Source organism: Ambystoma mexicanum, chromosome 3p, assembly GCF_040938575.1.
Source record: "Ambystoma mexicanum isolate Mex_15411 chromosome 3p, UKY_AmexF1_1, whole genome shotgun sequence".
NCBI classification, from domain to species: Eukaryota; Metazoa; Chordata; class Amphibia; order Caudata; family Ambystomatidae; genus Ambystoma; species Ambystoma mexicanum.
In genome coordinates, this window is record NC_090925.1 from 39,524,492 (window position 1) to 39,596,580 (window position 72,089).

The following is a 72,089-nucleotide window of genomic DNA, read 5'->3' on the forward strand; positions in this document are numbered from 1 at the left end:
GACAGTCCACTCTCTTCCTCTCATAATGGGCTGACCTGGCCTCCCCCCTACTTCCCTCCTCATCTCAACTCCTCCTGATGGGTGATCTCAACATCCATCTGGACTCTCCTGACTCCTCAGGACCTTTCTGCAACCTATGTGACTCTCTCTCCCTCTCTATCCTACCCTCTGGCCCCACACTCACTGCAGGCTACAATTTGGATGCTCTCATCTCTACTGACATCCCTCTCTCTATCCCTCTCACTACCTCTCTCTCTTGGACTGATCACTCTCTACTCTCATCACACTTGGAGCTCTCCTCTCCTCCTGTATTGACACACCCGGCAATATTGTACCAGGATTCAATTTTTTTCTGTACTGCTCCAATACACTTTAAGAAACCCCACATCATGAGTATTCCTGGTCCACAAATGACCTGGCACCTGCTCTAAATCTTTCTTCCAATGTGATATAGTTGTAACGAAAAATGCAGTCTGTGGTATCACCCTTTGCTCTATCGTTTTCTGGCAAAAAACCCCAATCTCAAAAATCATCTTGCATGTGTCTTCGGCATCGTCAAACAATTGTTCGTCTGACCCCGCTCTTACTGATAGGGTCGGATTGATGCACAAAACTGTGGTTGCGTTAGCTGGGAATGACTATATGGGAACCTACCTACTGGTCCACTTGGGTTAAAGTTCTGTGGCTTACTTCACAATCTCTCTACACATATCCCATCCTGCCGCATGACCAACACTGGACCCCATATAGCACTCCATAATTACCTCCCATTTGCCTGCTGAAATGGGGGCCTCATCGCTTTAAACCCACAAAATGACCAACCTCCTTTCGGAAATCCCCACGTTTGCCGTTGATCAGAAGCATACCTGTCCATCCAACCCTGTGCCATACTTGGGTCAATATGTCCCTGTTGTTCCAATTTACCCTGCTGTCCCTCCATCACGCTAGTAATTACCACTCCATCTAGACTGAGTTTACCTAATTATTTTGAGTTCCTAGTCTGCAGGCTCTCACTCTCTCCCAAATCTTCTCTCCTTATAGCCTCCTTCTGTCGGCCAACTGGTCATTCCACTCTCTTCCTCTCGGAATGGGATGACCTGGCTTCCTCTCTACTTCCCTCCTCATCTCAGCTCCTCCTGTTGGGTGATCTCAACATCCAGTTGGACTCTCCTGACTCCTCAGGACCTTTCTGAAACCCAAGTGACTCTCTCTCCCTCTCTATCCTACCCTCTGGCCCCACACACACTGCAGGCTACAAATTGGATGCTCTCATCTCTACTGACATCCCCCTCTCTATCCCTCTCACTATGCCTCTCTTGGACTGATCATTCTCTACTCCCATCACACTTGGAGCTCTCTTCTCCTCCTGTATTGACACACTTGGCATGGCCAACCCGGCTTCAAATTCACCAGACCCATGAAAAAAGTGACAGCTGCAGCTGACTCCCACCCTGACACAGCCCTCGCTAACTTTAATCTCTCTATCGCCAATGGTCTTGATAATCTTTTCCCTATCATGAGTGTCTGGCTGAAGCCTTCCAAAAAGTGAACTCTTGGTACAACTCTGATCTGGCTGCAAGTGTTGGGCAGCTGAGTGGAAATGCAAATCATCTGGGCGGACCCTCTCACAAATTGGCCTGCTGCCTCCTTCAAAGGCAATATCGACTCTGCATCCACACCAGGAAAAGAGCCTTTATTGAAGCCTGCATCTCCACGGCATCAAGCAACATGGCCTATACTGTAGGAACTGTAAGGAACTGGCCAATCCTGTAGCAGCCTCTTCTTCTGTCACACCCACCCAAGACCTTTGCTCTGCCCTGGCTGCACACTTCATCACAAAAACTCAAGACATCCTTTCCTACCTCTCTTCCACAACACAGCATACATCAACACAGGAGCCTCCCATGGCCTCCCTCTACTTCTCCTCCCTTCTCTCTCACCCACCTCACCCAATGAGGTTGTCAGACAAGTTCGGTCTATGAAGGCTTCATCCAAACAGGTGCCCCTGCCCCTCCAAAACCACTAAGGACAACATTGACTCTCTTGCTCCAGCCTTGGCTGAACTCTGCATGCTCTCTTTTGCCACTAGAGTTTTCACAACTACTCTTAAGCAGTCTCTTGTGCACCATCTGCTCAAGAAACCCTCTGCTGACCACTCCATTCCCGACAAACTACCGCCCTATCTCTATCACCCCTTTCCTGGGCAAACTCCCTTTCTCTCAACTGACCCTTCACACTGAATCTGTTAGTTGTTTCCACGACCATCAGTCTGGCTTTACAGCATCCAGAGGCACATAAACTGCTCTTCTGAATACCTTTGAAGACCTGTTTTCAAATCTTGACACTAACACTCCCCCTGTCATTCTCCTTGACCTCTTCTCTGCTATTGACATGGTTTCCCACAACATCCTGATTGCACGTCTCTGTGAAACGCTGGGAATCACGGGTCAGACTCAGGCGTGGTTAACCTCATTTCTTTCCGACCACCCATCCCAGGTGGAACTCAGAGCCTTTCTCTCTACTATCGCTCTTTCAACCTGTGGCGTTCCCCAGGGATCTTACCTATCCCCCTGGTTCTTCAATGTCTGCATGGCTGCCTTGGCACGTTCAATTGCCACTTTCACAACTAACTTCCTGTGTAATGCGGATGACACACAACTTTCTTTCAGGCTACCCTCACCTGCCTCCTCTTCCTTGCTCATATCTGACTGTCCATAATTCACTCATGGTGTGCTGCAAACAACCCGTGCCTTAATGCCAGCAAGACTGAGATGGCTCAAATTGGGAACCCTGCTCCCACTTGCTCACTTTCACTCTGGCTGGCCTCCCTTGGCCCTGCGTCTGCACCCTCCTGTGAGGCTTAACACCCTGGGGTCATCTTTGTCTTCACTCTCTCCTTCTCCTCTCACATTACAGGCATCTCTAAAAAGTCTAACTCTCAGCTACACCTCATCAGAGGTACTCTACCTTTTCTCACTTTCCCCCAGCGGCTCACTGTCTCCAGAGCCCTGGTTCTTTCTAGGCTGGACTATTGCAACAGCCTATTCCTCAAACTCCCTTCTGCTGCCCTGTGCCCTCCTTAACTCATTGAGAACAGAACCACAAGACTTATCCTTGGCCTCACGCCCAGGGACTACATCTCTCCAGTGCTGGAATCCTTCCACTGGCTCCCCGTGGCTCCAAGGATCAAGTTCAAGACCTTTAATTAACCATGTGCGATCAAAGTTTGAAAATGTGTTTGATAAGAGGATATACCATAAGTGTGCATATATGTTGCATACCATATGAGATTACAAGAGATTGGATATATGCATTATCGTGACAAGTATTTAAGAATTAGGTGAAATGGTTACATACCCATGTAAATTACATCAGCGGGGGTATCCAGAGATGGAAAAACAAAACAAAGATACATTTGCATGAATCTGATTCAGGCTTTTGTGGGTTGGCCTTGGGGAATAGGTGACGCAGCTTGCCTTTTTGCAATATTTCAGAATGGTCATAGCGCCCATTCTAAGGATACAAACCCATACGTATTTATATCAAGTTCAAGACCCTCTGCATTGTCCACAAGGCTTTCTGGGGCCTGTTACCCACCAAGCTGCAACAGTGCCTACCTAAATACTGTCCCTCCCAAGCACTCTGCTCATCTACCTCCAACCTTCTTTGAGTGAGCTGGTTCTCCAAGCAGGGATTTGAAGGGAGATCTTTATTTTCAGCAGGGCCCTCCCTCTGGAATAGCCTCCCTGTCACCTTCTGTCTGGAGCTGATCTCCTTAAGTTCCGGAAACTCCTCAAGACTTTCCTTTTTTCTCTTCTTTCTCTCTCCCTCTACCCTGCTAACCTATCCCTATGCTCTATCCCTCTCTCCTCATTGTTTCCATACAGCTATCTGATTGACCGCCTGATGACCTCAGAGTCTTACAGAACCCTGGCATCCCGTCAGTCTTTCACTCACTTGCCGCATCATCACTGCACTTTGTCAATGACCCAAGAGAGTAGCATCTCCCTTCACTTACCACAGCCTCCACCAACTGGGTGCACTTGGACCCTCCAAGACTTGTCCCTCCTCCAACTCCACCTTCCCTGTAACCATCTGTGTACTTGCTCGATCTGATTGCACAATGCCTGTGGATCGTCTGTCTGTTCCCCCCTGTCTTTACTCCCTGCATGGTGATGCCTTAATGAACTAGGAAAAACTGTAGAATGGTTGTCAGACCTATTTGCTGTTATCTCCACTGTTTATTGTAATATATTCCCTTGTTCTGCCTGTACAGACTAGTATTGTTTCAGAATTTCAAGGGCTCTGAACAACTGTTGTTTTTCCCCTCGTTCTCTTCCTCCTTGAGCGCTTTTAAACACTTGCCTTGTGTATAGGCACTTTACAAATAAACATTACCATTAACATGGGGGAACTGCAAATGAATTGTGTTTGGGGATATTTCATTTTCAGTTTTGAATCACAGGAAATGTCATGTGAAAACACTGTGCATTGCATGTTTTGTTTTTGTATTCTACTACTTCTTATGTTTTCTGATTTCTTGTGTTAGCGTACATACTGATATAAAGCAAGTGATAAACTAATTTTACAGCAGGTGAAATGTCACTTTAATGCATGTGGTAAAATACAAAACCAACCTGGGCACTGTGAATTGGGTCCTACTCAGGGCCTGTTTATATGAATGACAGTATTCAGATGACATGGTTAGGGTGTTTTTGAGATACCGCCAAAAAAGCATAATGTGGTGTTGTAAATAAATATCATATGATGATGATGATGATGAAATTGTGACTTTGGGCACACCAGGTCTGGGTTTGGCTCACCACTCATGTTCACGATATAATATATTATCAGGAAGTCTTATGTATTTTTGCTCAACATTATACCATGAAAAACCCCAAAAGGCTCACCCAAAAATAAAATGAAATACCTGCAACAGATTTATGGTGCGTTGGCTGGGAAAGTGTGTTTATTTCTAGAGTAAAAGAGAAATAGACTGATAAAGTATCAAGTAAAGAACCCATATTTTTCATTGCTGTTGCCTCATTGTGCCACTTCACGACATAACAAAAGATTCTCCATTATACAATATATAAATACATTATTATTCCTATTCTCTTCCTGCGAACAGAAGTCTGTGTTAAACAGCATCCAAACAGCTCTGCCAATCTCTAAAAAATAATGTATGGTTTAAATGTAATGGAAAAATATAAGTTGAATCACAATTCTCATTTTTTCTTTGTATTTGGAAGTTAAAATGTACACGTCTAAAAATATGTTATTACAAGCCTGCATGCTTCTGCTAATGCTCTTTTTTAAATTTATTTTACATATTGTCACTCTTCATATACATACTCCTATGCACACCTACTTACCTGACGTATCTCCCTTTTATCCCCCTTATCTAACAATTTCATTCACACCTACTTTCCTGCTATGGTGTTGTTAGGCAGAAACCTGTGCAGTTCCCTTAGGGAACACTGCAAAAGATTTAAGACTACAGGTGTTGGCAGTAAACCCAATTGGTAGCAGTCTGCACCACCCAGATTTACCTGGTAGCTGTGGCTGAGCAGTCAGACTTCCCTCAAGAAGAGTTAGGCAGTATGCAAAGTATACACAATAGGTACTCAAACACAATAGTACAAGCAAACACTGACCAGAGTTTGGTTTCAAAAGTATATAGTTATTTATTTTAAGAACACATAAGTTGAAAACACTCTAGCAATATATAGTAAAACACTTCAAACACAGTTATATGGAAAGCAGTCCCAACCCTTATTCCTAACTAGACAACTCTTGGTTAACACCACATAATTCAAACAGAGGTGAGTGCTTAACGTTAGATGACACTCTAGTGCAGTGGTCTTCAAAATTTTTTGGCCAGGGCCCCCCTGAGCAAAATTTGGGCAGGTCGGGACCCCCCAGAAATGCCAAATGGACAGTATATATTGCGCGCCGTCACCTGCTCCCATCAAAGTCGCTGGGCTCCCTCATCCCACTCCTACCCAGTCGCTGGTCTCTCCCCACCCCATCACACACCCAGGGCTCTCCCCACTCTGCTCCCATCACTATCCCATGGTTCCCGCCCATTGTGCTCCCACCATAGTCCCTCGGTTCCCCCATCCCGTTCCCAACACAGTCTGAGGGCCAGTGGCGGCTGGTGAATCTTTTTTAAGTGGAGGGGCATTAAGGGGAGGCTCGGGGGGGTTTCCCCCTGTGAATTTTTTTTTAAATAATAGGTTAAAATGTTGCATTGTAGAGCATACTTTTAACAAAAAATGGGTAAATAGCCAAACAGTTTGCAATTGTTGCTGGGAGTCCAGGGGGCAGGCATTGATATTTTATTTCTATCGCGCTCGTACACAAGTGTTTCAGAGCGTGACAAGGCAAGGGAGGGGAACAGAGGAGAATAAAACAGCGATCTTACTAGGCCCAGTGACATTGAGAACGCGCAAGTGTGAGGGGAAAAGTGCATGGAAGGGGGGAGAAGTGGAAAGTGCGAAGCAGAGGAGAAACAGATAAATAACAATAAATAAATAATAAAGGCAACAAACAGTGGTAGTGCAGCCAGCAATTTGCAAGTGCTACGTTTAAGGCAGCAGACAGGGTAGGTCTGATAAGTGCAGGAAGAAAGATGGTTCTCCTCAAGTTTTAGAGTGGCAGGGCGCTGTTCCAGAGGGAGGCCCCAGCCGAAGACGGAGATCTACCCCCAGCTCGTTTCTTTGATAAACGACTGACCCTGAGGGAGTTGGAGGTAGAGGAGTGAAGAGCTCGAGAGGGGAGGTATTTGCGGAGGAATAGCTGAAGGTATTTTGGACCCAGGCCCCAGAAAGCCTTGTGGACAAGGCAGAGGGTTTTGAATGATAGATGTCCGGTAAAAAGATACCATCCCTGTCCCCTGGGCCCCACTGGTCCTGGGTGCTGAAACGGCCTGCTCCAGCTGCTCTGTCCGTATGTGCGAGGAGGCGCAGGAGCTCCCCCTCGGACATACAGACATGCAGTGCCCCAGCCAGCATTTCCAATGAGCTATGCAATGCTGGCGAAGCAAAACGCCCCAGCACTTGCATGGCTCAGTGAGCATGTGCGGCTGGGGAACTAAACTGAACTGTCAAAGGGAAACAGTGTTTCCCTTTGACAGTTCAGCCAGCCCAGGAGCACTCCATTAGCTGGATAAAGCAGCTGAGGGAGTGCTCACTGTTTCACTGGGCTGGCTCCTTAGCTCCTCCATAATGGGTGAGGGGCCACTGGGTGGGCGCCTCTTGCCATTATGGATGAGCCGCCAGGCTCGGACAGGCCTATAGGGCAATGCCTGTACCAAAAATGTAAAATGCTAGTTTGGGCCAATCAAAATGGGCCACCATTTTGGCCAATGTGGACCATTTTGATGAGTTACTTAACTATGCAGTTAGTAATGTTGACCATTGTTGCTGAATATATCACAATTTACTTACATTTTAACACAAAGCACCCCTTTGGGTACTATTGAAACAGTGGGCTTCATAACTACTCTGGCAGTAGCTGTGCCGGTAAAACCGGCACGGCTGCCACTGGAGTTGCATCCGGGTCTGGCACCCGCGAATGGGCAATTACTAGGTCATGCCGAGTTAGGCGGACATGATAATTGCCCTTTCGAAGGTGCCGGTAGATCCCCATTCCCATTTGAGCCCCATATGGCTCAAATGGGAATGGGGAGCTCGGATGCACCGGCACCGTTAATAACGGTGCTGGTGCATCCGACGAGCTGAGGTCAGACCTGGCGGGGGCTGTCAAGCACCCACGAGCACAACTCTTACTATGGCGGCACGGTAGCAACGGTGCCGGTAGCTTACCAGCACCGTTGTTACTGGTCCGCCATAGTAGTAATGAGGCCCAGTCTGTGACTAAAGGAATGAATATCCATTTACAACTGTGGGCCACTTTTTCATTGTTGCCTGAGACAGTTTCATGCTTCAGCCCACCCATGTGGGCCACCCCTGCCCATTTCTTCCAATCTAAAAAAAAAAAAAAAAAAAAAAAAAAAATCTTTTTTCATGCTGAGCTCTCAGGGCCCCCCTGGGATGCACCCGCGGACCCCTAGGGGGTCGCGACCCACAGTTTGAATACCACTGCTCTAGTGGTTCAAAGAAGGGAGGGAAAAAGAGCAGAATTAGGATAAACACACCACTCTAAGGTCAAGAACACTTTCAGTAGGCTCAAAGAAGCACAAAGTCACAGGTGAGCAAAAGTCACTAGGCAGGGCCCACTCTTAGAGCAGACAGAGCGAAAATGTGCCCAAGATCACACAGTTATTAGGGATTTAGAGTTTTGCAAAAGAGTTCAGAAAGAGTTTAGAGAGGCTTAGAAAGTTTAGCCAGGGTGTCCCAGGCACTCCCAGGTTCGAAAGCCGGGGGCTAAAACTACCCCGTACAGTCGCAAGGTAGCAAGGGAAGCCAGGCGGAACACAGTACCTTAAACGGGAAGGATCCTCCAGCGGTGGCAGTTGTTCCAGGCAGTGGCAGCAAGGCTCAACGTCGGTCAGGGAAGAAGAAGTTCTCGCTGAAGAGCAGAAGAAGAAGGTCGTTGCACTGCCCGGGAAGAAACCAGCCGCGGAGTCCTCCGGTTAAAGGGTTGTACCGACTTTCGCGGTTGTGGTAAAAGTGTGGTATTCCGGTTGCCGGGGTGCTTGGCACGGGCAAGGCGGCCACGAGATACCTCGAAGAAGCGGAAAGAAGGTGAAAACTGGTTGTCCCCACCAGTCAAGGGAAGGAGCCACTCTGTTAAGAGTTCTCCTCGGTCGTTGGGAAAAGTGGTGAGACGGTTCAGCAGGGCTCCGCCGGGTGGTGTCGTCGTAGCAGGTCGGCTCAGCTCTTCCCTCGTCGGATTCTTGGTCCTGTGGCGACTTCTGAAGTTCCAGTCCCCAAAGCCCTGCTTTTATGCAGCAAACCCCCATTCACCCAGCCTAGCTGTCACTCAAACATGCTAAGTGGTGAGCCGGCCGGCTCACCACTTGGGCCAATCAGGACGGAGTGCGACTTGAGTTACCAAGGTAACTCAGTCCAGGGTGCCTAAATCCCCCTCCACCCCTCCTAAGTACCCCAGACAGAGTGGCACCACTTTGGAGGGCTTCTGTGGAGAAGCCCGCCAAAAGTGGAACAAAGGGCTCCACTTTGGGTCAGAGTTACAGAGGCGAACGCCAACGCCATTTTAGAATCAAGTTTTGGCAAAAAATCCCAACCGGAGTTATAATAATAAATATATAAACCGGCGGTATGTTTGAGGCTACCGTAAATAAATAATTAAATGTGTTAGCCTAAAACAATGGGAAATCCCATAGGAAAATATTCGCGGTTGAATATAAAAAGTAGTTTCCACTGCCACCAGCCAAAACTCGATCAGGGGGGACGGAGACGTGCCCCTTCGACTAACAGACCCTGGGGCAATCGAATTGCCCCAGCCAGTACGTCCACAATATGATGGATTGTACTGGTTCTGTTCAGGATTTAAGACTAGTAAAGTCTTTGGTGACTTTACATGCCCTGGGAGACAGTAGTCAGTCCCAGGGTATGGAGTCTATGTTGGGGAGTCCCTAGGACACCCCTGGGTTACTGCACAGAGGGTGCTGTGTAACCCACATCACAAACATATATGAGGCCCTATGGAGTAAAAGACCCCATAGCCCATTCAACACAAGGTTTAACCAAGAAAACACACTTCAAACATGCCCAAGAGTGAGGGTAAAAGAGTCTCACTCTTGGCAGGAGAAAAAAGAAACCCCAGAAATCCAGCAAAGCTGCTGGGGGACTCACTAGGTAAGGAAATTCAGCCTAAACAGAGAATTCTCCCTAACACTCGCCCCCCCCCAGACTAAGGGACAGGAGGATTTAATCCACTCCTGGATGAACCTCATACCTCTAGTCGATGATATACATCCTAGAGAGTCCATCAGCATTTTGATGGTGATACCCTGACCTGTGCTCAATGGTGAAATCAAACCCTTGCAGGCAGATTGACCATCTCAATAGTTTTGGATTTTCCCCTTTCATTTGCATTAACCATCTCAAGGGTTGGTGGTCAGTCTGAATAACAAAAGTAGAACCATACAAGTATGGCCTAAACTTCTTCAGGGCCCACACAATAGCAAAGCATTCTCTTTCGATTGTTGCCCACCTTGTCTCAGGATCCTTCAGTTTTCTACTGATGAAGCAAATGGGGTGCTCCCTACCCTTCTCTTCCAGTTGGCTTAGAACTGCACCTATACCTACATTGGAAGCATCAGTTTGTACAATGAAAGTTTGGTGGTAGTCAGGAGCTCTTAATACTGGAGCTTGGCAAAGAGCTCTCTTCAGTTTTTCAAAGGCCTGATTGCACTCCTCATTCCATTTTACCTTTTTTGGGAATTTAGGAGAGGAGATTACATTCAGTGGAGAAGCTATGGTCCCATAGTTCTCAATGAAATTCCTGTAATAGCCAGTGAGGCCTAGGAAGGCTCTCACTTGGGTTTGAGTAGTTGGTGTTGTCCAATTTTGCACAGCTTCAATCTTGCTGAGCAAGGGCCTTATTTCTCCACCTCCTACCTCATGTCCAAGGTAGACCACTTTACTTTGACCAATCTGGCACTTACTGGCTTTGATTGTCAAATGGGCCTGTTCAAGAGCCTGCAACACATGCCCTAGGTGGTTCACATGGTCCTCCCAGGAGTGGCTGAAAACTGCAATGTCATCCAAGTATGCCATGCAGAAATCTTCCATCCCAGCCAGAACTTGGTTCACCATCCTTTGGAATGTGGCAGGTGCATTTTTTAATCCAAAAGGCATGACCTTAAACTGGTACAAGCCAACTGGGGTTGAAAAGGCAGTTTTCACCTTGGCATGGTCTGTCAGGGCTATTTGCCAATAGCCTGACGTAAGGTCAAATGTGCTGAGGTACTTGGCTGCACCAAGTTTATCCACCAACTCATCTGTCCTGGGCAAAGGGTGGGCATCAGTCTTGGTGACTGCATTTAGAGCTCTATAGTCCACACAGAATCTCAAGTCTTTGGATCCTGCCTTTGGTACTAACACAACTGGGCTAGACCATGGACTAGTAGAGGGCTCTATTACCCCGAGATCAAGCATCTTCTTGACCTCTCCTTTGATGTGGGTTCTGATGTGTTCTGACATTCTGTACCCTCTGCTTTTGACTGGTAGACAGTCACCAGTGAGTATATCATGCTGGCCCCAAGGGGTCAAGCCTGGTGACAGTGAGAACAGGGAGGCAAACTGATTTAACATAGATTTGCACTCCTCCTGTTGCTCAGGTGTCAGGTCTGAAGAGAGATTGACTCCTTCAACTTTTTCGTCTAAAGGCACACCTCTGAGGAGATCAGGGAGAGATTCACTCTCTTCTTCCTCTGCAGCTGAAGCTAGAAGCAAGGCTCCTACGTCAGGTCTGGAGATGTATGCTTTTAGTCTGTTGGTGTGGAAGACTCTAGGAGCTTCCCTGGGTCTGCCCAGATCCACCAGATAGTTGACCTCTCCAAGTTTTCCCACAATCTTGAAGGGTCCCATCCATTTGTCTTGCAAGGCCCTCTGCCTTGTTGGGAGCATAACTAGAACTAGCTGGTCTTGAGTAAACTCAACCATGTTAGCCTTCTGGTCATGCCAATGTTTGACCAGAGCTTGACCAGCTTTCAAGTTGTCACTTGCTTCTGCCATCATGTGTGACATTCTCCTCCGGAGACCTATCACATAGTCAGTCACTCTGACTGGCTTGAGGGGAGGAGCACCTTCCAATCCCTCCTTAATCAGGGCCAATGGACCTCTGACCGGATGGCCATAGAGAAGCTCAAAGGGAGAATAACCTACTCCCTCCTGAGGGACTTCTCTATAAGCAAAGAGAAGGCATGGCAGTAGAAGGTCCCACTTCTTTTTAAGGGGTTCCTCTAAAGCACCTATCATGCTCTTCATGGTTCTGTTAAACCTTTCAACCAACCCGTTTGTTTGAGGGTTGTATGCTGTTGAGAACTTGTAAGTAACTCCACAGGTTTTCCACATGGCTTTCATGTAGTGGGACATAAAGTTTGACCCCCTGTCAGAGATTACTTCCTTAGGAAACCCAACCCTGGTAAAAATACCAAGGAGGGCCTTAGCCACAGCCGGAGCCGTAACAGTCCTCATAGGAATTGCCTTAGGGTACCTAGTAGCATGGTCTACTACAACAAGTATAAACCTGTTGCCTGAGGAGGTTGGGGGATCAAGGGGACCAACAATGTCAATCCCTACCCTCTCAAATGGGACTCCCACAACTGGGGGAGGCACTAAAGGTGCCACATTCTTGGAACCAACCTTACCAGAAGTCTGGCAGGTATGGCAGCTCTTACCATATCTATCTACTTCAGCCCCCATTTTTGGCCAATAAAAGTAGAGAGAGAGCCTTTCCTTGGTCTTCTTGAAACTCAAGTGACCAGCCAAAGGTATCTCATGGGCTAGTTGTAAGAACTGTGGTCTGTTCTCTTGGGGGACTACAAGGCGCTTGTAGTCTCCAGGTTCAGACTCAGTTGGTTCACTGTAGAAGAGGCCATCTTCCCAGTGTAACCTATACTTCCCAGGCTCTTGCCCATCAGCCTGAGAAGCTGCCTGGTGGCGGAGACCTTCCAGAGTTGGACATTCTCTTTGCCCCTTACGAAAAGCTGCCCTGCTAGGTCCACCTTCTGCCAGTAAAGACTGCAGCTCAGGATGGTCCTCAGGGTCCAAATCTCCTATAAAGGTTCCTTCCTCAGAGTCTAGCTCAACCACACAGGGTTGTACCTCCCTCTCAGCCTCAGCTGGAGGTGGAGTTACAGGTGTAACTTTGGACAACCTAGGGGAAGTCCTTGTTGGAAGCACTGGAGTGCTTGCTGCTGGCTTTTTCCTAGGAGTCTTGGGTTGCCCCTTTGCTCCTGATCTGGTTGTTACTGTAGTAAGTTGCTCCAGTGGGAGAGGAGTGATTTCTGTCATCATCTCCTGAGATAACCCTCTCAGGGTTTTCTCTCTTGCAGGTTTTGTGAGCTCCTGTAACCTTTTGCTAGGTGGTCTGGGGGTATGGGACACAACTCCTAGAGCTTTGAGGTCATTACCCAACAGAACCCTACCTGGCACTTCACATTGTACACTGACAGGTATTTTCACAGCCATATCATTACATTGGATGAGAACTGGTAACTGGGGACACATCTGCACAGGCCCACCAGCTAACTTGGTGAGGCATTTGGGTGCCTTAGCAACATCCTCTGCCTTGAAAAATGATTCATCCACCACAGTTATGCTGGCTCCAGTGTCCCTAATGGCAGGAGTCTCCTGACCATTCACCTGGACACTGTCCTTATAATACTCTTTAGTATTATCTGGGATAGAGTTATAGACATCTAAGTTCTGTTGTTCCCACAACCCCAGAGAGACTAAAGAAACACTAGCTGAGACTCCAGTGGGTTCATCAGCCAGTAATAGAAAGTTTCCACTTGCCATATGTACTTCCTCTTCTGGAGCGAAGGCTAAGGAGGCAAGCTGGACCCCTGAAGGTTTACCCTTACATCTGGGATCTCCTTTCACATGGTCAGTAGCCTTACAAACAAAGCATGAGCCAAAGGCTCGCTGGAATGGAGGCTTGTTCTGACCTCCTTCTGGTCTGGGACCAGAAGGTACACTAGCCTGATTTGGTTTCCCTTGTGGCTTACCCTTATAGTTTTGTTTGGGGCCCTCTTTGGAATTTGTAGTATTAGAATTCTCTTTGGAGTCCTTTTTAGGCTGTTTCTCCCCATCCTTTTTCTGAGTTACCCCAGAGTCCTTGTGAGTGGCCCGGTTGGCAACCCACAAGTCAGCAGCCTTAGCTAGTTTCCGGGAATCTAATTCCTTGGAATCAGCCAAGTGTTGTCTGAGCTCAGGAGAGCAGGCATCATAAATAGTCTCCAACATAAACAAACTCTTCATACCTTCATAAGTGTTCACCTTGTAACCCTTAATCCATCCCTCTAAGTTTGTCAACCCTTCACTCACCCAGGTAGCCCAAGGGGTACCATCATGCTTTTTGAGGCTCCTAAACCTCTTAAAATACTGGGAAGGGGTCTTCCCAAACCTAGCTATCAAAGCTAGTTTCACACATTCATAGTCCTTCTTATCCTCCTCCCCCATCTCCATTACCACATCAGTTGCAACAGGGGGAAGCCTAGAGAACAACCAGGTGAGTAAGTCATTTCCTGTGATGTTCTGGAGCCCATGATTATATTCAAACAGAGACAACCAATCCAACACATCCAACTTAGGCTCATACATACCAACCAATTCTTTAGGCATCCGGGGTCTTTTAGGACTGGAACTTCTAGAGGAGCCAGAGAGAGAAGCATTCTCAACAGACAATTTCTTCATTTCTAGCTCATGCTTGAGCTCCATTTCCCTTAGCCTTAGTTCCTTTTCAGTTTGAGCATTAAGTTTTTTATACTCCAATTCTAGTTTCATTTTCTATAGTTCATAGTACTGAGGACTAAATGTGGGACCTGGTAAAGGCCCAGTAGGCACAGCAGGTAGAGCAGGCAGAGGCCTAAGGGGGACAGTCACAACAGCCTCACCCTCCTCTTCTGACTCTTCCTCAAAATCATCAACATTTTGTTCTATGTCAATTTCAATACTGTCATCTACATTTGCTGGGGTGGTAGGTTCCTCTGAACCATCACCCAGACTTTGGTTAGCTAACAATCTTTCAATCAGCTCCATTTTCTTGCCCTTAGTCATGAGATCCTTATGTTTACAGAGCACTCTTAAACAATCAGCAGTTTTGGCTGCAAGGGACTCTTGACTATAGCTTTCTATAACTGACATGTTAGAGGATTACTTTTACAGTGCTAAGCTTTGTGGTTAGTTGCACTAAGGTATCTAAAGCACACCAAAATGTATACTCAATACAAATCCCACCGCTGTACACCAGTGTTAGGCAGAAACCTGTGCAGTTCCCTTAGGGAACACTGCAAAAGATTTAAGACTACAGGTATAGCAGTAAACCCACTTGGTAGCAGTCTGCACCACCCAGATTTACCTGGTAGCTGTGGCTGAGCAGTCAGACTTCCCTCAAGAAGAGTTAGGCAGTATGCAAAGTATACACAATAGGTACTCAAACACAATAGTACAAGCAAACACTGACCAGAGTTTGGTTTCAAAAGTATATAGTTATTTATTTTAAGAACACATAAGTTGAAAACACTCTAGCAATATATAGTAAAACACTTCAAACACAGTTATATGGAAAGCAGTCCCAACCCTTATTCCTAACTAGACAACTCTTGGTTAACACCACATAATTCAAACAGAGGTGAGTGCTTAACGTTAGATGACACTCTAGTGGTTCAAAGAAGGGAGGGAAAAAGAGCAGAATTAGGATAAACACACCACTCTAAGGTCAAGAACACTTTCAGTAGGCTCAAAGAAGCACAAAGTCACAGGTGAGCAAAAGGCACTAGGCAGGGCCCACTCTTAGAGCAGACAGAGCGAAAATGTGCCCAAGATCACACAGTTATTAGGGATTCAGAGTCTTGCAAAAGAGTTCAGAAAGAGTTTAGAGAGGCTTAGAAAGTTTAGCCAGGGTGTCCCAGGCACTCCCAGGTTCGAAAGCCGGGGGCTAAAACTACCCCGTACAGTCGGTGGCAAGGGAAGCCAGGCGGAACACGGTACCTTAAACGGGAAGGATCCTCCAGCGGTGGCAGTTGTTCCAGGCAGTGGCAGCAAGGCTCGACGTCGGTCAGGGAAGAAGAAGTTCTCGCTGAAGAGCAGAAGAAGAAGGTCGTTGCACTGCCCGGGAAGAAACCAGCCGCGGAGTCCTCCGGTTAAAGGGTTGTACCGACTTTCGCGGTTGTGGTAAAAGTGTGGTATTCCGGTTGCCGGGGTGCTTGGCACGGGCAAGGCGGCCACGAGATACCTCGAAGAAGCGGAAAGAAGGTGAAAACTGGTTGTCCCCACCAGTCAAGGGAAGGAGCCACTCCGTTAAGAGTTCTCCTCGGTCGTTGGGAAAAGTGGTGAGACGGTTCAGCAGGGCTCCGCCGGGTGGTGTCGTCGTAGCAGGTCGGCTCAGCTCTTCCCTCGTCGGATTCTTGGTCCTGTGGCGACTTCTGAAGTTCCAGTCCCCAAAGCCCTGCTTTTATGCAGCAAACCCCCATTCACCCAGCCTAGCTGTCACTCAAACATGCTAAGTGGTGAGCCGGCCGGCTCACCACTTGGGCCAATCAGGACGGAGTGCGACTTGAGTTACCAAGGTAACTCAGTCCAGGGTGCCTAAATCCCCCTCCACCCCTCCTAAGTACCCCAGACAGAGTGGCACCACTTTGGAGGGCTTCTGTGGAGAAGCCCGCCAAAAGTGGAACAAAGGGCTCCACTTTGGGTCAGAGTTACAGAGGCGAACGCCAACGCCATTTTAGAATCAAGTTTTGGCAAAAAATCCCAACCGGAGTTATAATAATAAATATATAAACCGGCGGTATGTTTGAGGCTACCGTAAATAAATAATTAAATGTGTTAGCCTAAAACAATGGGAAATCCCATAGGAAAATATTCGCGGTTGAATATAAAAAGTAGTTTCCACTGCCACCAGCCAAAACTCGATCAGGGGGGACGGAGACGTGCCCCTTCGACTAACAGACCCTGGGGCAATCGAATTGCCCCAGCAAGTACGTCCACAATATGATGGATTGTACTGGTTCTGTTCAGGATTTAAGACTAGTAAAGTCTTTGGTGACTTTACATGCCCTGGGAGACAGTAGTCAGTCCCAGGGTATGGAGTCTATGTTGGGGAGTCCCTAGGACACCCCTGGGTTACTGCACAGAGGGTTCTGTGTAACCCACATCACAAAAATATATGAGGCCCTATGGAGTAAAAGACCCCATAGCCCATTCAACACAAGGTTTAACCAAGAAAACACACTTCAAACATGCCCAAGAGTGAGGGTAAAAGAGTCTCACTCTTGGCAGGAGAAAAAAGAAACCCCAGAAATCCAGCAAAGCTGCTGGGGGACTCACTAGGTAGGGAAATTCAGCCTAAACAGAGAATTCTCCCTAACACTCGTATCTGCATACCTGTTATGGTAAACCCCTTCAGAGTAAATATGCTTTAATTTCAGCATAAAATTGGTTTCTCCAGCTTGTTCTAGCATTTTTACTTCATGTTTCGGGTGAAACGGTTCAATTTGATTAACATGGACAAACTGTTCCACAGACTACTCTTCCTCCTTCATAGCGATTCTGTAAACCACAGGTGAAACCTTATCAACAATTCTGAATGACCCGTGCCATTACGCAATGAATTTGGAGTTTTTATGTTTACCTTTCCCAAAGTTGAACTTATATACCTGGTCGCCGACCTCATATTCTCTCTCAGATGTTTTCTTGTCATATCATGATTTTGGACGGTCAGCAGCTTTTTCTCTATTTTGCTGTGCAAATGCAAAATCATGTTGCAAATGCTCAGTTCTTCCACATATGTTTGGCTTGTGGCTGCATTTACAAGGACCTGTTCATTGGTTCTATAAAGTAAGTGTTGTGGCAAAACCATTTCCCTACCTGTCAAAATCTCATGTGGGCTGAGATGTTTTGATCCAGGTGGTGTTGACCTAATAGCCATTAGCTCCAGAGGGAGTCGCAAATTGCAACTGGATCATGCCTCAGCTACAAACCTCTTTAACATGTCGATTATTTAACTATTTCACTGTTCCACACAACCAGAAAAGGGTTGATATGAAATGTGCAACTTCCTTTTTACACCTAAGATTTGCAACATCTTTGTCATAACTGCCCTTGTGAAATGACTTCCATGGTCTGATTCTATTCTCTGAGGCAAACCAAATCTTAAAAGAATATGATTGACTAGCAAAGTGGTTACCATCTGCACACCACAATCAGCGAATGGGATGCATTCTATCCACTTGGACATCAAACAAGTGGCCGTCAACAAATACTTATTTCCCCATGGTCACCTTTGCACGGGTCCTATAAAATAAATGTCCGTCTAGTGTGGTTCGTGCAACCATGTTAAGAATACGATTGAATTTGTGTCCAACCAATCAAATCTTGGCAAGACGGGGAATTATTCGCAAAAGTGAAGCCTTTTGTCGGTTTTGTACTAATTTGAATCAAATTGAGACGTTAAGCCACGTAATTGTAGAATGTTTGGCTCTGTCTGGATTGAGAGAACAATATTTCAAAAATGTAATGCAATTTTTTTGCCTACGTTCACATTATGAAATATGGATTGCCTTGATCACGAGCAACAGAACAGTAATACACATTGCTTTAACTCAATTTGTCCAAACAGTGTTGCCATATACTGCTAAGCGTGATATCAATTGATGTTGAAGTGCTTTTATATTGTTTAGTTCCTCTAAAGTTGTGTGTTTTAGAGTCAACTTTTAAAATTTAGTTACGCAACCTCCAGCTTTTTAACCAAAAGGATCTCTTAATTTTAGAAAGAATGTTCAAAAGGATCCCTTGACTTTAGAAAGAATGTTAAGAAATCCTTTTATGAAATTATACCAGAATATAATGAAATCATTATACCTTCTTAGGCTTATGGAAGCAACAAGAATGTTCAAAAGGATCCCTTGACTTTAGAAAGAATGTTAAGAAATCCTTTTATGAAATTATACCAGAATATAATGAAATCATTATACCTTCTTATGCTTATGGAAGCAACATATTTATTTTAAGATAAGCTGATAGACATATAGTTGTAATTTTGTAATTTTGTAATTTATCTCTGTTTTGTATAATTCATTGTTTAAAGTGTGGCAAACTTGTGATACGTTGAATTTGAAAGGTTGAAATTTTTAACCATATCAAATAAAAAAAAAAAAAAATAAATAAATAAATAAATTTGCAAATCTGATATGGGGAGTGTCACACCTCTTTTCATTAACATGCCTTATGAGTTGGAGAAGTAGATTGTAATTGTGCACCCACCAACCATCCTCATGTATAGAGTTCTACATCCTGGGACATGTGTGGCCAATAGGCATTATCTTTTAAAATGTCCAAGGTTTTCTGGGAACATCTGTGGCCTGCAGTTATGGCATCATGGGCATGATGCAACCTTAGGCGGCGAATATGACAACGTTGCTACCTGTTGAACTTGGCCTGACACATATTTCCTAATCATCAATCCATCATGTAAATGAATTATTTTTTTGTATTTTAACAACACCCTCAGTTCCTCTTTTCCCTTGCAGTGTTCCTCTGTCAGAGGATTTTGTTCTGCAACGAACAAGTGGTTGTAAAATGGGCCTAGGACAAGAACTTTCTTCTGTGCCCTAATCAAGTCTAGAGCAGGACTATCAAAGCTCCACTACGCCATAGGTTTTTCAATTGTTTTCTGAGTTTCGGAGTGTGTTATTGCATCCAGCTGAATCTCACCCAGTAGGTGCTCAATAGAAAGCAACTTCCCCATTACAGATCCATTGTTGGCTAATTTCTCTGCCTTGTCATTTCCTTCCTTGTCTTCCCCTGGTATTTTCAAATGACCATTTATTTTCCTCCAATGGTTAATCAGGTCCTTTTCTGAAACAAGTTTGTCTATGGCTTGGATCATTTTGCTATGTTTAAGTGGTTTATATGTAACCATTCCTCTCTATTTCCAGCCAGGCAAATATTCCCCAAACTATTTTGTGCATAATCAGAATGAGTGATGAATGTGTTCTACTGCCTGTAGATGTTTCCTTATCCTGCCACTAATTCTTTTTCAGAATCATCTCCCACTTGGTATGCACATCCATCTACATACACAGTTGAGAGATCCTTACATATTTCACCATTGAAAGCCTAGTGCAGGGATTGTTAAAATACATTTAAATTGGTGTCTAGCTCTGTGTCTTCAGACCTTCCTAGCTTGCAGGTCCCGCTGAAGTACGAGGCTAACAGGGAGGATTTAGTCATGATAATCAGGAAGCTAAAACAATATAGATTGCCTGGTCCTAACAGGCTCTATGCTATGGTCATGAGTGCCAGCCCTGTACTATGGGCAGATATCCTTATGGTGCTGTTTAGCCAGATTGTCAGTACTGGCAGTATTCCCCAGTCCTGGAATCAATCATATATCATCCGTGTGTTTAAGCGTGGTAAAAGAGATGACCAAAGGAACTATATTTTGTCACCATACTGGACTGGCCTAGCAAAATATTTGACACTTGCTTGCTCTGTAGTATTGAGAAATGGATTAGGGAAAGGCACATACTGAGTCAGTTCAAGACAGGTTTCCAGAAGGGTCTATCACATACCTATCTTTATAGTCAACTCTCTGATCTGTCAGACTAATGGTAAATCCTACTTGCCTCTCTACATTCTCTTTGTTGACTGCATCACAGCTTTCAACACTATAGATCGTGCCAAGCTGTGTAGAAAGTTGGAGAGAATGAACATGCTAAAATCTTCATTGTTTAAAATGCATCATTCTAATGCTATCTCAATTATGCTTTCTTTAAAAGCTTGTGGTCAAGCAACACGGTTTTAATCTGGTAGGTATTGCCACCCTATGTTGCCAGAAGCTTGTATCTAGCATTGCCTATGCACTAGACTGCTCTTATATAGACTCTGAGACCTGGGCACATCAGCCTGAGGGTTACATAGGGTTCCATAGGCTGGGCTTATTGGGAGCCACCGCCACTCAGGCGAACTGAATAGAGATGGGTCTGTCTACGTTAAATAAAGTGGTGAAGATTAATAGTGGAAACCATCACATAAAGATCACGGGTGCAGAGGAAAATCAACACCCTTGGAAACAACTGATTGATGGAACCTGTCCAGTTTTGCTGGAATTTAAGTTGTAGGCCTAAGTTTTTTTGATAAAACAGCATGGCCCCAGATTAGGAGCAGAGTTTGGGGGTGCTTTTTGGTACCTTTAAGAAGAGCTCATTCGCCTGGGATTGCTCCCAAAATCATGATCATGTGGGTAAGCTGTCCTCCTTGCACTATTATGTTAAACTATACTTTAAAAGGTCACAGAAATATGTCTCCAAATACATTTCTCAATCCTGTTATGAGACAGACTTGAATGCAGCTGAGACTAAACAAACTACCTGTCTTGGCAATTAAGGGTGCAGCTAAGATTATCAAAGGAATAGGGTAACTGCTGCCGATGCAGAATTCACCCTATCACGTAGACTCTCAGACGCGTTCCCACTGCATGTGGAGGGATGCTATACATTATCGGCATCTAGCAGAAGGATTTCAGGAGATCCAGATTTAATTCTATTGGCTAAATGGTATATGCCTGTTGTGGGCAAACACCCTAGCTAATGTTTGGCAAGCCTTTGAGTATGAAAAAGTGGAAAGGTCAGAGCTAGGTTTGGGTTCATAAGCTGCATGAAATTAGAATAAGGTTGGTTTGGGTAGCATTTTTAAATTTGGGTTCATTGATGAATATTTTATTTTGATACTATTTTCATTAATTGGAAGGACTTGCTATGGTATATTTTTCTGTATTTTACTATTTTAATTATGTTTGTATTATTTGATTCTATTGTATATGTGAATAGTTCTGAGCAACTGAAGCACAATAAAAAATAAAAAATGTTTTTTTAAACTTGCTAATCGCAGCCTTAAGCTCCTGAAAATATCTCACCATTTCTTCTGGATATTAAATCGGACCTTTCACCATCTGTGCTCCCTTAAATCCTTGCAATAAGGGCCTCGTATAACTAGAATAGTCAAAGATTGTTGCTCTGAACTACAGTGACTCTCTCAGGCATTACTTTGCTTCCTGTGGGTGATATTACTTGCACCAAATATACTACCTCTGTCTGGCAGTATTGTAATTATTCTTTGTCGCATTACACCCCTTCTCTGCAAGCAAGGTTTGGAGCATTATTGAATCTCCTTGACACCCTTTGTTCTGTAATACTACAAACTAGTAAATCATCTACGTACTGGAATACTGTACTGGAATGTGAATTCCCCAGATCCATTTGAACCAGCCTGTTGAAGGCACTCAGAGATTCACAGTACCTTGTGTGCTTGAATCACTGACAATGATACGTAAACGCAATAAGGTACTGCAAATCGGGGTGTAAGGGCACTGTGAAAAATGGATTCTTTAAATCATTCACAGTAGAGTGGGTCGACCCAGTCAGGATGTTAAAGAGAATGGTATTAGGATTTGGTACGAGCGGAAACTCTTCCTCAACAATGTTATTCAGAGGGTGCAAATCCTGAACCATCATCCAACTGGACCCCTTCACTTTTTTCACAGGATAGATGGCCGTATTACATGGGGATGCAGGAAAAGTGCAAATACAGTGCTGCCATGGGGGGCACACTTGTCAGTTGCAGGAATGATGGGTGAGGGGAGGGGGCATCCATAGAAGTGAGAACATTATTGATTGCTGCACCATGCAATTTAGGTGCCATGTGAGCAGGTGCATCTTAAGGAGTTTTCTGGATAAAGTAGGGGTAGGGGCACCCAGGGGATGTTAGGGGGATAGAGACCCTGTGACAGGGACAATGGGCAGCAGAGGTAGTACAGTATAATATGACCCATACAACAGCCACTCTAACACAGAGGCCACTGGTAAGTTAGCCACTTGGGCTTTCACACTGACAGACGTCTTATTTTGGGGGAGGCATGAATTTATCGAACACTCAGCCATAGCAGCATGCTAAAGAAATGTTGCAAACTGATTATTCCCAGGAGACTGTAGTCACTGAAAGAGGGGCCCAGCTGATACTTTCAAGGTCAGAGAGCTTGGCTCATGGGCACTCTCTGGGAAAGGAAGGTCTTCAATGACTAAATACTGGTAAATAGAGGGAATTTCACAGTGGGGTAGGCAGTTTCCAATCGCCTCATGGCAAACGCGTCTGGGAAGAGGGCTGTGGGGCAAGAGGTTCAACCGGGAGGGAACCAATGAAGTGGAATGTTTTGGTGTTCCGAGGTTGTAACAGTGTTTTGTGTCCTTGCCAAAGTCATCAGGGCACCTCATTGGTTAGATGACACATGAATGTTTCTCATGAAAACTGTTGACTGGTAGTCGAATAAAGTTCTGGTGGTCAGCATAATTATGTCATGAAATGTTTGTCATTGTGGGGTGGTGTGGGAAGGTTTGTGACGTCACGTGGGAGGTGTTGGGCAGAGGGGGTTCAAGATTGCTTGCACCTATCATTATCATAAACTAGCAACATATAGGAAGCCATAAGGGACCAACATAGTCCCACCATTAAGCTTCAAAGGATGATTTAACAGTGTTGCTACCTTTTGTTTATGCTAATAATGTTTACACCTATAAAAGGTTCCGCCGCAGTAGGCAGCACCGACAGCTCCCTTCTTTCAGTTCGGTTACAATGTGCTGATTAAATTGTGCTCGCCCAGCTGTGCCTGGACCTACAATAAGCAGCAATACATCTTGCTTGGTGTATGCTCCTTTTTGGACTAGTTTGGTATTTCTAACGTTACCTGTCTTGGCAGGGGACAATAATTTTGTATTATGCCGTGCACCCACAACGCCATAATGATTTCCTAAACCTTTTCATCTGCCTCTCTAGACATGGGATACTGTCTCACACATGCCAATATCACACATGCCAATATTGTAACAGGATTCTATGTTTTCTGTACTGCTCCAATACACTTTAAATAACCCCACATCATGAGGATTCCTGGTCCACAAATGATCTGGCACCTGCTCTAAATATTTCTTCCAATGTGATATAGTTGTAACAAAAAACATAGTATGTGGTATCTCCCTTTGCTCTATCGTTTTCTGGCAAGAAACCCCAATCTCAAAAATCATCTCGCCTGTCTCTTTGGCATCCTCAAACAATTGTTCATCTGACACTGCTCTTACTGATAGGGTTGGATTGATGCACAAAACTGTGGTTGCGTTAGCTGGGAAGGACTATATGGGGACCTACCTTCTGGTCCACTTGGGTTAAAGTTCTGTGGCTTACTCCACACTCTCTCTACACATATCCCATGCTCCCGCATGACCAATACTGGACCCGTATAGCCCTCCATAATTACCTCCCATTCACCTGCTGAAATGGGGGCCTCATCGATCTAAACCCACAAAATGACCAACCTCCTTTCGGAAATCCCCACGTTTGCCGTTGATCAAAAGCATACCTGTCCATCCAACCCTGTGCCATACTTGGGTCAATATGACCCTGTTGTTCCAATTTTCCCTGCTGTCCCTCCATCAAGCTAATAATTACCACTCCATCTAGACTGATTTTACCTAATTATTTCTGAAGAAGCTTTGTTTCTGCTTTTTCTGCCTGTTCAGTACTCTTCTTTTCCTTTTCCTGTCTTCATTTTCAAAAATGCACAATGTGCGCCCGCATTTCTGGCCAACTCTTGGCCTCCATTCCCACTAATTTGACCAAATCGCAATGTAGTCCCATTTTTAACATGTATTAGATAACAGCTACATTTTTATGCCATACATCGCCTGTTTCTGCTCTCTGCATTTCCTCAATCAATATGTGAGGCAGGATCATCATCTAGGTTAATCTATTTAGGCAGAATCACATTTATATCACACGTATCAGGATATATAACCCACAGGGCTCCCCATACTTCTGCCCTGTAATTATTAAAGGGTGAACCATCATGGGTATTTGCATCTAACTGGACTCCCGGACACTCTGCTTGCCTCCAAAGTTTGTATGATCGTTCCCCCATTAAAGCCCGAAATTAACTTTTAATGTCCCCTATGGCCAACATAACACTAGCATAACTCCAATGAATAGATCCACTTCCCCACCCCTGCAGTGAGCACTGGGAGTGATTTAATCAAAATAATCCGGTCCATTTGTGACCATGGGGCATAATACACTTTCCCTTGTCCCTTCTGGAGCAAAGGAAATTAAGTCACTCTCATTTTTACTCTGGCTTTCCCCGTCCTTCTCTTACTTCATAATACACCCAAAAAGGCACCATGGTGTGTCCTAAAACCCATAGAAACCCAGGGTGTATTATCTGTAGCAGCCCCTGCTGCTGAAGCCAAAGGTGAGGCTGATGCACCCTGTTTTCCCTGCTTAATATCTGTTTCCCATTCCTACTCTTTGTTCTCTTCCCCTGCGATCCCATCCCTTGGCCTTTCTATAGGCACAGAACGGTGTGTCGGAAGTGGCCTCTATTGTTGTGTGGCTTGGTGCGGCTTGACACAGTACACAGACCCTACATTTGTGGAGGTTCTTGGAGGTTCTTTCCTCTAATTTCTCTGGCTCGTGACCGGGAAAGCAGAAAGCTGAGACCGGAGCTGAGACTGGAGCTGCCGCTGCTGGTGTGACCTGAGCTGGCGTGACCTGCTGCTGGCGTCAGCAACGAGAGAGAGCGCAAGGTAATCATCTTCCTGAATAGCCCTGGATAGAGGCGTCTCTTAATTGAGCCCTCAGTGACCTCGATTGCTGGGCAGCAGTGAGTCTCCCACCTCGTGCAGTCCATCCTGTATTATTGTATAATTGTATTATTGCTGCCACGGTCATTTCAGCTTTGGGTGCCCTTTCCCAATGTTCTGCCCCTCAATGTTCCTCCCTCTACTCCTGCCTCCCCATTCCCTATTTTCTGTAGGGTACAGCACTTCTGAGGCGTGGCAACCTCTTAAGGGTGACTCTCTTGTCCAATCATGAGGGTATGCAGGGAGAGGTGCTATTAGAGAGTCACAGCACGGATTACCTTGAGAACACCTAGAAGCTAATCAGCCCCTATCCAAAATCTTTGACCACAGTGACTGTCGGGTCTGCCCTTTGAGCCGTGGCCATTTGCCTCGAAGTGCTAAGTAGTGTTATCATTGTTTGCAGTGTTGCCAGGGTTGCGGGAGCGGCCCTTAAATTTCAGGCGTGTATGAAAAGACTCCTGGTGACGTACCTTAAGAGGGCCAATGCCCATTCGCTACAACTTAAGAAGTGGGTCCGTGGGCTGGAAAGATTATATAAAGGCGCCAGAACCAGATATCATGTACAACAGAGGTCATCAAGTCCTAATTTTTTGATTATCCATCTGAAGTGGTGAACCAACTGTGCAATGACCAACCATCCCGAACTTCTAGGCTCTGTGCAAAGAACCACCCATTGGATGTCTTAGCAAGACTCAACTTGGACTATATGCTTTATACATCCTCAATGAAACAAATAATAACTAAGGGGATGTTCCACAAAAGGAGATCACTAAGTGATAGTATCCTTATTGAAGGAAGACCCCTGGACAAATTGCAATTGTACCCAGATAAGGACGTTGTTCCGTTTCGCGGAGAGGCACGTAGCCCTAAACATATTGATGGCATATATGAACCCCTGGCTGGTAGGCTCCTACCGTCTACTTCTACGGGGTCCCTTCTTTGAAGGCCCTCCAATGAAAATCGCATTGACGATGCAAATCAGTCCCTACAAGCTTCCACTCATAAAAATTAATTCTCTGATCTAATCCTATCAGCCTTAACTTTTGCACTTAAATCATTGGACAATGTATTTTAATTACTGAGAAATTAAGTTGAAACGCAGTCAAGTACGCTTTGAGAATTAAGCAAGGAGGTGGGGTCTTGCGAGGCCTTACCTGTTTACTAAATTCATCGTTCTGCAAGGACTTGAGCCTCCTTAAGTAAGAATGTAACGCCCAATCTTGATATGTAAAGAGATTAACTCTCACCTGGGATACTGTACCAGGATTAATTCTTGATGAAAATGGAGCCAACAAACTTATGGGGAGAGGCCACAATGAGAGATTCCCCACACATGGCAGGGTCCCTCGAAAACATTCCACTGGACGACACTCCCTTGTCACAATCAACACTCAAAGAGTTTATAATGCTGGCCCATTCGGGGGAGGCCATTGCTGAAATGCAGAAAAAGAGGTTGGATGTTGCGGGGCCGAATTCAGGTAACGACGAGGGACAGGTCCCTATCCCTGTCAGGTTTCACAGAAGTCAGTGAAGGGGATGGTCGGGGGTGTTGGTAAGGGAAGGAATACCAAGGGAAAGAAAAGAAAGGATGTTTATTTTAAAAAAAAGAAGTCTCCTAAGGAAATTCCCTACCAAGAACATTAAATAGTCAAAACAAAAGAAAATGGGGAAAAAGGCAATTCTTCAATGCCCTGAATAAAGTACCAACAGGGATACAACAGATGCTTTAAACCAATCTTTCGCACAGCAAGTTGACATGAACGAAGATCTTGTGGGCCTAGATGCTGATTCAGGTAATGACCCAACCGAAGGGAAAAAGAATCAGATTAGCCACTCAATTACTAAAATCAGTGTGGGTATGCAAACCAACAATCTAAGTGAAGCCAAGAAGGCCCCCTTACAAGTTGGACCAATTTTTCTCGAGGCGACACCCAAGCAGGTCCAAGTCCAGATCAATATGGATCAAATCTGTTCTCCCCCCACTGCAACATCCTCGAAATATAGCACCTCAAATGGGAAAAACGAGGGAGGACCTAGTTCTACTCGGGAAGTAAACTTGCAGTCCCAGGGGCTGTTGGTATTGCCCTCTCAGAAAGAACTCTGGATGGAGGGTGACGACCAATCGGCTGTGAAGGACCCCAGTACCTCTGTGATGCCAAGAATCTGGTTGAAGACAGTTGCTCCATCTCAGGGGCAAGCCAACTTGAACAGGGGAAACATTTTGGCTGTAATTAGGCAAATCCTGGATCTTTATTCACTATCCATTAGATTTCATTATGATCAGATTACCGATGTTGTGGAGGTGGTGATGAAACTCCAATTGGGAGCAAGGGCCATGCTGAACTCTTTAAAGAAAAAGACTTTAAAGAACTAGGGTAGGAAATATCTGCCTGACTGCCTCAAATTGAAGGGAACCATAGATCATGGATCATTAATACTAAAACTAAGGCTAGAGGAGAATCAACTGACAAAGAAGGACAGGAGGGGCGCAGAGAAGCTTCGAATATGGAGGCAGCCAGAACTGTGAGGAGGGAACACATAGGGGACAAAAGTAAAATGTGTACATCGCTACCAGGAATCCTAACTGAGATCTTCCAGAAGTTGAATGGTGTGGATGATTTGCTTTAGCAGAGGGTAACTTAAAATGTGTAAGTTGGAACACGCGGGGTTCCAGGTCCTTTAAAATGGAAAAAATTATAAAATACATCTTTCAAGACCATGATCTGATCTTACTACAGGAGACATGTTTGAGTGAGCCCTTCAAACTGAATGGCTCCAAAACATTAAAACAGTTTGCAACCTATAAGAATGGGGGAAGACCCTCGGAGGGTATAGTGCTTGCAGTTCGTACATCCTGGTTAAGCCTGTGGAACAACTGCCCTCGAAAAGGCTGGGCATTTTGCCAGTCAGGATCTGTTTTAGCGACCAATCCATGGCAGTGATCAATTTATATTGGAGCCCCATGCATTTCGGGATGAAAAGATGTTAGTTGCTGGTGATTTAAACTCCCGTTGTGGTGGGGGAGAATTCAGGCAAGGTCCATGGTGGTACCTCTTGTGTGAATAGAAAAATATGGTGTCATTTTTTCAAGGAGTCGAATCTGTATATTGCCAATGGCTCCATTCCAGGCGATATCCCGCTGGCAAAAACCTGGAAAAGTGGAGCTTTTGCATGCACCTTTGATTATGTAATAATGTCTGAATCCCTCTTTAGTGAGTGCCAGGAGTTCAAGGCTGTTGACATTGGCTCAAGCGATCATATACTGTTAACGACAAATTTCGGTCAATATAGTTCCATGACTCTAAAGTCGAAATACATCCCAATTAGCTTGGTTAATTAGGGTAGGAACGGATTGGTTACATTCAGGTGTAGAGGGGAAAATCGTAACTTTAAACTGAAAGAGCAATTGGGTGGCTCTAGAGTACTAAATTATCTACATGACACCAAACCCTTTATCGACCTCATATGGGGTACTGACAGTCCCATCACTAAACGAGGTCCCACAAGGAATAGCCACCACCATTGTTATGATTCAGATATTATTGAGTGCAAAAAAGCTTTACGCAGGAGAATTCAGAGGCTTGCAAGGCGGGGGGTCTAGAACTTTTCTAATGTGAAAAGAGGTTTTTATGTAATCAAAATAGAAATTGGTTGAGGAACAAAACGTTTGAGAGAAGCCGCTTGGACGGATTGTCTATGTTAAAAGCAGAGGCAGAAGGCAATTTGCATAATTTATGGGGTATTATTGGTCAACACCAACAACAGCAAGTTTCAGTCCAGTCGAACTGTATCATGGAATCGATTTGGACAGAATATTTCACTGGGATCTTTGAGGAAAGTAACCCCTATGGTTGTGGCCTGACCTCCAAAGTGAAGTGGTAACTCAATTTTGAGGAAAACAAGGTTGAAGGCCTAATACTAAGCTTGTCAAGATCGAGGGCTGCTGGGCCAAAAGGCATTGCAAATTATATGTTACGGAATGCAGTAGGCCTTTGGACCTCCATCCTCTTCAATTTGTTTAACAACATCATAAAAACAGGAGAATGCCCAGAGTCATGGAGTTCAGCAATAATAATCCCCATTTTCAAGAAACGTGATGGGGGAAACCCTGCCAATTATCGCCCTATTGCCCTCATGGACATAGAGAGTAAAATCTTTGGAGATTTGGTGAAATGTGCAGATCAGGCTAACATCATGTCAAAGTTCCAGACCGGTTTCCAGAAGGGACTATCTATGACAGTAAACAGCCTGGTACTAAAAATTCTAAATCCAAAACAATGGAAATGACCTACATCTCTATGGGGCATGGATAGATTTCTGAGTGCTTTTGATACCATAAACTGAGGCAAAGTATGGTGCAAATTAAAAGAATGGGGAATCCCCATAGGTCTACTGGCCATTCTAATTCATCTATATAACAAAACAGAGATAAAGGTAAGGTTGGATCTCACAGGTCATCTGTCCTCACCTATTAACACTGCTAAAGGTTTAAGACAGGGATGCATTGTGGCTCCATATCTCTAACCTTTTTTGGCCGATCTTTGGAACAAACTGGTGCCACATCTACTTGCAGCTCCAACAATAGGCAATCTGAATGTTCATTGCATGGCCAATCCAGATGGTATGGTCCTGCTGGATCACACTCCAATAGGCCTCCAACGTATGATTGTGGCCTTTGAAAACTATCCACGTTCGAATTATCTCATTATAAACCCAACTAAAACAGTCTTTATGACTTTTAATCATTCAAAGAAGAAAGGAACAGGCTGTGTCAAATAGAAGATGGCTAACCAGACCCTACCTGTCATAAAGGAATTAAAATATTTGGGATTTATGATCAAATCAACACCCTCCATGATATCGTTGGAGGCTGACTTAGGAAAAAAGGTAACCCAACTTGTTTGTCAGATGAAAAAAATGCTTGCTACATATTGTAGATTCACTCTTCTCCCACTAATTAAGTTCTATAAGGGTTTAGTGGTTCCTATCTTAATGTATGGAATCAAAATTGAGAAATCAGCCCTCAAGATTAACTGGACTAGATTAGAGGGCTTGATTTGGAAACAAGTAGTCAATCTTCTGGGATCTTTTCCTATGGCTAGGCTACATTACGAACTAGGCCTACAATCCCTAAAATCTCACGCAGAATGGAGAAGGATTATGTTATACCGATCAATCATAAGCTACAAAACAAATTCCCTATGTGAAGTCATCGGCGGGTTAATGGTAAAAAACAGCAATGTGTTACTTCGTGAACTGAAACATGATGCAATAGCTATACCAATGCAGTGGCAGTCCACAGAAAAAGAACTGATGGCCAATCAATTGAAGTAAAAAAAAAAATGATGGGTCAAAATGACTGGATTGCAATTGGGGCATCCTTTATAAACATGATATGCTTTGTGAATTTCCCAGTGAATGATAATTTCCCAGTGAATGATAATCCTCGAGGTTTCGTGTTACCATACCTAAAAAGATTCCCAAACCCAAGATGGAGGGTGAACGTCCTAACATTTTGCCTGAATCTATATATCACAAGACATCTACAGAAAATAAGAAATAAGGGTACACCGACGGATAGCATCTGTAATTTATGTGAAGCGGGTGTGCAACAAAATGTGAAACATCTATTAGCATCATGTTTAGGGCTAAACCAGCAAAGGATTGATCACTTCTCCCGTTTTGTACACAGCGTTGACTGGTTGCACATAAATTCATTTTGGAATCGAATATCAGCAGGGAAAGATAATTTACTATCTTTGGAAGTTCTTATATTCTTGGAGAAAATTGAGCCAGCAATCAAGATCTGAGGGCCATTTTAAATCGTGGATTGACTTGGGATATTCCGTTTTAGCCAATCGGCTGGTTCCAGTCTATATTTCCCTGTCTGTCTTTTTTCTTTTACTTTTTTCTTGTTCCTTATACTTCTTTTTTCTTTAAAATTGATTAACTGACTGTAAATGTATATTTTAATTATTTGAAGATGGAATTGACTAAGTGATTGCACTAATGATGTCTTTTCCTTTTTTAATGTTGCCTCTTTTATTAATGTTTTTGTCTATGTATTGTGGTGAAACCACAAATAAAAAAAAAATATGCACAGAATCGGAAGCAATGCAACTATGATTTACCGATTCCCGTTCCCACTGTTCATGTCCTGTACCTAAAGCAACATTATCCTCTTCATGTTCCACTTGGACAGCTTTGATAACTGACTTTTCAAACCTAAAGTGCACCTGTGTCTACTTCCACCTCTTTCCGCTTATATCTTCTACCTACCAATTGCCTTCTTCTTCTTTTTTTAATACTTTATTGTGCATATTAGCCAAAACATTTTTTACTTTTTACACAGAGTACAAAATCATTAAGAACCTAAATTACATCATATAAAACAAATAAAATAACTTCTTAAGACTTTACAGGCAAGATCAAACATATAATTTTGATTATAACCCTAAATACATATAAACAGGAGAAAAAAAAGGAATTTAGAAAACACCACATATACCAGTATACCATTCTCCTTTGCCCAAGCGATAGCTCACTACACCGATTTATACCAGGACATGGTCAACTAATTTTAGATCTTTAAAAAATGTGACCACTTCCATTGTCAAAAAGACTTCATTGCCTGAGATAATTCTCTCCCACATATCATCCGGGTCTAGACATCTCTCCCTAACAAAAAACCTCTGCAGTCTCCTCCTTCTAAGTTTCCTTATCCCCAAGCAAGAGAGCACAAGATGTTTAATTGTGTGTTTGGAGTTCATTTTGCAGTCCTGACATATGTCGGACGGAAAGCCAGTCTTATCCCTAATATGAAGGATATCAAGGGTTGGCAAAATGTTTAGTTTAAATTACAGGATATTCAACCGTGTTTTAGGATCCGGAAATGTATGTAGGTAGGTCGGTAGAAGAGCTGTGGGTTTATCATAGGCTGAAAAGTTTGTAGAGAGCTTTGCTGAACGTAGCCTATCTATTGTCCTGATCCAATCTCTTCTATTAATAAATTCCTTAGATCTCAAGGGATTGAAAATCAAGGTGTCGATATCTGAATCTACTGAAGCAAGGATATCGGAGCATTTGGATTTAAGTTTGTTCAAAAAGATGTTGTCCTCATTTAGCATTTGAATACGAACATCCTCATAAAGAGAGTCCGCTTGAGGGACATTAATAAGTATATATAGCGAGATCCATTTTCATTCCATTGATAGTGGAAGAGATAACAGGCCCACCTCATAACGAATAATGGCCATAGGAATAGAGTTGGACAGATTCAAGACTCTTTTCCGTATCCTTGCTTCAACACGTATCCAGTCAATTTCAAAACCCTGTATATTGCACTCATTCATATGAGATCCCAACTTTGTTGCTTCCAAATACAAGGCGTTATTCAAGTCCAATTTGCTCGGACTAGGAGTGATCTAAGAGCCAAGATATACAAGTTCCCCTGCCAAGCGAATGGCAGCGCCATCAATTTCCCAAGAAAATGCCTTTGTTTTAGTCTGAGGATGCTTAAAAATCATGACGCTGGATTTATCTGGGTTGATTTTTAAACCATTAGCTGAAGCATAGTTTACCAGTGCTGTCATTAGCCGTTGTAGGCTACTTTGCGTATAGTCCAGAGCAATGATATCGTCTGCATAGACTAGCAAAGACAGCCTGGTCTCTGCGATCTTGGTGCTGGCCAACTGGAGGGACAAAAAACAGTGGAGTATATCTGATATATAGAGATTAAAAAGGAAGGGGGCCACTAAACAGCCCTGACGGACTCCTCTCTGAATATGAATCACCTGCGATAAGTTGCCAACAGTGGATAGCCTTACCCTTAGTGTGGAGTTATGGTGTCATTCTATAAGGATAGCCAATAAAGGCTCGGAAATCCCCCAGGCCATCAGTTTCCCCCACAGACGCTATCTATTTACAGTGCCGAAGGCCAGGGATAGATCCGCCTAAGCCCCATAGAGAGGTCTCCCCCCCTTAACTGTGCTTCCTATACTCAGGGCAAGTAAGGATGAGGTTGTTAAGTGTGGTAGATAGACCTCTACGGAAACCCATCTGAAATTTGGCCTTGGCCCAATCTTCAATATCTCTTAGGACCAGGGCAGCAAATATTTTGCTGTCTGCGTCCAAAAGGGATAATGGATGATAATCGGATGCCGTTAGGCGATCCCCACGTTTAAAAATAGGGATAACAATGGAGCTTCTCCAGGAATCAGGAATAGTAGCTGTTCTAATGATGTTATCAAATAATGCCTTTAGGGCCCTAGACAAAAGGATTGGATTTTAAGATTGCATTAGAGAGTGTCCTGACCCTTGCCCCTGGCCCTCACTGGTAAGTCAGTCTTCCAGTTAGGGCCAGGTCAAAGGCCTTAAAACCTCATCCAAGACTCTCTTGGAGTCAATCCTGGTGCCTTTGGCGCCAGGTTCATAACCATCATGATGAACAACATTAGAATGGGACTATTTACTTGGGATTATTTATTTTGGAGGGGTTCAGCCAACATGGAGGCACACACATAGCTCAGTTACAAGGAACTGAGCTATGCAGTCTAGTCTTTTGGGTGTGGTAGGCCTGGGACTACTTCACCTGGACTACTTTACCTGAGACTATTTAAACCACACCCAAACAGCAGAACATGCTTTGCGTTATTCTGCTGTGGGCAGCGTAACGCTCACTGTGTCTAGTTCTTTGATGCCAGCGTACCTGAAACCAAGGACCTGCAGAGAGACAAAGAACACTACGAAACTTACCTGGAACAGTATCCTGTCTTCAATCCATCGCCGACTTCAGTTCCAATCACCTAAAGGTACGAACTCCATCATCCGGCACCGCATGCATCCTGGAATACCATAACCTGGAAAGAGGAGAAAGAAAGACAGCATTAGTAAGCGTTTACTCACGTTTCCTCCCGAATGAAGAAAGCCACACAGTTCTTACCTGGTTAGTCGTCTCCTGGTCAGTATCATTGCTGGAACATTACGGCGCTCGGCGAGGAACATCGCAACCTGCAAGGAGAGAAAAGACACAGGTTAGCAATATAAAAGGCAAAAAAGCACCGGGCATGGCGCATTACTCACCGGACAGCATCGCGAACACCGCGCTTTCACCTACTGGCCCATGCTCATCTTCAAACTGCATGACAACACCAAAATACCTTTCCATACCTAAAAGGAAAGAAGCAAGACATTATTATTCGAACTAAGAGGAACATAAGAACTGCATATAAAGACTGTAAAGCAGCAAACCTACGGAGTTGCAGCAAACCTGGATTCCCACAAGGGGGCGTGCACCAGTGAAGTAACTTGGTCACTGCTCGCCCCCCCACATCTACGCGCACCTGCCACGAGGAGCAGGACGGAGAATCCACCTTTTACAATATTAAGGTGAGGAGAGGGCCCAAGGGGGAGGAAGGAATTGAGGCCAAGGGAGGTGGGAAAATATAAAGACAATCTGGTATTGAATCCAGCTCCCCTATATTGCAGACCCATCTTTAACCAGAGGCCTTACCAAGGGACCGGGAGAGGGTTCGAGAGTGCAAATCATCCAACCAGCGCTGGGTGGCGTCCCCGTGGATACCAGGTGAGCGTAACAATTTACCTGTTCTGCAGATAAGAATGAGACATGTGAAAAAGGGTCTGTAAGGCCTGGCAGTAAGGCAGCCATTCCTGAAGCCACTCTTCTAAGGGTGTGACAGAGGATGTGTCATCAAATGCTGGCTGGCAGGGGGCAAGGAAATATGCACTTATTATATAAGGACAGGAATACAGGGGCCAGTGGCTCATCACAAGAGATGAGCTTGAGCCAACAACTTGGACCAAGCTGGCATGAGCCTCTCCGGGCTTGCCCATCTTTAGATCCGGACCTTAATTGGATCACTGTCAGACCCTGATACCCTTACTAAGACAGTAGCTCCTGCCATCAAATGAGAAAGTGGTAAGGATGCAGAGAGAACACTATTAATAAATACAGATGAAGAAGGAATGCTTTACTCTTCTTTATAATCTAGAAAGAAAATATGAGATGGACATGGTTGTCTTTTAAGAACCCCTGTGAGCTGCACCAGCATGGAATATGAATCTGCGTGAGTGTAATGTACAAAGTATGTAATAATCTTAAGTTTTATTAATTAAAACTAAAGAAATAGGAGTCCTCACTTTGGGGGAATCACATGATTTGCAGCCTTCCCTGTGATATTGTTGCTAAATGGACACTGGCCCCGCCCACATGACCGAGGGAATAAATAGACTCTCTGAGTGAGTGTCTGTGCAAAGTGGATGTGTAACTGAGCAGACCACTCACTTACATCCTCCCTTTTACTATACCCAAGAACATGGTCTCAGTCATGTGACCTTCACAGCTACTCCACTTCAGGGCCTTGTATGAAGGCCATATATTTTCCCCTACAGTCACAAAATCTTTTCAACCTTTCCCTCCTCAGGAACTCTGAGAATATCCAAACCATCAGAGCAGCCAACATCTCCGGGAGCTGGAGCAGACCCACACCAGGCCTTGAAGCCTTTTCCCTTCAAACGGATCACTGGCTTTCAGCTCGAAAGATGATGGGTTCTTCTGGGGCAACCAAACCCTCAGCGGCGGCTGCTGCCCAGGAACGCACACGTCCGGAAAACTGCAGGCACGGTAAGAAGTCAGCAAGCAATCAAGAGAAATAGTGAGGGTCACAGGCACCAGAGCTTCCTTCCCTGCTATTGGTCTGAATGTAACCTGATTCCCCAGTGCCCACACTGTGCCCAACACACCCTGCTCACAAAGACCCACGGTTGGAGCACAGGCTACCCTACAGTGGTGCCAGAGCAATTCTAGAACAGGTTCTGTAATCTGGCCAACCTGTGCAAACTGTGGGCACGCTTTGTCTTTGGCCTGGGCTGGGTCTGCCTGTTTGCTGATGGGCAGGTTAATGCATTGCTTCCACCAATCATCCATTGTATTCCCCTCACCCGCTTGCAATCCAGTTGCCTGCCATCCAGATTAAAAGTGGTCCTATATATTTCTGTGCGTTTCTGAATATCTGTTATTTCACAGTTGCCTTATAAAGTACGCTTGTTGCTCACTAATAGGGATTTAAACCTTTTATCATTATTGCATATGTTTGCATATATTAAAGTGATACTGGAATGTGCCTATTCACTCCAGGTGGAGACACTATCACCATTTGAAAAAAAGTTCACGCCCTAAAACAATTACCCCTCACGGGGTACAACACATCTCTGACCTGTGCAGGTGAGCTCAATAAAACTGTTTTCTTCGCATTTACCATCAACAGGGAAAAATGGGGGAACAGGATTCACACTTAAAAAAACAACTTTGACACTCATCCACTTTTAAAACTTTTGGTCTAGAAGGACTTGCAGGCCTTTAGTCAACATGAAGTTTTTAATGATCAAACGTTTCATTAATGACTGGTGAAATTTTAATGGCTTCACTTCTGCAGCTGTGAAATTACATCAGCCATGTGCAGCTTTTGGGACCAAGCCTCGAGGGGAGGCAAGGTGAAGAAAAACAAAACTAATATTGTGCAGCTGCAGAAGAGAGGACTTATAAAGAGTGCAGGGAGAGAGCAGTCTTATAATGAGTGCATTTCTAGTTCACTCCTGAGGCTGTCCCTTACTTCAAGTGCATGCCCCCTGCCTCAGCATTAAAGGGTCGGCACCTCTTGATATGATATGATATGCTATGAAATGGCATTTATAACACGCCCGTACACAAGTGTTTCTAGGAGCGTTTCCATCTGGAGCTCCAGAGCATCTCCTTCACCTGCAGCACCCAAATATAATGACAGACAAACTCCTTCCTGAGCTCGCCAACATGTGATGACTCTGACTGCGAGGAGCAGGGCCTGACCTTGTGTGTGACATTTGTTTGTTTGTATTTCGTTGTTGCTTTGTATCATCACTTATTGCAAACCAAGTTGCTTCAAGGCGCCTGATACTGTTTGGCTCACAGGTAAGTGGTCCTCTATCAGAATGCATAGAATGCCGGGTGTGGGAGATTTCATGTGTTTTTCCTGACATGTTAAGATCAGAGCTCAGTGCTATTAGCATGTGGTCGGGGCATGTCCTGCATCCTGTTCTGCAGGTTCTCATCGCTAAATCACAGACAGAGCTGAGTGCAATGTTACCATTTACAAGAGAGTACTCAGCCGCCCAACTAATGACTGCTCAAGCAACCGCTATCATCTGCATAGTGCATGGATTAGGCAGGGGCTAGTCCTACATGTAATGGCAGAAAGTGAAGACCAGACTCAACATTTCTATAACGTCTGCCCATGTCCAGCCTTTGATAAAATAATGATGAACTCTGTGATGTTTGTGGAGAAGTCACAACATAAAAAAGGCAGTGAGGAGTGGGCTCAAGTTTCAAAAGAGACTGTAAGGAATTGGCTCAAGGTTGCAAAGAGACAGTGAGAGGGTTCAGGCTCACAAAAAACAGGAGGGACACGGGAGCGATTTCAAAAGAGACAGTGAGAAGTGGGCTCAGATTTCACAAGAGACAGTGAGGTATTGGCTCAAGGCTGCAAAGAGACAGTGAGGAAAGGGTTCAGGTTTCAGAAGAGACAGTGGGCCTCATTACGACCCAGGCGGTAAGTTACCGCCTGGGCCGTCACTTTACCACCATGGCGTAAACTACGTTTACGCCATTGTGGTTGGCGGACTTACCGCCCCATTCCGACCTTGGCGGGGCGGTAAGACCCCAATCCCCATTTACCCTTCCCCATTCCCATTTTTGCCCCATAGGGCATAATGGGAGTGGGGAAGGCGTTAATTACGCCACCGTAAATTACGGTGGCGTAATTAACTCCATGGTCCCTTAGCGCCATGGATTTTAACACCCGCTAAAAGCGGGTGTTAAAAGCTCCATGGCGCTAAGGGACCTTGTAATTCGCGGTAAGGGGTCGGCGCAGCTAACGCTGGCGTAAACCCCTTACCGCCAGGGTCGTAATGAGGCCCAGTGAGGAGTGGGCCCAGATTTCAAAAGAGACAGTAAGGAATTGGCTCAAGTTTGCAAAGAAACAGTGAGGAGAGGGCTCAGGCTCACAAGAAACAGGGAGGACATGGATAAGGTTTCACAATGGACAGTGAGAAGTGGACTCAGGTTTCATAAGAGACAGTGAGGAGTGGACCCAGATTTCACAAGAGACAGTAAGTTATTGGCTCAAGGTTGAAATGACACAGTGAGGAGAGGATTGAGGCTAACAAATAAGAGGAGGGACATGGAAGCGATTTCAAAAGAGACGGTGAGAAGTGGGCTCATGTGCCAGAAGAGACAGTGAGGAGTGGGCTCATGTTTCACAAGAGGTAGTGAGGAGCAGGCTCACGTTTCACAAGGACAGTGAGGAGCAGGCTCATGTGTCAGAAGAGACAGTGAGGAGTGGGCTCATGTTTCACAAGAGACAATGAGCAGTGGGCTCAGGTTTCAAAAGAGACAGTAAATTATTGGATCAATGTTGAAATGAGAAAGTGAGAAGAGGGCACAGGCTCTCAAAGAACAGGGGGGACATGGATGAGATTTCACAAGAGACAGTGAGGAGTGGGCTCTGGTTTCACAAGAGACACTGAGGAGTGGGCTCAGGTTTCACAAGAGACAGTGATGAGTGGGCTGAGGTTTCACAAGAGACAGAGAGGAACGGGCTCAGTTTCACAAGAGACAGTGAGGAGTGGGCTCAGGTTTCACAAGAGACAGTGATGAGTGGGCTCATGTTTCACAAGAGACAGTGAGGAGTGGGCTCAGGTTTCACAAGAGACAGTGAGGAGTGGGCTCAGGTTTCACAAGAGACAGTGAGGAGTGGGCTCAGGTTTCACAATAGACAGAGAGGAACGGGCTCGGGTTTCACAATGGACAGTGAGGAGTAGGCTCAGGTTTCACAAGAGACAGTGAGGAGTGGGCTTGGGATTCACAATGGACAGTGAGGAGTAGGCTCAGGTTTCACAAGAGACAGTGAAGAGTGGGCTTGGGATTCACAATGGACAGTGAGGAGGAGGCTCAGGTTTCACAAGAGACAGTGAGGAGTGGGCTCAGGTTTCACAAGAGACAGTGAGGAGTAGGCTCAGGTTTCACAAGAGACAGTGAGGAGTGGGCTCAGGTTTCACAAGAGACAGAGATGAGCGGGTTCAGGTTTCACAAGAGACAGAGAGGAGCGGGCTCAGGTTTCACAAGAGACAGAGAGGAGTGGGCTTGGGATTCACAAGACACAGGCAGGAGACAGCAAGAATATTGTATACTAGGTGAAGGACTGAGGAGGGGTCCATTGCATGATTATAATGTACGTCTGATATTTGTCTGCGGGACACTTTTTTAAAATACATACCATATGCTTTTTATATTCTATATAAAGTAACTAGGAACCCTCTTAACAATAGGGAACTCATCATCTATAAAGCTGGAGGATTAACATGGCTCAAAAATGCATTCCTTTCCCAAAGTAACACTAGAGGCAAATGACAAGAATACAGTGTTTAATGACACTCAGAGCTGGAAATGCAAGTTAGTGGCTCTGTAGCTCACCATTCTGGGGAAGGGCATTAAGTTCCCCCGGAATGAGGCAATGGACCCTCTGCCCGGAGGAAATGCCATTTAGAACCCCATCATGTCACCACCACACTAACAGTGGCACTTACAATCTGGTTTAATGTGGTTTATATGTGGCAGTTCCAGCAGCTCTGAGCAGGGCTGCTGACAGCGATAGTGAATGGGGCAATACAAGCAGACCCGCTTGAAGGGACGGTGGCATCACTTCATCCCTTTTAGAAGGGACCATACAAGCACAAGCACTTGCCAGACCTGTCATGTGCGGCACATCTAGTATACACTGTTTTACCTTTCATGTGGCAAACAGTGGCAATTGTCAACAGCCCTTCTGTACTTCTAACGTGACTGTATCAGTACTTTGAATATGACAGTATCTGCAATTCTCAGTAACTCTGCTATACTTTTACTGTCACAGTATCAGCGCTTCTCAGTAGGGCAGCTATATGTTTCATGCGACAGGAGAAGCACTCCTCGATATGAAAGAAGAGGGATATAAAAATAATGCCCTTGTTATGAGTTGATCAGTCCGGGAATAAAGTGTATAACAACGTATACCATCACCTTTCCAGACCGGCCAACTCCAAGTTTGCCGGTTGGGGGATTGGATCTACAGGCAGATCTGACCTGCTAGTAGATCAGGCTCCTACCACAGATACATGCCTGAATTACCAGTACTAATGGAGCCAGTGATTTGGGCATCCCACGGACACCTATGGGACTCTATGGAATGGAGAGTTACCAGCCTCCCTGCCACTGGAAATATCCCGGTAATAATGGGATATTGAGTGGCTGAGATGGTACAGTAGTTTCCCGGTATCCAGCCAGAATTACCAGCGGGATACCGTGGAACTCATGTTGTATGTGTTACTGAGCAGTAACAAAATCATAATATTTAAGTATGCGTTGACAGTTTTCTTCTTGTTTTCTTTTACTTTTAGGATATAAGATATGTTTTATATTGAAGAATCTCTGAAAACTCTTGAACACACTATTCTTACTTATTGCTTGTGTATTACATTTCAGATTGTCCTCAAATCATTGCAACGCTGCATCTCTCCACTCATGGAAGGCATAAATCAGACCATAATGGAAACGTTCCTGATTGTGGGATTTTCGGATTTTCCACATTTGCAAGTTCCTCTTTTTGTCACTTTTCTACTGGTTTACCTGATTACCTTAGTTGCAAACATTCTGATTATGACCTTAATTTACACCAGCCCTCGCCTGCATACCCCCATGTACTTCTTCCTCACAAATCTGTCCTTTATCGACATCAGCTACATCTCACTCATCTTCCCTCAGATGCTGGCCCACTTCTTCCTGAATGGTGCACACATTGCTCGTAATGAATGCCTTCTGCAGGTGTACTTTTTTATTCTTATGGTGTGCACAGAATTCTTCCTGCACACAGCCATGGCTTATGATCGCTATGTGGCCATCTGCAATCCCTTACGTTACTTGACCATCATGAATAAGGCAGTGTGTGTTGGGCTGGCTACTGGAAGCTGGGTGATTGGTCTCTTGATCCCAATAACCCACACTCTTCTCATCTCTTGGTTCTCCTATTGTGAGTCCCACACAATCAACCACTTCTTCTGTGATTTCCGAGTTCTGATGATGCTCTCTTGTAGAAGCACTTACACTATTGACATAGTTGGTTACATCTTTGGATCTGCTTTTGGGTTGGTGCCGTTTACGTTAATCATAGCATCTTATGTGAAGATCCTCTCTACGATCCTGAGAATCCAGTGTACACAGGGGAGGCAGAAGGCTTTCTCCACCTGCGCCTCCCACCTCACTGTGGTTATTTTATTCTACATTTCATTATATTCTACATATATGCAACCAACAACAACACATGCAGCGAAAGACAGCAAGATATTGGCCTTGTTGTACACAGCACTTACGCCACTTTTCAACCCCATTATATACAGTCTGAAAAATACAGAGATTAAAAATGCTCTGAAGAAGAAAATGAACACAAGAGAAAATGCATGGACATAAAAAAACAATTTTTTCAGTAAATAATCAAACTTCAGCAGCCAATTTTAAGGCTGAAATTCTGCATAGAAAAGTATCATTTTTATTATAGAATAAAGTTGTACTATCATGTTTTCCTATATAATAGTAGATGATGATGGCTGTGAACTCAAATGTAATTGTATGGATATGCATATACAATAATGCACCCTTCAAAACTACAATACTGCACCCTTCAACCTGTAGCAATTAAAAGGCTAATTTTGAAGAAGCCTAGACATCCTGAAAATTAGACTGCCTCCATGATTGTGTTTAAGTCCACACTCTGATCTAGCGGATTTTCATTACTTCTGGGGTGGGGCAGTAAACATCACAAGAATCAGGGCATTTCCTTCTTTTTTATGCATGCTATGCACATGGCCAAGATATGATCAATAACGGCATCTGCTCTATATAGAAATGGCGTCCATCAACACATTGAATCCCTGGGGGGCTTCCACCTGCCCTGTGCAGGTGTAAACAGCAGGAGAACATTCATAGAACTTCAAGGTTCCACCACACCTCCATCCATCTAAATCTAATGTGAGCTGAGACGCTGTTATTTACCCCTCAGGGAACGGGGAGACATATTTTGCATATGTCTAGCTCTGTGTCCCGCTCTATCAGGGAAAACCTGACCAAAATGGCATGGATCAGAAATATGTGGAGAGCTTGTCATCAAGCCTTTTTGGGACTCCTTTTTGCCGTCAAAATGTGGCTCTTAAAAAGTTAAGAAAAAAACTCCTGGGGCACCAGTGAACACGTGAGTCATAATTGGGGAACTCGGATAGGTGGTGTGGTGTGCTCCCCCTTTAAAATGTAAGGTGTCCCTCTGATGGCTTGTGCAGTGTCACGCGTCTATGCACCATATGATCAATGCAATAAAAGGGACGAGCGGTTTCCCGCTCGTCAGTCAACTCCAACAGACTCCTGCCTGCTGTGTCTTGGGTTCTGCGTTGTGAGAGCGTGGCCTCTCAGGTAGAGGGCCGACCCACGCGGGGCCCTTCTGAAATGGCAAAGCCCCTGTGTGCTGTTAGGGAGAATTCTCAAAATGTGCTAATTTCCCTTACCTTTTGAGACACACAGCAACTTTGCTGGATTTCTAGGATTGGATTTTATTACTGGGAAGAGTGTGAGCCTTTTTTCCCACTCTTCCATGTATTTTGTGTGTGCTTTACTTTTGTGTTCTTTGGTTGTGGAGTTTTAAAACAACTCCATAGGCATCATCTTTTTCTGTGTGTCACACGGCACCTTCAGTGCAGTGGCACAGGGGTGTCCTTCAGCCTCCCCAAGCTTTAAATACCTTCTCTGGCTCTGACTACCATCTCCAAGAGCATGTAAAGTTAAATTGGCTTTACTAGTCTTTTTAAATGTACTGACCCAGCACACAATATCTCCCTATAGAGTGCTGGGGGGGGGGGGGTGTTTAGCTTCCCCTGAGTCAAAACAGTCATGTAGCAGTAAAATGTTACCTTTACCTACTTTAAATGGCTGGTGGCAGTGATTTAGATCAAATACCGTGATTTTTCACGACCGCTAAAATCGGTAGCTACAAATTGGGTCAGCCATGTTTTTCAATATGGCGCCCAAGACCTATCTATAAAAACAGACCCTGGTCATCTTTTTTCGCCATTTCTTTTAGGAAAAGTCCTTCTTTTGTTTGTCTCTGCGCCCCAAACAATGTTTGGTCCCGTTGTTTGTTGGCCTTTGGCGGGCTTCAATGCTGAAGCCCTCCTCTGGCGCCTGAGTGTCGGGGGTGGACAAGATGTGAGGGAGATGCCCAAAACTCCCTGTGCGTAGTCTCCTAGGAGACCAGAATGCACTCTGGTGTGATTGGCCGGCTGACTGTCCAGCAAGGACAGCCAACCTGCTGTATGAGTGACAGCCAGGCTGGAATTAATGGGAGAAAACTGTTTAAAAGCAGGTCTCTGGGACTTGGAAAGCAGAGTCGACCACTAGAACAAAAGAACCGAAGACGAGCTGAAGGAAGAGGACTACTGCAACTCCTGGATGACCGCTGCTCCAGGTCCGAATTGCCTGAAACTCCAATCGACAGAGAAGCCCTTCAAGGTTAACTTCTTCCCTTTAGTTTGGTGGGAACAACCAACTCTTAAGGCACCTGGACACCGTCCCCATCTGGTCGAATTTTCATCAGAGTGCTGTTGAAAATCGGATAGCCAGAGGGAAGGAAACCAGCTTGTGGACTTTAAGGCACTCACACCTTAAACCGACTTCTAGCTACATCTTTTGGCCTCATCCCTGGGCAGTGCAGGAACCTCCCGACGTCCTCCTTCTTGTCCCCGCGACTGAAGCACAGGAACAGCGATATCTGCTCGAACTGCCAGGAACAACTGCCTCAGCTACAGCTTTCTTCATTTAAAAGGTACTGTGCAAACACGGTCCGGAGCTATTTCCGGCCATCTATAAAGTGTGTGAAACTTTCCACAACTTCTAAGGCTTATCCTTCCCTAAACATTTGTCAAACTTTTCACCTAGCAAATTCTTCTAAACTCTATGGCAAAGACTTAACCGTTATCTACCAGAACTGTGCTATCCTATACAAAGACTCTGAAACATTGACTTTGGCCCAGGCCTATGAGAAGAATTGCTGGTTGTATTTAACTGAAACCCTTTGCCCTGCCTATGAATGTATTTGGGCTGTCTTTTCGTATTACCTTGTCTTTTTATCCCTTTAATAAGTATCTGAAGTGCCATTTTGCTCCCACTTTACAGGAGCTAAATGTGTTCATTTAGTTACCGGTTGGATTTTTGTGGTGTATTAGTGTGTGATATTGAGCTGCTTATGCTAGTGTAATGTTTTCTAACTGACTGAGTAAATAAATGTATATTCTTTTACCAAGAAACCTTGAGTAAGTGTATACTGGAGATTCGGACCTGCAGCAGGGCTTCACCGAGTGGGTTAGTCGTTGTAGGGGTCCTCTTCTTCCAGTTCCTCCTTGGTTCTTTCGTTCCAGTGGCGATTCTGCCTTTCCAGTCCGAGAGACCTGCATTTTATGCAGTTTCCCCCCATTCATACAGCCTGGCTGACAATCACACAGCACAGTGGCTGGCCTGGCAAGGACATTCCCCTTAGCCAATCAGACAAGAGTGCGACTTGGGTTACCAAGGGAACCCATGGCAAGGGTCCGAAGATCCATCCCTCACATCCTGCCTACCGAGACTTTCAGGTGCCTTAAGGAGGGCTTCTGTGCAGAAGCCCACGAAAAGACGGCAAACAAAGGAATCATCCCTGGGTTGGCACGCAGAGAAAAACGCGAGAAATACTTTAACAGAAAGAAATGGCGAATAAACCCAGTCAGAGTCAAAGTAAAATGTATTTGGTCAAGCGGGTTTATGTTCGAGTCTAATATAATATCCTAGCACAATACCACATTTATATAAGATAATCGTGGTAGAAAGGTTAGGGTAGATTTCACTGTCAACAGCCAAGTCTTAATGTAAAGGTTAGCGAAACAATGCTCCAAGAGATACAGGCAAAAAGGGATAAGAGTTAACCATTTCCAATACTCCATGTAAGATGGGGTGCACTGGACCTGTGGTTTAAAGTGACTAAAGTAAAGTTAATGGCAACTTTAACATTTTCTGGGGGACAGTAGTCAGCCTCAGAAAAATTGAGTCAGGGGGAAATCTAAAATACAACCCTGTGCCACTGCACTGAAGGTGCTGTGCAACACACAGAAAAGTCGTGCTCATGGAGTAGGTGAGGCTCCAGAGCCCAAAAAGACACAAAAAGTGAAAATACACACAGCAAAACACATGTAAGAGTGGGAATAAAGGCTCAATCTCTTACCAGGTGAAAACAAATGTATCCTAGAAATCCAGCAAAGCTACAGAGGGACTCAGTAGGTAAGGGAAATTAGCCATTTAGAGAATTCTCCCTAACACCCCTTTGCCTCATTCTTTCTAGAAATAGCAGTGAGCAACTACTGTGGAGTGGGAGTGATAGTTTCCTCTATCAACTCCTCTTGAGAGCCTCTCAAGGTCCTCTCCCTTGCAGTCCTAGTGAGCTCCTGTCTCCTCTTACTGGGAGGCCTGGGGGTACTGGACACAGCTCCAAGAGTTTTCAGTTCATTACCCAACAGGACTCTCCCAGGCACTTCACTAGCACACTAACAGGTATTTTGACAGTCATATCATTACACTGGATGAGAGCTGGTAACTGGGGAAGCATTTGCACAGGGCCTCCAGTCTCTTCAGAGGCGTGGTTTCATATCCCAACTCTGCCACCAGTGTTAGGCAGAATTATATGCAGTACCCTTTGGGAATAACACACACAATGAAGACTGCAAGTAACAGTACAAATTCACCTTTGATACAAGCCTGTACTACATAGTAAAAGTGGAAGCGATGGATGAGCAGCCAGACTTATCTCAAGAGCAAATGACCAGTTTCAATAGTTACACAAAGAACAGCAATTACTATGATTCAAACACTGACTCATGGTTTCTGAATAAAAGAATATACATTTATTTACACCTCAGTTGTATAACATTTCACTAAAGCAAAGCAGTTCAAAAATCACACTCTTAATATACCACACCACTCCCAATAGTTTCCAGACAAGCTAAGCTCACAAAATGAAGTGGGAGCAAATGGCACTCAAGTAATTTAAAAAGGGAGGAAAAGCCAAAGTTAGGCAGAAATTCAGCAGCACCAACAGGTAAGTTAATGTTAATGTTAAAGGACATTTGTACCGCACACTATCATCACCAGAGTGGTCCCCTGGCGCTCTGGCGGCTCTGAAAGAGGGAGGGAGAGGTGGGTTAGTGGGTGGAGGCTGGAAAAGTGCAAGATTGCAGTGATGTGCTGCTGGCAGCCTCAGCCCGGTGGTTCTGTCGGCTGGGCCTGGTGTGTATGCCGCCGGTAGTTGTCGTGTGCTGATGTGCGAGTCTATGTGTGTTTTTTGTTTTGTTGTTGCAGTGTAGTGAAGTTTGTGTGGTTTGTTGTGCTGGAGGTTTGTGGTTGTGTTTAGTTTGGAGTTTGAGAGGTGTATGCAGAGAAGGAAATTGTTAGTGGTATTGGTTAGTTGGTATCTCTATCCTGGATTGATCGGTTGGGCTCGTGTAATCTTACACGACGGGGTGCTTGCACATCCTGTGCCTCAGGAGGTACGTGCCCGTTTTTGCATTCGAGGCCGTTTGAGCATTTAGCTGTCCCCTCCGTCCGCTCCCTTAATAACTTTGCATGCTCCTCACCCCCCACCCACATGACTAGCGCACCTGCTAGTGTCCATATTTCCGATTGTGTGGTGATTGATGGTATCTCGTCCGTTCCACAACCCCGTGGTACCTAGTTGTGGCTGTACGGGCGGTGGGGGGTGGTAAGGGTTGGCTGGAGTTGTTGCCTCCGTCTCCCTGGGTCTCTCAGGTGGACCCCTGTGTCCAGCGTCAGCCCTACTGGTGCTCAGAGTACTTCTGTCGGTTCTAGGGCTTGTCAATGTCCTTTCCTGTTGAGTCATTTGTCTTATTGTTGTTTCGGATTTAGTCTCTGGTGTTGAAGAGCCAGGTTTTTAGTAATTTTCTGAATTTAAGGTGATCTTTGGTGTTCCTTATTACTTTTGGGATGTTGTTCCAGGTTTTCGCGGCTAAGTGGTAGAAAGCGGTGCCTCCGAGTTTCTTCTTGATGTAAGGTTTTTGTTCCAGTCGGATTTCGTTGGTTGACCTGAGCGGTCTCGTTGGATTGTAGATTGTTATTTTCTTGTGTAGGAATTCTGCTCCTTGTCCGCAGATTGCCCTGTGCATTATGCACATTGTTTTGAAGATGATACAGTGTTTTACTGGGAGCCAGTGTAGTGTTTTTAGGGCTGGGGTGATGTGGTCTCTTCTGGATAGTTTGAGGAGTTGTGTTTTGGATCCGCTGTAGCTTCTTCAGTAGGTATTCCGGTATACCGAGGTAGAGGCTGTTTGCATAGTCAATACTTGACATGATGAGGCCGACGATAGTGAGTGTTTTGTGTGTGAAGGAGCGGAAAGGTAGTATTTTTCTTGCTGTGTGGAGGAGGAAGAAGCATTTCTTGACTGTTGTGTTTATTTGCGGTTCTAAGGTTAGGGTGTTGTCCATCAGGACTCCCAGATTTTTTACTACTTTAGATGGTGATGGTGCAGATCCCATTTCCGTTGGCCACAGGATGGCAGTTTCCTTCTCTTGGTCTTTGAATATGATCATGATTTCTGTTTTTCCTTGGTTGATTTTCAGGTTGTTGGCATTCATCCAGTTGAAGACTTCTTTTAGACAGTCGGTTAAGTTTGAATGATCGGCTTGGGTGTCTTCGATCTTGTAGATGATTTGAGTGTCCTCTGCGTAGTTGTAGCATTTGATGTTGTGTTTCTTGAAGATTCTGATTACTGGGGTTTGGTAGATGTTGAAGTACAGTGGTGATAGTGAGGATCCTTGTGGTACTCCACAGTCGTTGACTCGTGGGGTGGATTTGAAGGGTTTGATCCAAACGGTTTCAGTTCTGTCTGCTAGGAATGATTTAGTCCAGCGTAGCGCTGAGTTTGTTATGCCTATGTCTTCTAGTCTTTTGGTTAGGGTGTCATGGCTAACTGTGTCGAAGGCTGCGGAGAGGTCTAGCGGAATAAGGGCAGATGTTGTGTTGGAGTCTGCATTTGTTTTTAGGTCATCCCAGATGGATAGTAGTGCTGTTTCTGTACCTCTTGTGGGTCTGAAGCCGACTTGAACTTTGTCTAGCAGGTGGTGTTGTTCAACGTATTCTTGGATTAGTTTGTATACGTAGATTTCGAGGAGTTTGGCCGGGTAGGGGATGTTGGAGATTGGTCTGTAGTTGGAGAGATTATCTACGTCCCCGCTTGTGTTTTTCAGAAGTGGTTTGATGTAAGCCGATTTGAAGATCCTTGGTACGGTTCCTGTTGCCAGTGATAGATTTAGAAGGTTTCTGAAGTATTCTGCTGGTGTTCCTTGTGTGAGGATTGATTTGTAGATGTCCGGGGGACAGGGATCCATCGGTGAGCCCGCTTTCTTGCTGTGTTTTACCAGCATTGCGAATGCCTCTGCTGATATTTCAGGGAAGTTATTGAGTTTGTGCTGCGGTTCCGATTTAGGTTCGTTTGGTTGTATGTTGCTGCTGGTTGGCCTCTGTTGGATGGTTTGTCGGATGTCATTGATTTTCTTTTTGAAGTGGTCTGCAAGGTTGTTGCATAGTTTCTCCGGGGGGGTTGGGGTGTTGTCACACCCTGGTGGGTTTCTCATTTCTTTAATGATACGGAACATTTCTTTTTGTGTGTTGGTGGCATTTGTGATTCTGTCATCATAATGCCTTCTCTTTGCCTTTTGAATTTCTTTCTTGTATGCGCAAATTTGCTTCTGGAACATTGTTTTTTTGTCTGGGTTGTAATCTTTCCTCCATTCCATTTCCATCTTTTTGTTTTCTTTTTTCATGGTGCTTAGTAGTGGGGTAAACCATGTTGCCATTGCTCTCTTTTTTGATGGTGTGAATGGTTTTTCTGGGGCCATCTTGTCAATTGTATCTGCAATCCATGTGTGTAGCATCTCAGCTTTCCCGTCTAGGTCAGCTAGGTCTAGTTCTGTTGTTGAGGGCTTGGTTAACTCCAGTTGTTCGAATAGGTTGCCTTTTTCGACGTCTTTCCAGTTTCTTTTTGTGGTGGCTGTGAGTTCAGGAGGTTGGATGTAGACTTGAGTAGGCAGAGTGATTACGAATGGGATGATGAGATGGTCGCTCCACAGTATTTGTATTGGCGGTGCCGTGGTGATGAGTTTTTCCTCTGCGAATATTGCGTCCAGGGTGTGTCCTGCCGAGTGAGTTGCCCCTTTTACTAGTTGTCGTAGTTTCATGGTGGCGAGTTGTTCAATCAGTGAGTTTTGGGAGTTGGCATGACTGTCTTCGAACCAGATGTTGAAGTCCCACAGTATGATTAGGTGTTCGTGGTTGATGGCTATGTTGGTTATGGCTTCTATGAAGTTGTCGACGAAGGATGCATCATAGGTTGGGGGTCTGTGCACCAGGATGAATGTGACGTTGGTTTTTGGGCTAGCTGTTAGGTGTATGACCATGGACTCGCAGTTGGGGATGTTGAGAGGTTTGTCTGTTCTTATTTTCAGCTGCTCTTTAAATGCTATTGCGATGCCTCCTCCTTTTTTGTTTTTCCTGTTTATTTGAAGGCATTTAAAGTTTGCTGGAAGGCAGCTTTGGAGTGTGATTTTGTAGTCGTCCAGCCAAGTTTCTGTGATGAAGAGGATGTCAATGACGTTGTCGTCGAGTAGGTTGAAGATCTTTGTAGAGTGTTTTGACATGGATCTTGCATTTATTAGATTGCAGTGGAGTTTTGAGGTGTAGTTTGGTTTGGCTTTTTTTGTTGGGGTCGTTTTCTGATCTTGTTCAGGAGCAGGTTTCAGGTTGTCGGCGTCCTTGTGTAGTTCTTCTAGGTTTAGTCTAGGACTTTTGTTTTCATCTGGTTCGTCTTCCAGGGGATGTGGTTGTGGGTTGGGGGTTCTTCTTGCTTTGGTGATGAATGGTGTTATTGCTTCAGTTGTGTGCTTGTTGTGTCTGGTGGGGTTCATCCTTCTTCGTGATTTTGGTAGGTTGTTCAATGTGGTTGGTTTTGGCATTGCGTTGGTTCGATCTGGTGAGCAGGTCTCAGCGAGGTATGGAGTTAGATAAAGGGATTTGTCTCTTCTTTCAGTGGTGGTCCAATTTTTGAACCTGTCTCTCAGGTTTGATACTAAATATATCCTCAACCTCCAAGTCTCCCACCTCCTCCGCCTCCTCACCTGTGGATTCTTCGTCTGAGGAACTTCCGGAGGAAATCTGTCGTCTTTCTCGCCAGGAGTTGTTAGGCTTTTCTTTGCAGATTTTAGGGTATGCTCCTCTGGAAGCCACATTGCCTATTAGCGATAAGCCGGCAGTAGGGGCTCCCAGGGAGTCCACCCCACTTCAGGGAAAAGCCTTGCAGAAAAACCCTGATGTCGATCCTCTGATGGTTGATAATGGAATAACCAGGTAAATACTCTTCTTATCCTGTTGGTAGATCTTGAGAGCGTAGACCTTGAGAGCGTAGATCTTGAGAGCGTAGAAACTACGATTCCCAGAATGCACCGCACCCGGGAGAAAGGTTGACCAATTGCCGGTGAAGCTTCAGGTAGGAACAAGAGTAGCCATGGATAAGGTAGGAAATACTCAGAGGTAAATGGGCGGAAGAGGAGAGGAGGGAAGAAAAAAGGAAACAAGGAGACCGGCACCGAACCACCGACGAGACGGCAGCAGAAATGCCAGAGGAGCGTTAAGAGTAACGCGGGAGGAGAAAAACGAAGGCGAAAAGCCTAGAGGGGAAAAGTACAACTGAAGGCAGAAAGCGGAACACTCGAGCAGTGTGTAAACCCAACAGTGAAAGCAGGGTTGCAACGCGCCGAGTGCTATCTTCGACGTATCTTTAAACACGTCATAGCGGAGTCAGGGTGAAACACTAGAACGTTACACTGACTTCGCCAGAAGCGTACTCGACTCATTTCCTCCTCCATCGTTCCCACAGCTTCCAGGGGGCTCGAATCATGACACTGTATGTGGGGGTGTGTTCTGTTGTTGAGGTTCTTAGTTGCAGTTTCGGAGTGTTTGTTCTTTCTTCTCTTCTTTCCTTCTGGGTGGGTCGTTTGCGCGGCATTGTACGATTCTGTGTTGTTTTAGTCTTGTTGTTATCTCAGTCGGGGTATAAGGGTGGAGTTAAGGGTTGTATAGTTATATAGTTGGGTTTTAACAGTGGCTCTCTTTAGTCTCCGTCTCCCTGAGCGTGGTTCACTGTGGTGAGCTAACCATGTATGTTTAGGGGCTGGGCACGTGCTGGCCCTGGACTGACTTTGAGGGGCGTAGCTAGGGCTTACTTCCTTGATGTAGTTAGGGCATCGAAGCCCTGCTAGGTTTGAGAGACAGGTCTATTAATGCAGTCTGAATATGATGCAATATAATATGGAGACGGAACCCCACTACACGAGAGACCTGTATAGTGGGAGAGAGGCCTATCAATGCAATCTAAATATCGTACTATGCAGTCTAAGATCACAGGGGCAATTGGGGACAGAACCCCAGCTGGATTTGAGAGACCTGTAGAGTGGGAGAGAAGCCTATCAGTGCAGTTTGGAGAACAGACAATGCAATTTGGGCACGGCGGCCCTGCTAGGTTTGAGACACCTGTATAGTGGGAGAGAGGCCTATCAATGCAGTTTGGAGAACAGACAATGCAGTTTGGGTGTGACGGCCCTGCTATAAATGCAGTTTGGAGAACAGACAATACAATTTGGGCACGGCGGCCCTGCTAGGTTTGAGACACCTGTATAGTGGGAGAGAGGCCTATCAATGCAGTTTGGGTATGGCGGCCCTGCTATCAATGCAGTTTTGGAGAACAGACAATGCAATTTGGGCACGGCGGCCCTGCTAAGTTTGAGACACCTGTATAGTGGGAGAGAAGCCTATCAGTGCAGTTTGGAGAACAGACAATGCAATTTGGGCACGGCGGCCCTGCTAAGTTTGAGACACCTGTATAGTGGGAGAGAAGCCTATCAGTGCAGTTTGGAGAACAGACAATGCAATTTGGGCGCGGCGGCCCTGCTATCAATGCAGTTTGTAGAACAGACAATGCAATTTGGGCACGGCATCCCTGCTAAGTTTGAGACACCTGTATAGTGGGAGAGGAGCCTATCAGTGCAGTTTGGAGAACAGACAATGCAATTTTGGCACGGTGGCCCTGCTATCAATGCAGTTTGGAGAACAGACAATGCAATTTGGGCACAGTGGCCCTGCTATCAATGCGGTTTGGAGAACAGACAATGCAATTTGGGCACGGTGGCCCTGCTATCAATGCAGTTTGGAGAACAGACAATGCAATTTGGGCACTGCGGCCTTGCTAAATTTGAGACACCTGTACAGTGGGAGGGAAGCCTATCAATGCAGTTTGGAGGACAAACAATGCAATTTGGGCACAGCGGCCCTGCTAAGTTTGAGACACCTGTACAGTGGGAGGGAAGCCTATCAATGCAGTTTGGAGAACAGACAGTGCAGTTTGGGCACGGCGGCCCTGCTATCAATGCAGTTTGGAGGACAGACAGTGCAATTTGGGCAAAGCGGCCCTGCTAAGTTTGAGACACCTGTACATTGGGAGGGAAGGATATCAATGCATTTTGGAGAACAGACAGTGCAGTTTGGGCACGGCGGCCCTGCTATCAATGCAGTTTGGAGGACAGACAATGCAATTTGGGCACGGCGGCCCTGCTAAGTTTGAGACACCTGTACAGTGGGAGGGAAGGATATCAATGCATTTTGGAGAACAGACAATGCAATTTGGGCACGGCGGCCCTGCTAAGTTTGAGACACCTGTATAGTGGGAGAGAAGCCTATCAGTGCAGTTTGGAGAACAGACAATGCAATTTGGGCGCGGCGGCCCTGCTATCAATGCAGTTTGTAGAACAGACAATGCAATTTGGGCACGGCATCCCTGCTAAGTTTGAGACACCTGTATAGTGGGAGAGGAGCCTATCAGTGCAGTTTGGAGAACAGACAATGCAATTTGGGCACGGCGGCCCTGCTATCAATGCAATTTGGAGAACAGACAATGCAATTTTGGCACGGTGGCCCTGCTATCAATGCAGTTTGGAGAACAGACAATGCAATTTGGGCAAAGTGACCCTGCTATCAATGCGGTTTGGAGAACAGACAATGCAATTTGGGCACGGTGGCCCTGCTATCAATGCAGTTTGGAGAACAGACAATGCAATTTGGGCACTGCGGCCTTGCTAAATTTGAGACACCTGTACAGTGGGAGGGAAGCCTATCAATGCAGTTTGGAGGACAAACAATGCAATTTGGGCACAGCGGCCCTGCTAAGTTTGAGACACCTGTACAGTGGGAGGGAAGCCTATCAATGCAGTTTGGAGAACAGACAGTGCAGTTTTGGCACGGCGGCCCTGCTATCAATTCAGTTTGGAGGACAGACAGTGCAATTTGGGCAAAGCGGCCCTGCTAAGTTTGAGACACTTGTACATTGGGAGGGAAGGATATCAATGCATTTTGGAGAACAGACAGTGCAGTTTGGGCACGGCGGCCCTGCTATCAATGCAGTTTGGAGGACAGACAATGCAATTTGGGCACGGCGGCCCTGCTAAGTTTGAGACACCTGTACATTGGGAGGGAAGGATATCAATGCATTTTGGAGAACAGACAATGCAATTTGGGCATGGCGGCCCTGCTATCAATGCAGTTTGGGGCAACGAGGTTAGGTATCTAGTGTAAAGCTGTAACTCTCAAAACCCCGGCCCCTCTACCTTACTGGTCCTTGTAGTTGCTGGTTGACGGCTGGCCACTGGGTTGGCTTCCCCTGCGGATACCTGCTGACACTTCCTGGAGTCGCCTCTGTTGGAGTCGCCCTTGGCCTCGGGGCCCTTAGCCGCTGGGGGCTGCCGGGCACAGGGCTGCCCTGGGAGGAACGGTGATGAAGTGTGGATGCACCAATGGGAGGGAGGGAGGGAGAGAGGGCGGGTCAGAAGGCGGGCAGGCGGGCGGTCGGACTGGGGAACCAGGCAGGGGTGTGGGGAGGGAGGGATGCAAGGGCCTGCTTCTGGGCATGGGCCCACCATTCACAGGGTTGAGAAAAAACACCAGGTGGGTGTTGTTGCTGGGCACACACTCACCGCGCTCCGAGGGTCTTGGAAAGGAGCCGGTGGGGGCCTCGCGAGTCGGTAGACTCGATGCAAAGTTGGATGCACCAATGGGAGGGAGGGAGGGCGGTTCGGGAAGCGGGTGGGCGGGCGGACTGGGGAACCAGGAAGGAGTGCGGGGAGGGAGGGATGCAAAGGCCTGCTTCTGGGCACGGGCCCACCAGTCACAGGGCTGAGAAAAAACACCAGGTGGGTGTTGCTGCTGGGCACACACTCACCGCGCTCCGAGGGTCTTGGAAAGGAGCCGGTGGGGGCCTTGCGAGTCGGTAGACTCGATGCAAAGTTGGATGCACCAATGGGAATGAGGGCGGGTCGGGAGGCGGGCAGGCGGGCGGGCGGACTGGGGAGTAAGTGGAGTAAGGTCAACACATTGGAGGCTTTGTAATATATAGGAAAACTGAGACAGACCTATAAGAACTGGTCAAAACAGTACACATTCCAAATCCAACAAGAGGCAGAGTTCATGCTAACAACCATGGCATCTAAAAACACCTCACAAATGTGGAAGGTGCTGAATGACACGACGGCCCCTCAGAACGCCCAGATGGTTAATCCAGTCTCAGGAGTAGTGTAGGGGGAGTGTCATGGTCGAACATTTGCAGCCTTGCCAGAAAATAGCGAACACCAAGTTGAACCCCATTTGGGACCTTGGCAGTTGAAGACGGAAAGAGCATGTTCATGCCTTAATTCGATCTTTTAAACAACTCTAGGGCACCTGGCCCAGACGGGCTCACAAATTGAAATCTGAAGGCAATCTAGAAAGAGGAACTACAGTGATGCAATCAAATCAAAAAGGCTTTGGCCAAAGTCAGTAGGACAAAAGTCTTTTGCTCAAGATCACACAGTTCAGGATAGTTTGCGGTTAAGTCTTTGCCAAGAGTTCCGGACAAAATTGGTCGGCAGAAAAGTTAGTTTAAAGGGTAGAGAAGGACAAGCCCTCGGATTGGAGAAAGAGTTCACAAACTTTTCACGCGGCTGAACGAAACGAACAACCGGATTTGCACAGTACCTTTAAATGGAGAAGAAGCTGTAGCTGAGGCGAACGTTCCTGGCAGTTCCTGCAGGCTCACGGTTCCTGAAGCGACTGTCGGACTAACATGAAGTAGGAAGACTAGAGGGTCCTGCACTGCCCAGGGAAGGAACTAGCAGCAGAGCAAAGCAACAAATAAAAGGTGCACTCCTTAAAACCCAAGCACGGTCCGACCTTCCTGGCTATCCGGCCCACTGTAGCTCTGTACAGTGAATTCGACCAGAGGAGGGAGTCCTGGCTTGCAGTTTGGGCGACCTGGTTGGTGCCACCAGCTCATGGGAAGAAGATTCCTGGAGGAGCTTCTCTGTTGTTGGAGTTTGAAGATTCTGACCTGCAGCAGGGCTTCACCGGGCAGTTCAGTCGTGGTAGGGGTCCTCTTCCGTCAGCTCCATGTCAGTTCTTTCGTTCCAGTGGCGACTCTGCCTTTCCAATCCCAGAGACCTGCTTTTTATGCAATTTTCCCCCATTCACGCAGCCTGGCTGTCAATCACACAGCAGGGTGGCTGTCTCCCTGGGACAGTCAACTAGCCAATCAAACAGGAGTGCAACTTGGGTTACCAAGGGAACCCATGGCAGGGGTCCTAAAACCCCTCCATCACATCCTGCCTACCCAGACTTTCAGGTGCCTAAGGAGGGCTTCTGTGTAGAAGCCTGAGTAGAGAAAGTGAAAAAAAGAAACCAAACCTGGTTTGGCGCACAAATACAAACAGGAGAAAGAAATTTTCAAAAAGAAATGGTGAATAAACCCAGCCGGAACCATATACAAACTTATATGGTCTAGCGGGTTTAAGTTCAAGGCTACCAAGATAGCCTAAAACAATTCCAAGGTTTTTTAAGATATCCGCGGTAGGTAAAATAGGGTAGTTACCACTCCCACCAGCCAAGTCCTGATGAAAAGGGAGCGGAACAATGCTCCAAGAGAAACAGACAAAAAGGGATAAGTATTAACTCTTTCAAGTATTCTATGTAAGATAGGGTGTACTGGGTCTGTTGCTTTTAAAAGACTAATAAAGTTAATGGCAACTTTACATGTTCTTGGAGACAGTAGTCATTCCCAGAAAATGGAGTCTGAGTTGGGAAGTCTAAAAGACAACCCTGTGTCACTGCACTGAAGGTGCTGTGTAACACACAATAAAACATGATGCCTATGGAGTAGGTGAGGCTCCACAGTCTATGAACACAATAAAATGTTAAACACACACAACAAAACACATGTAAAAGTGGGAAAAAAGACTCACACTCTTACCAGGTGAAAAGAAAAATCATAGAAATCCAGCAAAGGTAATTTAGCCATTCTTGAGAATTCTCCCTACCAGGTGCCCACAGCAACTGGGTATCTGCTGTTGGGTGTTCTGACCCACGTTTGGACTATTATGCTACAGCATTTGGTGCTGGGGGCTTAGGAAATCCAAGATGTCCGAAAAAGCCCACATGTGCGCCAGAATCTATGAAAACCGCGCAGTTTGTGCGCACACCAAAATGGTCGCCTGACTTGCCACCCCCCGGTGCGGGTGTGCTGGGTCAGAAGAGCCATGAGTGAAATGGGGTGCCAAAGAGAAAAACAGCAGTGCCTGTTCGCTAGAAAGCACTTTAAAAATCGCCCGTTGTTTCTCTGAAGGCAAGCTCAGAATGCCCATTTCAAACATTGCAGAACATCCAACAATCTCACTGAACACCAGCAGACATTTGACAGAATAAAGTCTTGTGGGCATACAAAATCTGGAAAGAGGATGAGCCTAAAATAATGTTCATAGCAAAACTGGCTGAGCTGTGGATTTCAGCAGTTTAAGTAAATTTGGACTGAAAGACACTAAAAATGTAAATGTTTAAAAGAAATGAGTGACCTACTTTTGAGTGTCACATAGGTTTTTTCAATTGTTTAAATGTCATAGTTTTAAACTTAGAATCAGCATTCTAGCTGTATGTGTAAAAATGGTTAGTTTATTTGAATGCAGAAAACTGGGTAACTAGAAGTGACATTAGCTGGGGCCTGGCTTAAGGAACTGAATTCTGCCTGACATCTACCCCCACAGGAGTTAAAACCTGCTCAGCCACTCTTCCCCTTGCCAAAAGTAGTTGTCACCTCTCTGATTAGATTAGGGGTGGAGCAGCTACAGGGAGTTGAAAAAAAGGCCTGCCCTGGGCCCCGGCAGATGGTTTATTAGGGTAGTCGTAAATGGCTTCCTTTTGAACAATGGGCCTTCCAGGGCCCAGGCAGATGGTTTATTAGGGGGACCGTAAAATAGCGTCCTCTTGGCCGAAGCTGGGAGGGGCAGGGTCTCTGAGCTTGGCAGAAACTGGATAAACTGGTTTCTACACCATGTGACCTGGGAAACCACACCCCTTTGGGGCCAGAACATAAATCTAAAAAGATGGATCATTCATAGAGCGGACTTGTGAAAATTTTATAAGTGATATCATTATTCTTGTGATTTTTCTGTGCACATTTGAAGACGTGTTAGGACCCGGTGGTATGTTCAGGGGGGTTTTTAGTGGAAAAGAGGATATTACTCTAAATGTATGTATGTTAAAAATCTGACACTCCACCACCTAATGCCCACATGCTTTGCGAACATTTGTGTAAATGCGGGGACAAATCCAATATTGGTAACCCGACCAAAAAGTGAAATATGTTGCCATTTTTGAACCCAAGCCCCCAGGAAGAGCAGAGTTTGAACAGGGTATACCTCATGTGATATGTGATGGGTGCATGTAATTTCAAACCATTGTGTATCTATGAAATATGTCTTTAGGTCAAATATAGATTGTGTGTAATCTGACAGGGGAGTGTCCTTTCTGCAAGCCATTAAATGACATCGCTCTGACACTCCACTTCTTTTCCCCAATCAAGAGAGAAAGGAAAGCTTGACCAATGGGCAGTTGAGAGAGGGGCTGGCTAGTGATGCTGCACACACACCCACTTTCAAAAGACATAAAAAGAGCCACTGGAAGCTAAAGAGGGGATTCTATTCCACCTGCTGCGGGATGCTCTGCCGGGAAAATCCATACTTTACCTCCATCAACCTCCAGAGAGCCAACATAGAGACTTCAATCTATCCACCTTCAGAGACCAAGACTTTACTTCAGAATTTGTAGCAGAGAGGTCAACTACAAGCTAAATCCCTCTTTAGCAGGCCTCAAATCATTGCCACTATTCACAGCCAGGCGAGCTGTTTGAATTCTTTGCAAGAACTCTTGCCATTTGCCAGAGAGCAGTGTTGTATCCAGAGAGAGACCAGCTGAACCGGAGACCGCTGTATCCGGACCCACAGACCTGATCAGAACCAGAGACCCAGACCAGACCAGCAGAGTAAAGCTGACCCAGACGTTGTGCGCAGAAACCGTCCGTGGCGAGTGAAGAAAACCTATTGACCAGATCCGTGGCGAGGCCCATTCCTTTTAAAATTATATTGTGAGTACCTAGCAGAACTGTGCAGAACCAATCTCTTAGTTAAAATAATATAATTCAATCTATCTTAATCTAACCAGAACTGCCTCCTAACTGTCACCTGTCATTTGCAAAGCTGTCACTTGTCATTTTCTAGCTGCAAGCTGTAACCTGTCGCTTTGAACTTTTAAAATTTCAAATCCGAAAAACTACCTTTATTTAATCGTCCGTATCTCTGGAACCGTTTGGGCTAGGAACTTGGTTTAACTTTCCTCTGAAAGCTTAGAATCTCAGCCTTTCAACAAGCCTAGAACCGACTTCCTACTCCTCATACATTTGCCGTAATCACGATTCTCGCACTCGCGAATTTTACCACGATTTGCAATTTGGTTAAAAATCCAGCCACGTGTGAAAACAGCAGCTTCATTGCTTTCCTTTGCCAAAAATTCGTTTAACCTGCTAGTTACTCCTAGATCCTTGCTAAAGTGAGCCTGAACTCATCCCAAGTATATCTCACTCACCCTGAACCTCCTAAAGGGAATTAAAACCATTTTCAGCATATTTCTCACTGCATTGCCACCATATTCAAAGCATTTTGCCTGTGTTTCAAAACTCCTATCTGTTGTATAAGCTGCTGGGGGGGGGGGGGATTGAACTGAATTCTATTTGATTGCATTCCTAAGAACTGTGTCATCTTCATCTCCTTACAGTGCATAAAAGGGGGGGGGGTGAATTGTCCAAGAAAGTGATTACATTGTCTTTTGCTGAAATCCTATCAAGTTATTTTCTGTACTGCATTTCATTCCACATTGCATCCATTTGAAACCATAAAAGTATTGTTGCTATCGTATCCATCCTATAACCACTCATCATTGATTATAAAGAAGTGTGCTAGTGCCGGACTATCCATTATTGATTACTGCTCAGATTAACTGTGATATTCAATTATTAATTTATTATAAAGTGTGATATATATATATATATTGTTTACATTATCAAATAAACCGTTTAAACTTGCAAAACAGAACTACTTTGTGGCTCAGTGGGGTCAGGGGGATTCCAAGAGAGGGGTGTTATATAGGGGTAGTCATCCAGAACGCATGAACTGGACGTAAAGATATATCAATAAGGGTTTCCATTCAGTATCCCAGACTAGGCATTGACTTAGCTGTAGTGTTGAATTGAATCCTCTTACAAATTGGGGGCTCGTCCGGGACGTTTGGGTTAGATCAATCACTTGTGCAGATTAATACAGCGTGCCAGCTGACCACATACACATATCCGGTCGGATCACCACGCTGTGTTACGCTGTAAAGCACTCCTCAAAGGAACGCTCTAAGGAAAAGGTCTGTTTTGCAAAAATAAAATACAAACTTCTGTAAGTCAGGACAGAGACCAATCTCTAGAATGACGACCTTGGTAGATATGAAAATAGCCAGAGAACACTTTTTACATAAGCTATTTGTGAGAGGTGAGTGGACTCACCAGGACCAAACGGTCTGGTTGCAGGCAATCGCGCAACAGGTCACTGAAACAGGGTCAGATAAATAGGGAGATCAGGGTCCCCTACATGTGGCCCTGAGTGAACTATACATGGCCCCAAAGGCCAAGGATGAGCACCACAAGATTGCCAGGGTAGCGGCATATTTATATTTACATATGGGAGCCATGCAGGACAAATGTGCTGAAGGCAAAGATCTGGCGAGTAGGCAACTGCTGGCATTACAGAAGGCCCAATCTGATCTGGACTCTTCTGAGCAGAGGCTGCTCAGGAGCCAGGAGTCAGAAAGTGACAGCAGACGGTACATCACTAAAATAAAGGAGGATATGGATGCGCTGCAACAGGAAAAGGCAGACCAGGATACCAGATTTCTGGCCTTGCAGAAGGAGTACCAAGAAGGTTTGGACTCCCTACTGCAGAGCCAGAAAAAGCTGGAGCAACAGTTAGACTTCAATAGGGCATGTTGCTGAGCAGGTAGTCACCCTGCAAAGCCACCTAGATAGGGAGAAGGCAGAGAGCAATAAACTGATTTTGAAAGACCTGGATACCCAGGCAGAGTTTGACCAGGAGCGCCAGAAAACTGGTGCATTCCAAAGGCAAAGGGACGACCTGGCGGCACAGATGCAGGCTCTTAGTCAGGAAAGGGATACCTTAGGCCAGGAAGTCTGCCACTTAAAAAGGAAAATGGAAGAAAATCACCTGGCCCTCCAGAGACTGGGTGACCTACAAAAAGAACACCAGAACTTGCTAGAGCACACCAGGAAGGTGGAGGATGCTCTGGCAAGAAAGGAGCAGGCCAATAGGGACACAGCTCAGGAGGTAACCCTCCTGCAGCAAAGACTGGCCCAGTGCTCCAGGACCAATCAGGAAACGCAGAGAGAGAATGAGGCTCTCTGCCAGCACAATGATAGGCTCCAACAACAGGTAGCGATGCAGGAGAGACTGATAGAGTCTAGTAAGGCCTTAACTGAGGAACTGAAGGCGCAGGCTCTTGCATTGCAACAGGGAGCAGGGGGGGATAGAGACCAGGTTCTCTGGGAAAGGGAAACTCCTGAGCATAACCTCAGGAGCCCTAGTACCAGAGGCATTTATCTCTCTCAGTCCCTGGACTCTGCCACCCCCCTGTCCCCTGGCGCACATGAGCACCGGGCCACAGGGATGGCAGATTACTATCCAGCCAGAAGCATGGGGCTCATAGGCCAGTACCTCCCAGGAATGGATGGGCGGGCATCCGGGTATGGGTACCCAAGCACAGTGCAATTTAGTGGGGAACCCCAGGAGAATAGGCCCATTAAGGGCATCCTGAAAACTTCTGCCCAGTTAGGTCAGTGGGGGGGTACCCATCAAATCCTGGCAGCAAGGAGGAATCTGAAGACGCCTCTGAACGGCGCAGGACACAGGAGACCAGGTCCCCACATTCTGCCAGCCATTCCCAGGCTCGCAGAATCCGGGAAAACCTGGAAGATCAGACAGGAACCTCCGGGAGCAGTGCCTCTGAGTCAGAGGATGAATGGACAAGGGTTACCCGAACCAAAAAGGCCAATAAGGCAAAAAGGGCCTTGCTTAAGGACCCATTGAAACAAGGCAATCAGGAGTGTCATCACGCCTTATCATAAGAACGCCAATTACTCTGTTTGGGAACACTTGGAGCTCTATGAGCAAATGATGAAGACTTTCCATTTGAAGGACAGCAGTAGCTGCATCCAGTACGTCAAATGGACATTCTCCCCAGAATACTCCAGTTTCTTTGCGGGGCTGGAGGACCAAAATCATTTAAGATGGTCCACCTATAAGGCGGCCATCTTGAAACATTTTTCTGTTCACAGAAATCCTCAAGAGGCTCGCAAGGCAGCCTACAATTTGCAATGTGGGGAGGATCAGGCCCCACAAGAATTCGTGCAAGAACTGAAACGTGCCTTTGCGCAGACCACCAGAAGGGTGCGCACAGACAGCAGAGAATTTGTCAATACATTTTTCCATGCCTTGCCCAAATATATAATGACCCAGCTCGTGAGAGATTTTCATGAGAAAAGATCTTTAGACTGGGTCATTGAACAGGCTACCTGGATCTATGAGGTGCAGAAGCCCATAGAAAATAAAAGCAATACCCAGAAAAATCCCAAAACCAACAGCACCCCTGCTGCTGCCAAGGTGGCAGAGGTAAAGGTCACCCCCGTTTTGGATTTGGAGATGGGGGGGCCTAAAAACCTACCTGCACCTAATAATGCTAGGCCCAGAAGGTCCTCGGGCCAGTCACAGACAGGGAGTGAAAGAGGTAGTCCCACAAATGAAGTCCCTCGCTCTCCTGACTATGTAAGTCCCCGTTACAAGGGAAACAGACCAATCCTGGGTTATGTGTGGACTCCTCCAGCCCAAGGGGGGGGATCCAGCCAAGCACCTGACCCGGGGAACTTCCCTCCTAACTTCCCCAAGGAGGGCAGAAATGCTCCAAATCCTGGGCAGAACTTTTTCCCCAGGTATCCACCCAATGTCCAGCCCCAAAATCATCCATCCTTCTTTCCCCAATTCCCTGAGCCCAGACAACCTAATCCGGGAGAGGGGAGGCCAAGGGTGGAGGGGTACCAAAATCTTCCCAACCAGGGGTACTACCAGAGAAGGGATAGCTACCCTTCCCGGGATCAGCCCAGGGGAGAAAATAGAGCCCCGTATCAGCCTGAGCGGATTTCCCAGTTAGAGCGCCAGGTCCAACATATGGCACGGGATCTGGGTCACATACTGAGGGCTCAACAGAACCCTCAGATGAGCATGCCACCACAGAATGCCCCAAACTCTGGACCTGGTGCTCCAGAACAATGACGGGGGCAGCACCCCGATAACACACCGGTTCCCAGGGAGGAGGCACAAGGGGAAGGGGGTGTAAAGCCTTGGAGGAAGCTTCCTTCCCAACTTGTAAACAGCCCCTGGAAAACCAGGAACCGGAAACAAAATCTCCTGCCCCTGAAAGCCCGCCTCCCAAGGAGCAGAGGGGGGGTAGGAGAAACAAAGGACCCAAACAGACCCACTTTGTGGAGGAGGTACAGGTCTTCCAATTTGAGGGGGAGGGATCCTCAGAGGATCCTGGGGAAAGGACCTTCTCCTTCAGAGATGGGGGAACTCCTCCCAAGGAAAAATAGGTCCCAAGGGATGCCAATTCAGACTGGGGAGATATGGAGACTGAGCTACCGCCGCCCATCATCTCATCCCAGAACCCAAAATACAAAAATCCCCTGGTTCAAACCCATCCTGATGACTGCCTCCAAAAAGGGGGGGGGGCGGCTCAGAACCGGAACCAGGGGAACCCACAATGGCTCTGATCTCCAGTTGCCAACTTTTTCTTTCAGATTCCCAAGGCTCTCCACAGAATTCTGCCCAAATTTCTTCTCTTGCAATGTCCAAAACCAGAAAGTTAGCCCACCAGTTGTCCAAAAATGTGCATTATCTGTGCCCCCTTGAGGAGAAGGAGGGAAGATATTATGCCCCGGTACAAGTACAGGGGCAGGGTACGATTTCAGCGCTGGTGGACACGGGATCTCAAGCTACCCTTCTGTCCAGAAGGGCCTTTGATGAACTGAATGCAGGAAGGGAAGGGAATTACCAAATTCCTCTCACCTCACTTCCTGGACAACTCCAGAACTTTGACGGGAAGGAAATTCCCGTCGAGGGGACGGCAGATTTGGACATTAAAATTGGGCGACACAAGTTGAAACACATGGTCATAGTTGTGACTCCAGAGGGCACCCCTTGTTTACTAGGGAATGACCTCCTGAGAAGGTTGTCACCCCTAATAGATTGCGTAAACAAGGTCCTCTGGACCCAGACTAGCCGACCCATAAAATTAAAACAGCGTGTCAACCATGTTAGTTTAAACGGCACATGCCACATGGTTGAACAAAAATCTGACCAAGTAGAATTCCACTTCCAGAATAACCAAATTCCAGACGTGAAAGTAATAGCAGTAGGACAACAGACTGGTGATGGGGGGTCCTCTCTATTTCTGAAAATCAACCTCCCTTCCAGTTTAAGGTGGTATTCCACACTGGAAGGAAACACCCTGAAATTGTTTTCTAATCCACAATCAGAAACTCCCACTCCTATAGTCCAGAAAGATGTGAAATCAGCTCAGGGCCTGGCTGATATTCAGCAAATTGGAGAGCAGTTGTTCATCCCTGTTCAGTTAAATGATGGGAAGGACTCTGTTCTCGCTCGAGTGTGTGTGAACAACGGTAAGAGCTTCATCAGCGAAGCCATGTTCCGCCAACTCCCAAAAGATCCAGCCATTCCCACATTCAAACTGATAGACAAATGGGAAATGGACCTGGAAGCACCCAATTCCAAACATCTCCTGCCAAGCAGGTGTATGCTCAAAATCTCCATTGCCAACAAGAGCATAGTCCACATTTGTTGGGTCGTGCGAGACGTCACTGCCGCTTTTTACTTAGGCAGTGACATTCTCAATCGCTTTGCCATTAGTTTGGACCTAATAAACTTCAAAGCTTGGTCCCGATTAGCGGATAATCCCATGGGCTTTGATGATCCAGAAAAAGCATTTAGGTCAGCTCAATTGCTACCTTATGCAATTGAGATTCAGATCAAAGAGGAAGTCACCATCCCAGAAAGGACCCGACAATTCTACCTGGAAGTGAAAGTTAAAAGAGGACAACATTTGAAAAACTCTGATGCTTACATACATCTAAACGCTTCTCTCCAACAGCAAGGGTTGGGGGTAAACCCAACTCCATTAGTCAACGTAGAACATGACACCATTCTAATAGAGGTGGATAACAGCGACTTAAAGAGTATTACTCTAGCCGCAGGCACCATTATTGGAATGGCGGTTGATGACCGACATTTTTCCATCGATTTAGGAAATGAACTGTTAGGACCAATCCCCAAGGACTGTTTTGACAGTGACAGTGAGGACAATACAACACCAGACAGGATTTTTACCCGCCATGGGGGGAACTTCCTGGTGTACACTTCTTGCCCTTATGGTAAGGAAGATGTGACTTGTGACTTCAGGAGGGATGAGGTGATTTTCCAGGTCCATGAGGGCTGCCTTTCCCACCTGAAGCCTCCAGTCCAAATCAGCACTCTGACCGAGGACTTCTCCACCCAGCTGGAGGAGGCCGCTGAGATAGCCAAACCAGAAGCCTTTCCAGGCTTCAGGCAGATGGTGGAAGAGAGAGGCAACCTAGCTGATGCCTGTGTGACTCTGGAACAGAAGCAAAAGTTGAAACAAGTCTTCTTGGATTTCCAAGATCTCTTTGCGGTAGACTCATATGACTGTGGTCGCACCGACATCCACACAACAACAATCCCCACGGGACCTGGCATGACTCCAGTGTTTGTGAAGCAATATCGCTTGACTCTCGCATCAATGGAGTCCCTTACTGAAATAATTAAGAACCTTGAGTCCAGGGGAATAATCTGTCCCGTCCACAGCACCTTCAATAATCCGGTGCTGGGAATATTAAAGCCAAACGGCCAGTGGAGACTCTGCGCTGACCTTAGGGAGCTAAACAAACGGGTCCATACTTCCCGATGGCCTCTGCCCTACATTGACCAAGGGCTGGCCCAGATCCAGGGGTCACAGGTATTCACTGCAATAGACCTGACCAATGGATACTGGACCGTGCCGGTCAGTAGGGAGGACCAATACAAGCTGGCTTTTACCTTTGGGGGCCAGCAGTATACATGGACCCGGACTCCCTTCGGATACCTCAACTCCGGCAATGAATTCAACATTTTCCTACATAAGGCCATGCCCGACCTGGGTGCGAGGGGTAACCTGGCTTATGTAGATGATGTCCTCATCAAAAGTTCATCTGTGGAGGAACACATAGCGGAGATCCGTTATGTTCTGACCCAGTTGAGGGCCGCCGGAGCAAAACTTTCCTTTCAGAAAGCACAGTGGTATAGAACCCGTGTTAATTTCTTGGGGCATGAGATTACTCCTCAGGGTCTCTGTCCCCAGGAAAAGAAAGTGGAAGCACTTCAGAAACTGAAAGACCCCACAACTCTGCGGGAACTAAGGAGCCTCCTTGGACTGACTAATTACAGCAGAAAGTTCATTGAGGGCTACGCAGAGATCACCAGACCCCTGATTCATCTCTTGAAGGGGGGGGGGGTCAAGTGGGAATGGGGTCCAGAACAATCCGAGGCAGTAAGGCAGCTCAAAAGAAGCCTCTCACAAGCGCCTTGCCTAGCTTACCCTGTCAGAAACAAGGAGTTCTTCCTGGAGACGGGGTTCTCTAATACGTGCTTGACGGCAGTATTATACCAAAAGCATGACAAGGTCAATAAAGTAATCTCCTATGCGAGCAAAACTTTATCCTCTGTGGAGGAAAAATTCAACGATTGTGAGAAGGCACTCCTGGCAACGGTGTGGGCATTGAAGAATTACCGCCCGTTTATCCAGGGGGAACACATCATAGTGGAGACCACACACCAGCCTCTGCAATATCTCCAAAGTGACAGAATCCGGGCCGGAAATGTGAGTAATTGCCGAATTACTTCCTGGATTCTGTCAATGCAAGGCTTTCCTGTGGAGGTCAGATATGGCCAAAACAAGAAGAGTCCCCTCGCGCAAGGTCTGGCTGACTTGCATGATTGTGCCAGAGAAAACTGTCTCGAGGACGAAAGTCTAAAAATCAAGGACAACACGGAGGCATATCTTAATTTCCCACACAAAGTCTTTGAAGAAGACAAGTGTGAGGGAATGCCCACTGTCTATGTGGATGGATGCTCTTACCATGTTGACAACAACGGGGAGAAAGAACTGGTGGCCGGCGTAGGGAATGCATGGGTGAATGAGTCCCCAGAGCCCTCCGCTGGATACAAAATTGGTCCCCGAAGTAGTCAGGTGGCAGAATTGATGGCTGTGCATCAGGCCATCCTCACTGCTGTCCAGCATCAACTCCACGAACTGGTCATAATCACAGATTCGGATTATGTACGGAACGGGTTCGTGGAGCACCTGGTTAATTGGAAAACCAGAGGCATGTTATGTGCTAACCACAAACCCTTGAAACATGGGAAGTTGATCCAAAGCATTGATGATCTGGTCACCTCGAATGAGATGACCATCTATTGGAAAAAGATCAAGGGTCATTCCAAAGTAGAGGGACCAGACAAAACTGGAAATGACTTAGCTGATCAGCTGGCCAAAACCGGGGCCATCCAAGGGGATCTAATAGAAATAGAGTCCCTGTTGGGGGAAATCCAGGTCACTGCTATCACTAGGTCCCAGACAAATGCTCACAATGATCTGTCAACTGCCCAATGGAGCAAGGAGACCCCTGATGCTGATTTGATTACCGCTCAGAAGGGGGATCCAATAATTGGTAAATTTTACTAACACATTGAGGACCCTGAGAACTTTCCCCTGACGGATACCAATTACAACGGGAAAGAAGACCTTAGAGTGTTGATGAAATGTCCAAAAATGTTCCTGATCCAAGACGGTTTGTTGGTAAGGAAATCCAAAGCTGGCCACGATCAGTGGGTGGTTCCTACCTCATTCCGAAGCCTGATGTTAAGTCACGCCCATGATGCGGCCACCGCCGGTCATAGGGGGTTTCACACAACACTGGAAATCTTAAGAGAGGTTGCATACTGGCCACACATGGGCCAGGACCTCAACCAATACTTGAAGGGTTGTCTTGTGTGTGCACAATTTCAGCCAACATCCCTCACACACCGGGCGCCTCTCCAAAAGAGGGGGATGACACTGCCATGGTCAGATTTACAAATTGACTTCGTAGGCCCTGTGATTTGCTCGTCTAGAGGAAATAAGTACATGTTGACTGTGACATGCTTGTTTACCAAGTGGGTGGAATGTCTCCCAGCCCCAAATTGCAAGGCAGAAACAGCAGCTGCCCTGATGATTAACCACATCTTTTCCCGTTTTGGTCTACCTCAAAGGATTGAGTCAGACAGAGGTAGCCACTTTACCAGTGAAGTAATGACAAAGATGTGGGAGATACTGGGGATCAAGAGAAAGCTACACATTGCTTACAGGCCAGCTTCTTCTAGAGCAGTGGAGAGATACAACCGAACCATTGTGAGCATATTAAAGACGTTTGTGGAAGATTCTGGGCCAAGTTGGGATATCCGATTACCTCTGGTCCTAATGGCCATCAGATCTACCCCTTCATCTGCAACCAAAATGTCACCATTTGAGTTGATGACTTGACGCAAGATGGTGCTTCCTCAGCATTTGCTCTACAGAACCCAAGAGCAAACGTTGATAAATGCCTCCACAACTCATGAGTATGTGGAGAATTTAAGGAAACACCTTCAGCATGCTTTTGCCTATGCTCAGCGGAATCTAGAAAGATCAGCTGAGAGTATGAAGACCCACTATGACCTGAAAACTTCCAGGAAGGAATATCAGGTGGGGGACCGGGTCTATCTATACAATTTCCAAAGGAACGAGGCCAAGCAGCGAAAATGTTTGCCTACATGGAAGGGACCCTATGTGATTATAGACAAGATCTCCCCTGTGGCCTACAAGATCTGCATCCCCAAAGGCGGTTTGGCAGAGGGGGAAGACAAGTGGGTCCACATAAACGAGTTGAAGTGTTGCCATCCCAGGCACACTTTGCAGCAACTGGAGGAGTCCTTGGTAATCCCAGAGGGTACCGCTCCAAAGTAATTCAATTCCAACCCTAAAAGATCCTATAGCCTATCAAATTCTGTGTTTCTCAAGTTTATGTGTTCCTGTCTCTTAATTTAAAAAAAATGGGCATGTTCATATCTGTTGAGTTCTAAAATATATATGCCGCCCCACTATATCAATGGTGGGGGAGAAATGTCCATGAACAGGTATTGCCGCTCTTCCTTTGTCGTCCTAGGAGAAAGAAAACCTGGAGACTGGCCAAGGAGGATGATCCAGAGACCTGGAGCAGAGATGCAAGGGGCCCAGTGTACCGCCCAATACTCCCATCAGGACCGGTGAGGAGAACCGACTGATCCACCCCTGATGGAGGAAAGGATGCTGAACTTTGTCATCTGCAGAATTGGAAGAAGATGATGCGGACCTCCGAGCACGTGGGTCAACATCCTTAGCACCCGACATCCCCTCGACTCAATCCAAGTGCAGTCGGGCGGGGGGGTTTGTTGGGTGTTCTGACCCAGGTTTGGACTATTATGCTACAACATTTGGTGCTGTGGGCTTAGGAAATCCAAGATGGCCGAAAAAGCCCACATGTGCGCCAGAATCTATGAAAACCGCACAGTTTGTGCGCACACCAAAATGGTCGCCTGACTTGCCACCCCCTGGTGCGGGTGTGCTGGGTCAGAAGAGCCATGAGTGAAATGGGGTGCCAAAGAGAAAAACAGCAGTGCCTGTTCGCTAGAAAGCACTTTAAAAATCACCCTTTGTTTCTCTGAAGGCAAGCTCAGAATGCCCATTTCAAACATAGCAGAATATCCAACAATCTCACTGAACACCAGCAGACATTTGACAGAATAAAGTCTTGTGGGCATACAAAATCTGGAAAGAGGATGAGCCTAAAATAATGTTCATAGCAAAACTGGCTGAGCTTTGGATTTCAGCAGTTTAAGTAAATTTGGACTGAAAGACACTAAAAATCTAAATGTTTAAAAGAAATGAGTGACCTACTTTTGAGTGTCACATAGGTTTCAATTGTTTAAATGTCATAGTTTTAAACTTAGAATCAGCATTCTAGCTGTATGTGTAAAAATTGTTAGTTTATTTGAATGCAGAAAACTGGGTAACTAGAAGTGACATTAGCTGGGGCCTGGTTTAAGGAACTGAATTCTGCCTGACATCTACCCCCACAGGAGTTAAAACCTGCTCAGCCACTCTTCCCCTTGCCAAAAGGAGTTGTCACCTCTCTGATTAGATTAGGGGTGGAGCAGCTACAGGGAGTTGAACAAAGGCCTGTCCTGGGCCCAGGCAGATGGTTTATTAGGGTAGTCGTAAATGGCTTCCTTTTGAACAATGGGCCTTCCAGGGCCCAGGCAGATGGTTTATTAGGGGGACCGTAAAATAGCTTCCTCTTGGCCGAAGCTGGGAGGGGCAGGGTCTCTGAGCTTGGCAGAAACTGGATAAACTGGTTTCTACACCATGTGACCTGGGAAACCACACCCCTTTGGGGCCAGAACATACATCTAAAAAGATGGATCATTCATAGAGCGGACTTGTGAAAATTTTATAAGTGATATCATTATTCTTGTGATTTTTCTGTGCACATTTGAAGACGTGTTAGGACCCGGTGGTATGTTCAGGGGGGTTTTTAGCGGAAAAGAGGATATTACTCTAAATGTATGTATGTTAAAAATCTGACACTCCACATGCTTTGCGAACATTTGTGTAAATGCGGGGACAAATCCAATATTGGTAACCCGACCAAAAAGTGAAATATGTTGCCATTTTTGAACCCAAGCCCCCAGGAAGAGCAGAGTTTGAACATGGTATACCTCATGTGATATGTGATGAGTGTATGTACTTTCAAACCATTGTGTATCTATGAAATATGTCTTGTCTTTAGGTCAAATATAGATTGTGTGTAATTTGACAGGGGAGTGTCCTTTCTGCAAGCCATTAAATGACATCGCTCTGACACTCCACTTCTTTTCCCCAATCAAGAGAGAAAGGAAAGCTTGACCAATGGGCAGTTGAGAGAGGGGCTGGCTAGTGATGCTGCACACACACCCACTTTCAAAAGACATAAAAAGAGCCACTGGAAGCTAGAGAGGGGATTCTATTCCACCTGCTGCGGGACGCTCTGCCGGGAAATTCATACTTTACCTTCATCAACCTCCAGAGAGCCAACATATAGACTTCAATCTATCCACCGTCAGAGACCAAGACTTTACTTCAGAATTTGTAGCAGAGAGGTCAACTACAAGCTAAATCCCTCTTTAGCAGGCCTCAAATCATTGCCACTATTCATAGCCAGGCGAGCTGTTTCAATTCTTTGCAAGAACTCTTGCCATTTGCCAGAGAGCAGTGTTGTATCCAGAGAGAGACCAGCTGAACCGGAGACCGCTGTATCCGGACCCACAGACCTGATCAGAACCAGAGACCCAGACCAGACCAGCAGAGTAGAGCTGACCCAGACGCTGTGCGCAGAAACCGTCCGTGGCGAGTGAAGAAAACCTGTTGACCAGATCCGTGGCGAGGCCCATTCCTTTTAAAATTATATTGTGAGTACCTAGCAGAACTCTGCAGAACCAATCTCTTAGTTAAAATAATATAATTCAATCTATTTTAATCTAACCAGAACTGCCTCCTAACTGTCACCTGTCATTTGCAAAGCTGTCAGCTGTCACTTGTCATTTTCTAGCTGCAAGCTGTAACCTGTCGCTTTGAACTTTTAAAATTTCAAATCCGAAAAACTACCTTTATTTAATCGTCCGTATCTCTGGAACCGTTTGGACTAGGAACTTGGTTTAACTTTCCTCTGAAAGCCTAGAATCTCAGCTTTTCAACAAGTCTAGAACCGACTTCCTACTCCTCATACTTTTGCCGTAATCACGATACTCGCACTCGCGAATTTTACCACGATTTGCAATTTGGTTAAAAAT